The sequence below is a fragment of the Protopterus annectens genome, chromosome 4.part0 (genome assembly GCF_019279795.1).
Source record: "Protopterus annectens isolate FY-2018-M chromosome 4.part0, PAN1.0, whole genome shotgun sequence".
NCBI classification, from domain to species: domain Eukaryota; kingdom Metazoa; phylum Chordata; order Ceratodontiformes; family Protopteridae; genus Protopterus; species Protopterus annectens.
Window position 1 is genome coordinate 1,663,837,116 of NC_056733.1, and position 72,089 is coordinate 1,663,909,204.

Here is a 72,089-nt window from a genome sequence, read left to right on the forward strand (position 1 = left end):
TCCTCAACCACAATACTTCTAAACACCAAAGCTCCACCTAGACAAATCATGCAAGGCATACTACCACTACTACTACTAACTCTGACTACTCTAGCCTACACCACATCCATACACACTAACACACACACACACACACACACACACACACACACACACACACACACACACACACACACACACACACACACACAGACATAAATGTTGTCATCTGTTCTACACTATTTAATGATAGCTCATTATTTTATATATACAAAACAAACACCACACTACTTCTCAGTAGACAAACAATATCTAGATCAAATATAGACCTAGCACATGCTATAAAACTCAAACTATTCCTTAACAAATGGCTACTAATCTCAGGAGACATACACCCCAACCCAGGTCCATACAATAACATTCTCTCAGACAAACAGATATCAGACCTACTTATTATTAACCTAAATTCTAGAAGTATATCTAACAAACTGCATGACCTACATGCATTTTATAGCCCACTACTCCCCAGATTTACTAACCATTACTGAGACCTGGCTAAAACCCACCACCCAAAATGAGGAAATTCTCCCCCACGTTATTTTATTTATTTATTTATTTATTTATTTACATTTGTTGACCGGGAGTGTCCGACTGGACGTAGGTCCATTTTCAGCAGAGGCCCAGGGAGAAAAGCTCCACAGTTAAAATAGACAGTAGTTACATTGGATTACATAGCGATTAACAATTTGATTAACATGGCAATTAATTACAAACATATTTACAGATGAAGAACATAGTACATCAGTAGACAACTAGAATATTTATCTGCAAAGTACATAACAGACATTAGCAAATGTTACAATAAGAAGTTCCTGCTGTATAATAAGTACTACGCTTATGAGCATCTGAGCTTGCTATAATCAAGGTAGTTAGTGGGGTGGAAAGAAAGGTAGTGGTTGGATGGGGTGGGTGATATTAGAGTGGGAGTTGCAAGGGCATTGCCAGCATGTTTTTAGGTACACTTTTAGTAAAGTTTTGAAGTGGGTGCATGATGGTACGGAGGTAATTGTGGGTCAGAGGGAGTTCCATAATTTGGCTATGACGCAAGAGAATAGCGCTTCACCAGCAGAGTTATTGGCTTTAGTGATCTGTAAGTGATTATAACATCCTAACACTAGACAGAGATGCTAAATAGGGAAGCGGAGTTGCAATTCTATTTAAAAACACACAACCTCCAGCCTCTGCAAACCCCACTTCCCAAATTTCTGAATGCTGAAACATTAGGCTCCGTTTTATCTCTAAACAACAAAAAGATAATCAACATTCTCTGTAGTTACATCCCTCCAGGAAACAACTCTCCTATAATCAAGGAAATCTTACAATGGGCTACAGTCAGCCTGCCCCAAGAAACTATCCTGTTAGGCGATCTAAACTTAGACTGGCTAGCCTGCAACTCTAACAGTCCCTCAAACCATATTAACTTATTTGGATTCTCACAACTAATCCAAGAACCCACCAGAGTTGACAGAAAATCCCCAAAACAATCATCCTCTATTGGACTTTAGTAAATTTCCCCAAACAAAATTACCATGTGGGCTGCCTACCTGATGAACTTAGTGATCACTTCCCCACATTCCTCCTTCAGAAATGTGTAAGCATACCCAAACCCTTACTGTATAAGCAAACTAGGGATGAACACAAAGTAAATCCGCAAATTCTTAACAGTATGTTACAACAATATAACTGGCACCCACTACAACCTCTAGCATTAGACCAGGCAGTTAAGTTTTTCAATAGTACGTTTATGAATGTTCTTTATACAGTCGCTCCCATTAGAAAACTTAGAACTAAAGTAAACTATGCCCCTTTGCTGAGTAGGGCCACAAAAGCCTTACTAAAGTCCAGAAATAAATCCTGGAAGATCTGGAAAAAGAATAACACTAGCCTAGACAGACAAAACTATCAACAACTTTGGAACGAGGCCGAAAAACAAACAAAACTGGTTAAACAAAACTACTTCCTAGGTATCCAAAACAAACATTCCAAACCCCCCCCAAAAGTTCTGGCAAGCTATCAATTCCCCTTCTAAAACCAAAACAAAACTACCACCCCAGCTCCTAACACCAACACTAATAATGACAGCATAGCTTCTCAATTTAACCATCACTTCACAGAATCTATTCTGTCATTATCTACCCAACTATCCAAGAATAACTCTATATCCACCCCCACTACAAGTCACAATAATATACCTTTCTTTACACTCTTACCTGTACCAACTTCCATAATTAAAAAACTACTCTCAAAACTGAAACCTACCACTCTCGCAGCTGATGGCTTACCCACTAATTTCCTAAAAATAGCAGCAGAGTCCCTAGCCTACCCTGTCTCAATTCTTATCAACCGCTCCATACAGAAAACTTACATCACCCAACTATGGAAAGTGTCATATATTATCCCCCTACACAAAGGCAGCAACTCCTATGAGCTATCAAACTACTACCCCATTGCTATCCTATCCCCCCTGTCTAAGCTCCTTGAGAAATGTATTCACACTCAAGTGATGCACTTCTTAAATTCACATAATCTCCTCTCCTTCACACAGCATGGCTTCCGCCCAAACCATAGTACAACTACTGTTCTTCTCTCTTTTATTAATCAGGTTAATCAACTTAGAAACAACAACAATTTCATATCAGCTATATTCTTAGATCTCTCTAAGGCATTTAACATGGTTTCACATAACCTACTTTTAGGCACTCTATCCTCCATGTCCTTTGTCCCCTCCACTACTGCCTGGTTCAAACATTATCTCTCTGATAGGAAACAATCAGTCCAATGGCAAGGTGTACTATCACCTCTATTACCAACTACTATAAGTGTTCCGCAAGGCTCAATATTGGGGCCTCTACTGTTCACCATTTTCACCAACAAACTACACACCTCCACCCAGCATGCATCACTTATACAGTATGCAGATGATTCCACCCTAATCTGCTCAGCCCCATCCCTAACCACTCTATAAAAACTTACCCAGGAATCCTTCAGCTCCATTGAAAAATGGATCACTGATATCCAACTTATTCTAAACCCCAACAAGACCAAATTACTCCAATTTACCCCCAATAAATCCAGAACCACTCTTCTTTCCATCACTATCACCTCCAGAAATGGCACCGCAATTTCTCCTCTCCCCATACAAAGCTCCTTGTTGTTAAAATAGATAAACATCTTCACTTTGATGTCCATATTTCTCAAACCATCAAAAAAGTACATAAAAAAATGGGAACTTTATGCAAACAGAAAAACGTCCTATCAGACCAAGCACGGGTCACCCTAGCCAAAACCCACCTTTTGTCTACCCTGATGGATGCAGCACCAATCCTAACCCACATCAGGAAAATAGACCTAGATAAACTTGAGTCATGTTCCAATAAGATTACAAAATTTGCCAATAACTCTACTTTTAGAACCCATCATTGCTTTGCCCTACAGGAACTACAGTGGCTGGAACTTCCTCAGTTACTTAGTTACCACCAACTAGTTCTCACCTTCAACATCTTAAAGAATCCACACAAGACTCCAGCCCTAAACCAACTACTAACCCAATATTCAGCAAATCATCCTCTCTGCTCATCCAACAAACCCTTTCTCTGTATATCCAACACCAACAATACTGCAGGGAAAGCTCTTTTCTCTCATACCATAGCTAGAAAGTGGAATAACCTCCCCAGGAATATCTCTTCAGCACCATCTATTTCAAAGTTCAAAAAAATCATTTAAGTCACCCCTTTATTTACTTATTTTATTTCCAGTTTGATTACTGGGGAAGTCCACTGGGTCAGAGTGACCCGTTTTCAGTGGAGGCCCGGGGAGAAAAGCTCCAAGATACATAATACAGATAAGATACAGAAATACACGGATGTCAGTCTTACATAATATGGAAACAGTTACAAGTAAGTACCTTGAAAATATGCATAATAAGCAGAAAAGCATTGAGTGTGGACTTATTGTTTATACATTTTCTTTAGTGTGCACACTCAGATATTAGGTGAGAAGATGTTTTATTTACATACTTTTAAGTAAAATGAGGATACACTTTACATGCACAATTTCAGAAAAGAAATTAGTAATGGAAAGCTATATACAATATTTGTATAAATAGTTTTAATGCAAAAAGCAAAAAAAAAAAAAAGTGTTTATCAAATTTAAGATACCAGAAAGAGGAGCATAGTAAATGGAATGAAGAACGAGTCAGTTGGTTGCTAAGGCCGTAAAGAGAAAATTTAGGAAATATACTAAAGGAAACATGGGAAGAAAGTATGACTATAAAGTGGAGTATAGAAGGGGAAAATGATGATGTTTGAATGACACAGGTGATATACCATGGTGGTAAATAAAAAATGTGTTGACAGTGTCCTTTTATATCACACTATACCTGATATATTGCTAGTTGTTTCTTAGTAATCATGAAAATAAACAATATTTCTATATGTAAGTAATACTTAAAAAACAAGTGGCCTAAAAACTGATGCATGACATAAGGTGAAACCTTAGATGTTATCAAGGAATACTGTCTTTCAAATTTGCACTGTAAGTTGCACATCTTGAGAAATATTCAGTGTTATTTATTCTGATAATTATACAATTAAGTATATGTTTTCATATTTCTGTAAATATATCTATAAATATACACTCACACATGAATTTATTGTTGTCATGTGGAAGCTTATGTCTGGTTAATAAAAATATTCTAACAATGTATGTCAAGGTTATACAATTTCGAAGATATGATAAATTGTTTGTGAAAGTTAGGCAAAAAATATAATTTTGGGTTTGCATGCTTTTTTATGCAGCATTTATGGAAAGAATATGAATGCACTGACTATGAGCACTGAAAGGAATGCTTTTTACTGATAACATTTCAATTTGTACAGTTTTAATAGCTTTTATTGTTCACAAAATATTTACCTTTGATTATCTTATCCTTTTTTATATTTATTTTTCAGAAAGTGCCCTTGAACTAAGATGTGTGTGGGCAGGATGGTGTCAGATTCCATTTGTTAATGAGTTAAAGAAAAAAAGAAGGCTAACACTGTATGAGAACATGAATGTCAAGATCTAAGAAACATTATATAAAGTAAAAATTGTAAAATTATTGGCAAAAGCTGGACAGATGTTCTTAAATAAGGGTTTGTGAAGTATTATGGAGATAGAAATTGACATTCCAGCACTTAATTTATATCACGCAGGATCCATTTGTGTATATGTATGCAAGAAAAGGAAACATTTAATAATAGGGATAAAGGAACAGAAAACAGCCACATGGACTGCACAGGAGATGAATGTGTTAAGGGCAAACATCATACCTCAACCTGTTAGAGCAAGAAATCTTGACAAAGTCATTAATAAAAGTGTGACAAAGTCCCAAAAAAATAGGGACACTTTTAAATATTGCTCTTACAAACTTAGAAAGTTGATACCATAGCAGGTTTTACATTAGAATGCACTTTCTGAAGGGTATGATGTCTGAAACTGAAATGTCCATCATTATTTTCTAACTTCAGTCTTCAATGATTTGCCACTAATTTGCCATAAAAAACACAATGTTATGAAAAGTGGACCAAAAATATAAGGCAAAAATCTGGAAATTCTGTGAAAATCTGTACAACTGAGAGGTATGGCAAACATCAAATATATGGGGAGAGAAGAGTCTGTGTGCTTTATTTAGTGAAAAAATCATCTAAAGACTTTGTGCTATGTTGTTCTGTAACATTAATACAAGCACATAGTGCATGAGTTACATTTTCATGAATAAGCTATCACTGCATGTTGATTGCTGCATTCACATAAACTGCAGGCTGATGATGATAAATTTATTCATTTTACTCAGCTTTAGTTGCAAACATATATCTTCTGTTCATGTTTTCAGTGCCTTTCTACTGACCCTGACTGTCCGCACAGAGATATTTAAATTATCTTTCCTTATTGCATTATAATGTATATAATACTGATACCCTTTCTGCCTGCACAGTGCATTGTATTGTCCACATGTCTGCATAGTCAGATGTATTGTGCATAACTATGCCCCAGATAACATGGTTTCAGCTAGTGATCTGAAGCCGAAAGAGGTAACGAGAAAGGACATTGCCATAGTTCGATCACAGCTTCTGTACCTGAAGAATTATGGGTGTGTAAAACTGCTATTTATACAGTGTATAATATAGGAGGCATTGAACACTGCTTTCCAAGTGAGAATCTTAGAGGCATACAAAACATCTCAACACTTCATAGGTAACTGACACCTTCATCACTCAACTCACTTTCAAGTTATCCTAGGCCATTTGGGTCAGAAGGACTGAATGGGTCAAAAGGAGATGGAGATTTGATTGACAGGAGGGGCAACACAGGTGAAACATATTTCAGACATTGATTTCTCCACTTAAAAGGGTCATGTCATGTTTTTACTGTCCTCCCTTATCACACAAAACATATTATTGGAGAGTACCACTTCCTCTTCAGTTTTGTTTCTGCAAGCTCAGAACTCACAGAGATATTGCCAAATGCTGTGTATTTGAATTTCTATATTTTCAGTGATAATATGAAGTTTAAAAACTGTACTTCTTATGTGGCCACCTCATGACATTTGTCATACTGTAATTCAAATTATCAGTGTGTTTTATGGTCATGGAATTTAATATTGGACTTTAAGCAAGAATAAACATATAGCTGCAAAACAATTTGTGAGATTTCAGATACAATCTTAGCATTATATGCAGGAGAGATGCTTTTGGTAAAATGCCTGCATAACTTGTCATATGATGTAGGTTTGCCAGATGGCACAGCTGCCTGTGAAGTGTATGAATATTCAGATAATACCCGACAATGTAAACAGTTGCTCTGCTCTCATTACACATGCCAGTTTTCTACAAGCTTTGAAAAATCAGATGCCACAGATGTTGTTAAAGGAAATCCCATGTAATAACTCAAATTTTTGCCAAACTATTAAAAGCTCACTTCAGTCATGTTACAGATATTCTGTGAGAGAATAAATGACATACTTTAATTGGGATCCTAAATGCCAGAAATAGCTTTTTCCATTTGTGAATGTCTTCTTTGAGCAAACAGATAATTTCATGTTAACTATCTAATAATAGTGATGAATGTGAGCACATCCTTAGCCACTGACAAGCCAACAGTTTTGTCTCTGTTCAACACCTGATGGCATGAAATATTACTGGTAACTTCTAAGGCTGTACTAATTAATCAGTCCTTAGATCACTGTACACTATACTGCATTTTGGGAAGAAAACAAGCTAATTCTTTCACATACTGCTAGTCTCTGACTTGTGAATCAGTTGCACCACTGCTGTAAACAGTATGCGGAACATACATAGCACTTCTCCATTATCTATCAATTTGTGTTATTTTTATGTTAGTCACTTTTACTAAATCTTATTGTATAGTTTTAACAAAAGCTGTCAACAACAATTTAACAGTTACCTCCTGTTATTCTTCAGGTGTGGTATTACTGACACAGTCATTGTGATGTTTCTTTGAATACTAAGGACTAACAAAGCTCTGCCTCTGCAGTCTGCACTATTGTTGGTTTCTACATTTTAGCCTGAACTACATCTGCTCCATTTGTCAAACCTACTTGCAGTGAACACTAATAATGGTTAAGGACCAAGCTGCTACTTCTAAACTTGCTCCAAAACAAAAAAGGACAAAACTGTGAAGACCTACTTTGCCAGCTGTAGCGTTTTCCAGCATTAGAGTTGTCTGAAGAAAATGACACATTTTGTCCATTATCCCTGCCCAAACCAATCACTGCATTTGAACTCCTTCATAATCACACTATGGAACATCGATGAGAAATGCAATCCGAAGATAACAAAATACTGCAATGATTATTTACAAAATCATGCAGATACAAATGGGGAAACAGAATGACAACATTCCAAGACTGCTCAACCATCAGAGCAGAGTTACTGATCATTTACTTGAGCTACAATCGCAGAGCTCATGGAGCAGAATCCAACACCACTCACCCCTTCAACTAAAACTCCTGTCAAATACCAAGAAAAAAGGATAGAGAATCACCTGAAGAAAATTGCTCACCCTCATTCTAAAGTTCTGCCAGCAAGGGAAGGAGGACTGACAAAATACTTGTAACATGCAAGATTAGTCCTAAACCTTCTTCCACTCATTAAATGCTCCTTTTGCCCTGCCATTACCTAAGTTTTTTCCCTTCTACCACACTTCCTATCTGGCCTAACATCCTGTCTCAAGATCCAGCCTAGACTGTTGCTGGGCAGGCATTCACTGACAACAACTTCTGCCCATGGCAAGCACTTAGCATAGGGAAAAGTGCATAAATAGTCTGTTATTATAGGATGTTCATGGAACCACATGATATCCCTAAAGGAATGTTTTCATGTATCTCAGATTCTTGCTCAAAGCAACTGTGCTTACAAAGGACTGATTATATTTTCTGCAGCTACAGGAGGTCTCATGTTTTTTATTTTATTTTTATTTATTTATTTATTTATTATATTTTGATAACCAGGTAGACTGATTAACAGACCCTTTTCAGCCATGATCTGGGCACCATGGTGAAAGTCACAAACAAAAAATTATACATAAACTACAGAACATATAGAGTTGTACATAGTACAGTATCAAAGTACAGATGATACGTCATGAATATGTAATTTACAATTATAAATGTAAGTCATATTATTGTCTGCAGTATATACAGTTAGCAGTGGTCATTTGTTAAAAGTATATCTTTACAAAAAAAATTGCCTACATCCAGATGTTACTGAATTTGAGAAATTTATTGACTAGGAACCAAATAAAAGCAATGCCACAAAGGGTCCTGAAATGGTTCAGAAAAATGTATTGAAGTATCCCGAAAGAAAAAGTCTGAAAGCATTGATCGCTTTCGTATCAGAAAGTTTGAACCTACCTGAAACTTTTTCCTTTGGCATCAAAAGGGCATATAAATCACTAATCCTTTAAAAAACAACACCTCCACCAAGGTCAGTGATCTTAAGATTTTTCTCAAGTCAAGATAAGGATTTAATCTTAAAAGATGCATGGAGTTATTATCCAGTTAAAATTAAAGAAAATACTATACAATCTGACAATGACTATTCTACATTGGTGATGCCCTAGTTAAAAGCAGGTGTGCCACTTCATAAAAGCCTACAGAAAAACAATATTAAATCACAAATCTTGTTTCCAGAAAATAATGATTCACCTTCCAGAAGGAAAGAAGATTTGTAATGCACTGGAAGATGCAATGGACTTTATACAGAAAAATAAAATCCTAGAAAAAACAGAAGAAAAGGACTGCAATCTATCAACTTCTTTGAAGAGAAATGCAACAAGAGATGGTTGGTTATTAAAAGACAAAAACAGTAAAAAACTGAAAGACAAATGAAAATCAATGTATTTCATGGTTATAAATTCTTATTAATTTAAGTAAATGCTTGAATACTTATGAACAGGTGCTGCATATTACTTTTTACAGGGTAAATCATGTATTTCTTACTTTCCCTACTTCAAATGGTTACTAGTTCCCTTTTTAAAAAGAGTTTGATTCTTTTAGCCACATATTTTCAAAAATGTTAAACTATTCATCTTATTAAGATTTAATCATTATTATGTTGAAACTTACGTTAGGTGGCACACTTTTTGATATTTTGGCATAGTAGAGTAATGTACTATTAAATATAATACAAGATGCAACAAATGCACTAAAAGGCATGTTAAGTTACATTCTGGGCTCTTAAAATGGTCCAGTACTGTGCTGCTGATAGTTTACTTGACATGCAATAGCACCTAGGAAAGACACGTTATATTATAGAAAAGTATGAAACATATTTTACATATATAAAAGCTAGTATTTTAATGACATAAAATATTTATAACACTCACACTTTTACAAGTTAAACCTGGATCACACATAACTATCAGTGCAAGTTTGCATGCTATGTCTCCTTTAAAAAAAATGACATTTTGCTTTTTATTAAACATCTCATACAAATAGTGCTTGCTCAATCATTAAATGTTATTTCTTTGAGTGCAATGGCTTATTGGTGGCTGGGATACTTATGAGATTTTTTTGTTGTTGATTTTTGGTGGTTTGGAAGGGTTTGGGGGCTTGGTTTGTGGTGTGGAGGTGGTTTGGATTCACTTGTGTGTGATTTTGTGTGAATTGCAACTGAGTGATTGTTCATTTTAAGCCCTTACCATGAAAACCAGCTTGAAACAACTTAGAGTTATGAGCACTTTTTTGTTGTTGCAGAACTTCTGAAAATTCTAGGAACCCTCTAGGTTACTTCTTCATGTCTAAAAGTAAATAATCATAACATTTTAGATCATATGCTAAGATGTCAAAGAATACAGATTAGATAAGCAAAAGACAGTGAATTGAAATCTGAACCACCATCAGTTATTACATAGATCTGAATGCTTGTTGCTGATAGCATATTTGACATGCAATAGCACACAGGAAAGTTATGTTATAAACACAGTATAAAAATATAGTTTCTTACATATATAAAAGTTATTATTGGAATGATATCAAATAATTACAGCAACATTCAGACTTTTACAGGTTAAACCTGGATCACACATAGCTGTCATTTTTTAATGCAAGTTTATATGCTATGTCTCCTTTAAAAAATGACAGTCTGCTTTATATTAAACATCTCATGCAAATAGTGCTTAATAAATCATTAAATGTTATTTCTTTTTTTTTTTAGTTTTTATTTGATTTTACATATTCCAACAATAATTCAACAATTTGTAACAAAATATTTATTTATTTATTTATTTATTTATTTATTTTACATTTGTTGAACAGGATAGTCCGACTGGATACCTGTCCATTTTCAGCGGAGGGCCAGGGAGAAAAGCTCCATGCATACATACAGAAAAACTGTTACATTAAACAAGTTAAAGCACTGTTACAAATACAATACATAGTATAAAGGTTATTCATTCTGTTATATATAAATCTGTTTTGTTATAGAGTAACAATTAGGAAGCAATGTAGGGGTGGCCAAAAGACCTCTTTAACACATGTTTATATTGCCAGAGTTAGTCGGGACTAGAGCAAAGATTCAGCCATTGCCTTTTAAAGTACTGTTTTAGATTTTATTTGAATTGGGTTAGAATGAGTTCTGAGGTAAGCTCAACAGGAAGTGAGTTCCATAATTTGCCAACAGAGTTGGCGTATAGTCTCCAGAGAAGTTGTTGCTTTTGAGGATTTGGACTAGTAATTTGTTGGATGAGTGAAGTGTCTTGAAGTTGCTGTAAGGAGTGATAATTTTTGTAAGTACGGGTGTGTTTTCAGGTTGGTAGAGAATTGTATGTGCTACTATTAGCTGATTGTACTGAAGCTGGATAGGCAATTCTAGCCACCCTAGATTCTTTAGGTTCAGACAGTGGTGTGTTATGTATGCTGCTCCAGTGACAAATCTAGCAATATGATTAAAACAGCTAAAGCGTTTATTATGATCAGACTTACTCAAGTTTGTTCAGAGAAAGGATGCATAAAGGAGGGTGGAAAGTAGAGGTGTACGGGCAATTACTGTTTTAGCTAGTGGTGTGAGGAAAGGTTTGATCTTGTATAGTGAGCCAAGTTTTTTATTGACTTTTTTAATAGTTTGATTAATATGCATATCAAACTTGAGGTTATTATCAACTGTTATACCTAAGAGTTTGGTACAGGGATCTGGGACAATGACAGTGCCATTGTTAGATTTTATCATAAAGGTCGGACCAGAGGCTTTACCAGTGGGGGAGAAAAGCCATAGTTTTATTTTGTTAGGATTTAATAGGAGACATCAATTACAGAGCCAATTTTAGACAGTATTAAAACATTTTGGGATAGAGTCTGCAGACTTAAAGGGGAGGTGGCAGAGCAAATCAAAGTGGTGTCATCCACATATTGAATGCAGGTGGCTGTTGAGATGACTGTGTATAGATCATTAATAAAGATAGAAAATAATAGGAGTCCTAATATAGAGCCCTGAGGGACCCCAAGGGTGATAGGTAGAAGGGAAGATAGTTTGTTTTGCCATAGTACAGCCTGTTGTCTACCACTCCGATAAGATTTGAACAGTTGGACACCTGGACATCTAGGGGAATAGATTTAAGCTTATGTATGAGTAGTTGGTGGCTGACCATGTTGAAGGCTTTGGAGAGCTTAGGAAAGAGGGCAGAAGAACGCTTGCAAATAAAATGACATGTTATACAATAGTCCATAACAAGAATTACATGCACAAAACCATTAGTACTTTTGTAATAGATCATTAAATTTCTGCCAGGCTATGTATTGATGAGTTCCATTTCTAGTTGTCATTTTTATGGTCAATAATTCATCTTACAAACAGATTTGGCTAGACAGATAAATTCATTGGTAAAAGGGAGAGTAGTTTTGCATTTCCAGTTTTTAGTTATAACTTTCCTAGCAATAGCTAGGACAGACCAAAGAAGAGGTATTTGCAATACTGAAATGATGTCTGGGATTGAGGCAGTGAATAAAATCAATGAATCTGTAATAACAGTACAATTATCTGACCATAGTGCTTGGCAAAAGTTTCTAAAATCAGTCCAGAAAGATGACAATATGTTGCATTCTATGATCATATGAACCCAATCTTCATCAAGGGCTTCATTGCATCTCTAGCATTTTATATTTCTGATTTATATATAACAGCAATTTTGTTGGGTGTTAAAACAACTCTGTGTACAACATTCGATGTATAAATCTTACAGTATAGACAGGACATTGCAGATCCTTCAGATTTTAAGGATAGTTTCTTACTTTTCTCAGAAAATTCTTCTTTATTTATTTTTGTCGAGCAATTCCAGTTTGACAATTCAGGCAGAATGAATTCAATTCTAATAATCTTATATAAGATTAACAAGCATAACATACCTTTAGATGGATTGTTATTTATATTAGAAAAGAAGTCAAGGATTTTTGGAATAGTTTTAGTTTGCATGTCTAATGCTATTTCAATTTTGTCTTGAATATATTCCTTACATGTTTTTATATCTAACCAGACTGTATCTAGCAATCAGATAATCAGCTTAGTGTATTTTATTCCCATTCAAAAATTGATGCCAATAAATTAAATTAGTATTCTTTAAGTCAAACATTTTCCTTGTATTAAAATGTATTAAGCATCCATTTGTGAAAGTTATAGGAAATAATATTAGTAGATCTTTGATTAGATAATTTGAATTCATGAATCTATTGAATATGAATAGAATTGGTTTATAAAATGGTAGACAGTAAACCTATTTTTACATTTAATATATAGCCTTTTAAAACCCAAAAAGGTTCTGATGTCCAAATTTGCATATGTTTCTATTATAGATTTGTTATTATCTATTAGTATATTTTCATGTATTGTTTTCCAACAGGAAGCATAAGGGGAGTCGAGTCACTGGAGTACTGCTTTAATAATTACAGATTTAGAATATAAGTCAATACTGGGGAAACCAATGCCTCCCTCCTCAAAACATTATATATGCTAGTCTAAGGAGATTCTCACTTTTTTGGGATACAATAAGAACTTTAGTAAAATAGAGTTTTTTTTAGATTTTTAGAAGTGGAAATAATTAATGACTGACTAAAGAATGTGATTTTTGGTAAAAGTATGATTTTAATCAATGTAAGTCTATCCTCAAATGTGAAACATAATTTATTTAAATTGTCTGTTGATTTGGATATTGCCTCAATTAGGTTTTGGTAGTTAACTAAAATTGATTTTTTATTATAAGTTTTAATAGCAATTCCTAAGTATTTAACTGTAAATTGTCCTAGCCAAGTTCTTTGTAAGAGTTTAACTTAGTGGTTATCACTTTCTCTGTAAACAAGGTTTTTGTTTTATTGTGATTAAATTTCAGACCTGAAATCTTTTCAAAATAGTCCATATAGCTAACTATACAATCCAACAAGAATTTAGTATTACCACTAGTGAGCAAAATGCTTTCAGCAAAAGTTGAATTTTAAAAGAAAAAATTTCATTTATTTTAAAACATTTAATGTTTATGTTAAATCTTATATAATTAGCAAACAGTTCTATAAAAAGTGCAAACAGAAAAGGGGATAAAGGGCATCTCTGCTTGATACCTTTTTTTAGATATCAATGGGGCAAGATATAAAGGAACATATTCTGACAAAAGAAATTGAGTTATAAAACTTTTTAATGAACTTTATGAAATCATTTTAAAAGTTATAGGTTCATAGGTTTGTACTAGGCTAACTGCTCTTGCAAGTCATTTTAAGCCTAGCCAATTATCCCTTGTGAGACTCAAATCGTACACCTTGTGTTTGTAAGGCAAACATCTTAACCATTTGGCCACCCTCCCAACCCCTAAATATTCCCTTATATTCATTTAGTATTCTGAACAAGTATGTCCAATTCACAGAGTCAAAAGCTTTATCTTTATCTAAGCTTATTATGGATAATGCTTTTTACTTTTGTTTACCATATCAAAGAAAAGAGTCTTACTATATTATATTGAACTTTCCTATGAACTATAAACCCATTCTGATCTTCATTTACTAAACTAATGAGCATTTGATTTAATCTTTTTGCTACTATAGACATGAAAATCTTGTAGTCTACATTTAAATGTGATATAGGTCTGTAAGAACATAGAAGAGGGCCCTTATCTGATTTTAAAATGGGTATAACAAGAGAATATCTTCATGATGGGAGAATATTAGATGTACTCTTAACTTCTTCAAAAGCATTTAATAAAATTGGTAAAATGTCATCAGGTAAATATTTATATAGCTCAGGAATTATCCTATCCATACATGGTGCTTTATTAGTTTTAATATTTTTAATTTGGTCTTTTAACTCCTTAAATGAAAAAGACTTACCAGTTTTCATTTATTGTTTTTATAGTTTATTATGTATATTTTATTTTAAAACTCTCCTATACATTGCTGTTACTCAGGTTTGGCTTTGTTTTATTTATTTCTTCATAATATTTGCTAAATCATTTGACTCTATCTTTCAGATCCATAGCTTTAATAGTCTTATTCCCTTTTTTCCAAAGAAAAAGAATGAAAGGCACACCACGACAATCGAAGCAAACCTCCAAAATTCAAAAGATTTTATTCAAAATTTTTTGAATTTTGGAGGTTTGCTTCGATTGTCGTGGTGTGCCTTTCATTCTTTTTATTTGGATATTTGTGTTTTTGTGTGGAGGCACTTCACCCCTACAGAGTATTCCTTTTTTGAAATTATTCCCTTCTTTATAAACAACTTCCTTGATGTGGTTTATTTTTTATGTTTTTTGATCTAATAACTATTCTATGAAGGCTCTTAAGGTATATTGAATATGTCTGTAATTTATTTTTTTCCAGCTTAATGGAAATCTTATAATGTAAGAATTCCAGGTATTTTTGATTTCAATTTTTCAACTGTGTGCTTGCAGCTTTATCATTGGGTTTAATGTTTAATTTGAATTTTCAATTTCAGCTTGGAGAGCATTTAACTTTTTATCCCATTCCTTTCTTTTACAAATATACCAGTTCTTTACTTTACCACATAAGAAAGATTTTAATGTGACCCATAATGAGACATCAGTGACCTCACCATTATTGTTAAATTCTATAAATTGAATTTTTTTAATAACCATTCGTTAAAACCTTTTATTTTAGTTATACATGTCAGAAGCCTTTGGCAAGAAATTAAATTGATTGGATGATTGGACTTAAAGTTAAATTAAATGGAATAGCATTGCGGTTAGATAAGGAACATGAAACTAGTAGTTCCTCCTCTATTTTGGAGTATAATGCATTGGATACCAACACTTTATCAATATTGGTTTGAGTTCCAAATCTTAAAGAATAGTGAGTAAGTTTTAAAGAACCATCTAGTTTTAAATCTGATATGTTTATCATATACATTGTAACAATATAATGATTGAATGTTTCACTACTGAATATAGCATGATTTGTTTACCATTTGTAGTGTCTTTGTCTGATAGGACACAGTTAAAATCACCAACTATTAACATTTCTCTTTTAGAGAATAGTGTTAAATATCTAAGTATTTCTTAACTGTTTTGGAACCAATCCCAGGGATCCAATAGGTATTTATAAGGGAATAATATTTTTTATCAATTTCTATTACCATCAACCTCAGCATGCCATTCTTGTCAGAACAGGAATCCACTCATTTAGGAAGACATAATTTCTTTTTTCAGATAATAAGAACACCTCTTCTTCTTGAATCAAACTAAGAGTCAATTAAAACTGAATAATCTTTTTTAACAACAATCTATTTAAATATTTAGTCAGAAATTGAGTTTTCTGTAGAAAGACAATGTCTGCTTTACGTAAGTTAAATACTTATTTAAACTACTTTTCTTTAAGGGGTTATTTAACCCATTTATATTTAATGAAAGGCATTTATATGATGACATCTATTGGAAGAATACATGAGATTCCATCTATGTTCCTGCTGGACAGTGGCATAGGATGCTGACTTGTTGGAACATGGACCAAATTCTTGGCTAGGCTTGTAAGGGTCTCAGGGCCAATATGGTCCTATGATCCTAGCTATAGAAACTATTATGAAATGATTTAGTGCAGTAAGCAGTATGCTAACAAAATAACAACTTGCTATGGAAAAACACAATAAGAATGATGTGAAATTTTCAGAATTAAAACATTTTTAATCTCCAACATGGAATAAAATATTCTAAGATTGAAACAAAATTCATAAAAGCTACTTACTAACAACACCATAACACAGCCAGTCACATTGCTGCTACTACTTCTATGTACATAAATTGAAATTTTCTAAACAAATATCTTACACATTTTAAGAAGATGTTAAATTACTAGAAAACAAACAAAAAAGCTACACAACATAGTTAATATATAGGATCTATCAAATAGAAAAACATTAAATAATTATTCATTTATAATAATTAGGATTAATTATACATAACATTTATTTATATATTAACTATCATATTGAAGATATGCTTAGACCATTCTTAATATTTGAAATATTTATATGAATTAAGAAACTCTGTGTTATGAGTAAATTATCCCCTGGATTCACTATGCCCAGCACAGCATGCAGGATCAGTGCAGGAGTGCCTGCACGCAATATGTCTGCCGAGTGATCCAGGAACAAGCTCCTGGGACATGCACAAATGCTCCCGTACTGTTCCTGCAAGGACAGAGCCCCTGTATGTAAATCACCTCATTTGCTGGTAAAAAACATGCAAATGAGGTGATTTAGTGATCCAGGAAGCAGGCATGAATCAGTGCAGGACTAGTGTAGTGTGCAGAAATGTACTCGGTTAGCAACTGAGTACATTTCTGCAAACTGCAAAACGGAGGCATGTCAGCTCATAGAAATGCATGCATTAGAAGGTTAGACATGCTAAAGGCCAAATATATGGCCACAGGCATGAAAAGTAATGTAAAAATAATAAAAATAAACTTTTATTTTTTTTGCCGATCTTGGCTGTTTAAGCATAGGACAGCAGCGCGCAAACGGGATCGGGGGAAAATAAGCAATTAAACCTGAAATAAGCTTTCTAACTAAAATCAGTATTCAGCCATGCAAGTCAATGGCAGGCCGAAGACATCCTGGCCAGTGAGTAGTGGTTGCTAAGGGGGGAGGCTCAGTGTAAGACATGTAACTATGGATTAGCAGGCAATCCTTTGCAAATGAGAGGAAGGATAGTGAATTCCAGTTTTCCCCAGCATGTGAGGCAGGTCCCAACAGTGTAAAAGTAGGAATAGCTGGGTGCAAGCCAAGGAGTTAGATGACATCATGGGGGGGGGGGGTGTCAGGCATACTGTAAATAGCTGGAGCCCTGTGGCTCAGGTTTGCTCCTATCTTAGCAAAGCTAAGCTAGGGGGTGTGTCTGAACCTGCCTAGCACTCTTTACATTGCCTAAGCGGGTGTGCGTGCCGTGCATCGGGTTTTACAGGAAGAAAAAAAAAGTTAAACAAGGAAATAGCAGCAGTGTGCACATTTGAGTACTCTGTGTTGCGCACACACAGGCTTAAACAGAGAGGCAATGGGAAGGGAAAACAGCAGTAGGAAGGTAATCAAGGAGTACTAGCTTAGCTGGCAGTTAAAATGTATCAGAAGTAGCCAATTACACAGGCAGCAGACCAGCCCAGCCCAGAACACCACTATAAACTATGCAAACACCTACCCCTCTGTTTTTTCACACACCCTACACCACCAGTGTAAACAAGCTGGGAACTTTTAACATACACAACAGCAAAATGTTAGGGGCTGTAATAGCTATCATACAACTTGTGGAAGATGCTGAGGGTGGTGAGGATGTGAATGCTGCCAAGCAACCCACAGTAAAGAGACAGAGAAGAGTATACTGACCCAGGGTAATCTACCAAGGACTACATGAGCTGGAGATAGTGGAGCACTTTAGGGTGGACAAGGACCTCCTACAACAAATTGTTGAGCTGTGCCGGCCACGCCTGACACACAGAACTAACAGAGGGGAACCCATCCCAGTGGATACAAAGGTATGTGTAGGCCTAGGAATACTAGCTACAGGTACCTTCCAAAGGCCAACTGGGGATATGATGGGGATCTCACAGGCATCAACATCTAGGATACTCCACCAGTTCCTGGATGCCATGTCAGCACATGTCGGTGAACATGTATATTTCCCCAACACCTGTGAGGCATTGGCCAGCAATATGCATCTCTTGGAATACCCTGTGGTGGTGAGTGCAATAGACGGCATGCACATATGCATCAAAGCACCACCCAGTGAGTGTGATAGGGTCGACATCAACTGCAAGGGCTTCCCCTCCATCAACTGCCAGCTCATGTGCGATGCTCAGGGCATAATAATGAACGTGTGTGCTGGCTGCCCAGGAAGGTATCACAATTCCCACATCTGGCACCTGACACAGCTGTACCTGAAATTTGCCAATGGGGACATCCCACATGGTCACCTAGTGGGGGATGCTGGATACGCACTGGAGCCGTGGCTGATGACACTCATCAGAAATACACACACACCCAAACAAGAACTCCATAATGAGGCACACGCACAAACAAGAATTATAATAGTGCATGTGTTTGGGATGCTGAAGTCACTGTTCTGGTTCCTGGACACATCCGGTGGAGCCTTGCAATACTCACCATCTACATGTACCCAAATCGTCCTTGTATGTGCCATGATACACAATATGATTCTGTGGAAACAGCTGCAGCAGGAACAGCATGGGGCAAGGCCACACAGCCCCCCACCATTGCCAAGGCCTGCACAGGCACAGTGTGACTCAGAGGAGAAACAACCTGAGCCTGCCCCAGTAGGCAGAAGGAAGCATGCCCAGTATGCTCTGGCCTTGGCAAAGAGGCAACGCATAGCACATACACTGACAAGGGAGGGACTCAGGGAATAACACCTCTCTCTGACTCTCACATACAATAAAAGGGATCTCAAAGATTACACTACCTGTGCCTAACCATGTGTAAGGAGTGTACTATGTGCATTCAACATAGGCAGCCCTGCAGCACCCCCATCAATACTCGGACACCCACAAGACAAGAGACTCACACATGCCAGTCAGGGGGAGTCACATACCCAACAACAGTCACAACCAGCAGGACAGGTGTAGACAAACACAAACAAATGCTGTACTATGGCCTCTGAATGAGGCCTATGGGTAACCTCCCCACCGGCCTACAAAGACAGACTACAGCAGGCCAGGCAGTGGGATGTCAGTTGTGAAGGCTAGGTAGTCAGAAAGTAATATGTAGGTAATTAAAAGCTAAGCTCTGTAGTACACTGGTATGCCTCTAGCCAGCACGATAGGTAAGAATACAGACTGGAATGGAGTACCCTACATACCAGTACAGTCCTAGCAAATGTGTACAAGTGTCAGGTGTGCCCCCCACACGTAGACATATAGTAACAGTCAGGTGTGCCTCCCAATCCTGTGCAGAAACATAGAAATAGTCAGGTGTGCCCGCCTCCAACGTAGATATATACTGACAGTCAGGTGTGCTCCCCAAATCCTGTCTAGAAATGTAGAAATAGTCAGGTGTGCCCCCCATCCTACATAGAAATATAGTAACACTCAGGTGTGCCCCCAATCCTGTGTAGAAATGTAGAAACAGTCAGGTGTCTCCCCCCCCAACTATGCAGAAATGTAGTCACAGTCAATGCCAATTTATCGATGGATACTCTGCAGAGACAGCATGCTACCTGTTGGTGTACAACACAAAGGTCAGCACTGCAGTACAAACTACCTGGACTTGATCCACACAAACAATACAGATGGCCATACTGGGCATGCTCACACTCTTAGAGAAATGAAGACAATGTCAGGCAACAACATACTGACAGGTCATACTGGGCATGCTCACACACTTAAACACATGAAGGCCATGTCTGCAAACACCAGTGGACCAGATATATCTGGCAGTTGCAGTTGTTAGTGCAGACACTTGTCAGTATGCACCACTCATGCCTTGCACACACAGTGGATAGGTGTACAGATATATATGTAAGGACAACACACTATAATAAGCCAAAGGTAGATGGACATAGATGTGTGGACAGCACACAGCCAAAGGGCCCCAAACACAGGAGGTGCAGATGTCACTCACTGGAGATACTAGCCACCAGTATCTGTCAGCATTACAGACTATGTGGTGCACATGCCAGCTGTGCAACATGACTGTACAAGGAAGTAGTCAACTAGCAGCTGTATACACACACCTGTGAAATATGACCCTGTGTGTGCCTGCATGTGGCGTGTCAACCTCTAGTGGCCCATGCACACACACACTACCCTCCCCATAGCACTACAATAACAAGCCTACTGAGGTGATCCAATATGAAATACACCTTTGGGAGAGCTATAGCCCAGTCATCTCCATGGCATTTGCTATAACTGCCTAGTGCTGTAGTGCAATAAACTAGTTAGGTAGGAGTTCTAGTCCCAGACATGGAAAGTGTGGATGTTTGCATGTGTGCCCCTTTATCAGTATAGGGAGCAATGCTTTTGAGTCCATTCACAGAGACTACAACCTACAGTGCCCCACTTTGGCAAGTGTTCTGATGTCATCAACTGTGAAATACACTTTTGGGGAAAGATTAGCCAAGTAATGTTTGTGGCACTTGCTATAACTGCGTACTGCTGTAGTGTGATAAACTAGTTAGGTAGGTATTCTGTTCCCAGACATGGAAAGAGTGTGTGTGTGTGTGTGTGTGTGTGTGTGTGTGTGTGTGTGTGTGTGTGTGTGTGTGTGTGTGTGTGTGTGTGTGCGCGCGCACGTTTGTCATTCTTATCCTGTGTGGAAGTGGCTGTGAGTGTGCAAACATTGGACTCATTGAAGAGTGGGTTTTGCACTTTTTCTATATGGAGGCCCTATGTATGTCACAATATCCACCTTACAAGGATAACAGATGTCAATCAGCTGAGAGGCTGGGGTGCTAATCCATACTCCTAGATGTGATATCAAGGCCTTGTGAACAAAGTAAGCAACCCTAGTAGTAACCAGAGAACACTCTGAACCCATGTCTCATAAAACACACGTGCCTAGGCAACAACTGCTATGTTGGTAGTACCCTGCATATTGTTCACAGATAGTAATAATTGTGTGATTGCACTGGACTACAGAGAGCATGGCACCCTGTGCATCAGTACAATAGGCACATAATTGCAAACAATGCGCCTTCACTATGTTTCCCACTGGATGCCTGCAACAACTGTGGTACCATCAAATGTGATCCACAAAGGACATACCATGCCTTGCACACATGCCCTGTATGGCCAGATGTCACTGACACCAGGGTTTACCTGTATCATGCTATCAATGTAGGTGGAGGGTCAACCTGCTGTCCATAAACTAGCCCCGCCACATGAGGCCAGGACTGGCACATCTTACGATAACAATCTGTGTACACAACATGGGCCATACAGCCCAGGTACACTTCCACATGCCACTGTACATGAATGTGGGATGTGTGCACATCCCAGACACACTTCATGGCATGGACTAAGGAACACATACATGGCAAGCATTGCACAGCACTGGCCACACACAATAGTAACCCAGGTGACTGAATGGTGAATACAAGACCCACCTGTTTGGGTCATTCCAGACACTATACTCCTTAGCCATAATGCAGACCTTTCACATGTGGCCTCATGCCAAGGTATCCCCTTCACCTAGCCTTGTACGGCCCTCTGACACAACCAACCACTACACACACATAAAGCAATGCACACATGCACGTCAGTACTGGCACCCTGTGTCTGTGTGTGTGTGGTGTATGATGCTTCCAACCACATTCACACCCAGTATCACTCCCATTGGCATACTAAAGCATACTCACTAATGTCAGACACCTTCATATACCCATTGCCCATAGAACCTCAGGATAGCCCCTGTGGGTCATTTGATACCTATGAATTACTGTATTGTGGTAAACTATCAGGTTAGGAAGTGTATTCATTACCCTTCCAAGTGTGGCAATGTGTATGAGCCCCTTACAGAGTGTGGCTGTGTTGACGCTGACACCTGTTCATGTGGACAGGCACGTGTGCTACACCTACTGTATTGCAACTATATCAGTGTTGCAGATGTCACTCACCAGCACATACATATACATCTGGACAGCTTACCAACATGTAAGCTATGTGGCGCATGCAATAACTGCATACATGTGTGATAGCTATGCATAGTCAGTTAGGTGTTTGAAACCCTGTACTGGTAGGTGTGTGACACAAACATGCTTAGTTTTTACTCACCAACCCCTTTCCTGACATACTTTGTCTCTGTCTGTCCCTATCACACCCTCTCTGGTGGATGTGGAGATGTACATCTGCTTTGCTCAGGCAGCAGCTTGTGTTTTGTAAGTGATGGTCATGATCAGCTGATGGCCTCTTCACCAATTGCAGCCTTCCTCTAGCTGATTGCATGTGGAACAGCTTTGTTAACATTCCCATAGCCACTTGCATGGAAACACACTACAATATATAGGTCCATCATGTTGATGTTGGGTCGTAACATTCACTGTGAGCAGTACCTACATCTGGTGAGTGGCAAATATCACAACAGATGGCTTTGGGATTTACCTGAATCAACATACACTGTGGAAAAAGGCCATCAGACAGGAGAGAGATGTGCCAGACATGACTACAAAATGTAAGTGTTGCTATTCTTCATTTACAGTAATGTCTGTTTAACAGGGTGTGTGTGGTTATGGCTAATCAGCATGTTGAAATAACTCTCATGGCAGTGCTATGTTTGTGATGAAACACCCATCTGTAGAATCATCTACAAACTGGGCAGTTTGTGGAACCCTTAGTTTCTTGTGTCACTCACAGAATACCTATCTGAGAACCGCTGAAGCATAGTGTGAGTAATGCAGTCAGTACATGGTGACAGCCATGAGAGTTACTGACTTCATATCCCTCATTGGACATACGTCACAAATAACCCTGGTACTACAATAAATGTCTGAGGTTATCACCGCAACATGCCAATATTAGTCCACTGTTCATAGCTCCAACCACAACTCTGTCACCCTTTGTACATATGTCAAGCATTATATATACATGTGTCCTGCTTGATCTGCAACTGTTCAAACACTGGTGTCCTGGGTCAATGGGAATATGTATGTATGCTGCCATAACAACTCGTGAATGCTGTTGAGTATTACTAACCCATATCTGTGTGACAACTGCAACACCATAGCCCGTATGGGAAGGCTGGTCCCAGCAGAAGCACCGGTCCCACCTCAGCTGGCTATGGCAAAGGGCACCAGCATGTGTGTGGCACAGCCTGGGACCTCTTCATCCGTTGGGCTTGTACCACCTTCGGGTGGAACCACCGCAGGGGATGGGAATCGGCCCACCCCTGTGAGTGTGGATGGATATAACCCTGTCACCCGCAGTCAAGTCTGGCCCATGTTATGTAGTGACCTCAGCAAGGTGTTTGGAGACCAGCTATACAAGCTAGAGGGCTGCATGGGGCAATTAGAGGGTAAGCCTGCCCCTCCAACCCAGCCCACAGCTCAGCAACCTCCAGGGCCCTGAAGGTGCAGTGGTGACTGCTCATGGATGGGGACCTCAGTCCCAGTGTTTCCATTTGGGGGCTCATGGGCTTGCGACATCCAAACACCCCTCCACGTCAAAGGTGTTTACCCCCACATGTGTCATATACCGCCACTGTATGTGTCTTGTTTGTCTTGTCTGTTAACCTACCAAACCTACTTCCCCAAATGTACTTACTACCCCTCCCCAACATCCCACTCACACCTGAAAGAAAAATAAAAGGGGCAATCTGTTCCCACAAATATGTTTCACCCATACATAGCTGTCCATTCCGCACACATGTCCACTGGACAGATGTAATCCGGTCTAATTGGCATCACAATGACTTATTGTTGTCCTCACCCCCTCCCAGGGGGTTGAGTGTCCAAATCTACCTCCAAATTCAGTGTATATGCGCAGCTGTTGCTGTAGAAGAAATGGGCATCTACTGACCTTTCCTACACCCTTCCTGCACATTCCTGGCTATTTTCCCTACTGTCTTTCCCTTTTTGTGCCCCTTTTTCACCACTTTCCTATCAACCCCTTTTTCTTTGCTTTGAAAGGAATTAGCGCGGGGGTAAGCTGGAGTAAGCACTTTTAAGCAGCAGTAGGCAGGTTTAAGCTTTGTTGCAGGAAGGTAAGCACTGCCTATACAGGTTAAGCAATTCAGAAGCTAACTGAGTGTAAGAAAAGGTTACCGGAAGTTAGCAGTGCTTACCATCACGCAAACCCATGCAAACCCGCTTACGACTGCTCAAAAGTGACTTAACCACTCTATATCCAATTGTTCTTGTTCTGCCCAACAACAAAATAAACAGCCTCTGCAAGTCTCGAACCCAGGACCCTGCACACCATAGACAAAGTGATTTACTACTAAGCCATGACAGATATGCATAAATCAGATGTTTTCACAGACATATCATCCAGCAGTCATTCAACAGTACAGGGAATGTATTTCAATGGGATCCATACAGATCCTTGAAGACAAAATCACCTAAACTAATTTCTGTTTGGCATACTTGCGCGAAAGTGCTTTTCACCGAAGAAGCAATTTCACGTAAGTATGCCTGTTTGCAAGACCGCACTATGGTGTGGATAAGGGAACATTCCCTTTTCCTCACTGTAGTGTGGTCTCAGAGTGAGAATATTAAAGTGGGGGGTGCAGGGGGGCGAAGCCCCATGCATAAACGTAGATTTCTTTCTTTTTTTTAACATATATTAATGAAAGCGCTTTTTTGGTGAAAGCACTTTTGTTAATATATGTTCAGTGATTATGGATTCGGGACTTTGCACATTTGTGCATAATTCTTAGATCCATTTCAACGTGTAGATGTATGTGTGTGTGTGTATATATATATATATATATATATATATATATATATATATATATATATAAATATGTGTATATATATATATACACACACCTTTAATAATATATTAATATTTAAATGGATATATCATATATGTAGATATATATATATATATATATATACATATATATATATATATATATATATATATATATATATATATATATATATATATAAACATATATACATACATATGCATACATCTATAGATATATATGTCTACATCCATATGTGTACATATATACAGCAATATATATAAATGTATGCAGATATATATATCTATATAGATATATATGGACACACATCTGTAGATAAATTGGGAACATAACGAAAACATATATGTCCACATGCACCGTTAATGGGGTTAAGAGGCACAAACAACATACATCTTGCATGAATAGGTATCCCCCCCCACAGCTGAACACATCTACCCTGCAATACACAACCAACTGTTGCAGATCCCATAACTAGGATCTTACATGTCAAGGGCACAAGATGTTAACAGTACTTTGTCCCACCTGTATGATGTTAGGCCGGTATCAATAACATATCATGAAGTACAGTCAGGCTCATAATGACTACCAGTTTGCAGTTATCTGTTAACTTTGTTAGCCAGAGTCCCATACTGTTGGCCTGTACTTCAGAGATGTAGATGCCGAACAACAGTGGTCCCAGGACTGAGCCCTGAGGTACGCCACTTGTCACATGACTGCAGCTGGAGTTAGAGTCAGCTACTTCTACAGTCTGGATTCTGTCAGTAAGCCATGTGGCAAACTATCGAGTGGCATAGGGATTTATGTATGGCTTAGTATGTTAATCTATGTTTCCAGACTGGGGGATGGTGGTGAAGGGCTTGGCAAGGTCCACATAGGCTGTGTGGGCTGCCTTACTCTCTCTTCAACAGCTCTGCAGACTGATTCAAAGCAGTCAATCATTTTCTAGAGAAAAGATTGGCCCTCTATGAGCACAATCTGTGTGATGTCTAGTGTTTGAGGGTTGCTGTCAAAAGATTTTAATACTCTTAACATATACTGGAAGAATCACGCAGCAAAAAAGGTAGGCCAAAAAAGAGTTTATTTTACATGCATGGAGACCTGCCACAAAGTTCTTGGTTGTCAGCAGTCTAATTTCTACACACTTTACATGGGTTTTTATACCCTCTTTTGTGCATACACAGCAGCTGGTTACCAGACAAGGAATTTCAGTCAAGGCTATAAATTCACTCACTGGAGCCTTAGATGCTAAAAAGTCAAACACAAGATAAGTTGGTGCCTACATCAAGGTAACATCCATGCACTCCTCCTTGGTCAGAGGTCAGTCCCAAGATAGGCCTGTGCCTGGACCAAAGTAGCATCTGTGCATTCCTTTCTGGTCAGCAAATTCCTTACAAGAAAAACAACTCATTTTAGCTTATTTCTTTGCACGCAATGCAGTTTCACATTTTAACCCTTCCTATACAGGATACAAAGATGTTGAACACAAAGATTCTTACTACATTTCCCCCTCACAACACTTTGTATCCCCAGTAATACATTTTATCCATACAGGTTTTAACACGATTCATTTTCTGTATATTCAGAATAATAAGCTTTAGTTGCATTGGCAGACAATACACTTGATATTATCATTCGGATGCAAGGAATGCAACAACAACCCAACAGTAGGAATATAATGGCACCAACACATACAGCAATTAAGACATTCATAAATACTGTTCCCCAATTTCCAAACCAATTCTGGAAAAAGTCAGTCAATGGATTCTGTCCTGGTTTTGTAAGTTCAGAAACTTGTTGTAAGATCTCCAAATGACTGTCTATATCGTGCTCATTATCAGGAATAAAAGAACAACACTCCTCCTGGATAAGAGCGCAAGTACCTCCTTTCACCGCTAGGGTGAAATCGAGCGCCATCCGATTCTGCAACACAACAGTCCTCATTGCAGTTAGCTCATCCGTCACCAACTCTAGCGCAGAAAAAGTTGCATTGCTCAAAGTTTCTAACAGTTTTGACAGTTTTCTGAGCTCCCAAATAGATTTTACTGTCCCATAAGCTGGAAGAATACCAGCCCAAGAAATGACATCATCGCCCAAGTCCATGTGTGACAGTCCCTTGCTGCTACTGTGGGCCAAATCGTGATGATAGATCCAGGATGCATCAATGTTATCTACGGGATTAACAGGTTTATTCACAGCACGTACATTTCGTATTTTACCTTGGGGAAAAGAAAATGAATGTCTTATAGCTGGTGCCAAATAACCCAAAAAACAACTGCCTGACCAATTCCTTGGTAACCATTTGTATGCCTTTTTACCATAGACAAAATAACAGTCATTCACTTTAAGAGTGATATTTACTGGAATAGAATGATTTCCTTTGTCTTGTATCCCTTTAAACAAAAGATCATATACAGATAACATTTTTTCAAAAAAACTTGTGACATTAATAAGCCCTGTACTATTAATAAACACTCTTATAGGCTTGAAACTCATTGTACAGTGCCCATCTATTGTACAGTTATGAATTATGGTTACATTACATTGACTCCATCCAACCTCAATTTTTCCAGACCTTTGGAAACATACAGTTCCATTCTGACGACCCATGAGGGGTAATGCTATTTTGTCCTTTAAGGCTATGCTTGAAGTTTCAAACAGTAAATTAGTCCAAGTATCATTTGCCCCCAAAGGGACTGTACCTAACATCAAACCACCATGTACAGTAGGGATAGCTGTGCATACCCAACAATTTGAAACATTAAAAGACAAAGCATATGCATATTTAATAGCCTGATACGTGTTAAAAGGTGGATGCCAAACTGTATTTTCATCTCTCTTTGTTTGGCTAGTTTCGTGTCAAAATAAAAATGGCCACAACAGAAAAACACTTACAATCACTAATAACAAAATTATTTTACAATGCCTTTGTGGGAAAGGCTGCTCCCTTCCAGTATTTTCCTGCATTGCTACAACAGTCAGAAAAGTTCATACAAAAACAGGATTACTACTAATCAGCGTTCCTCAGGGGAACTCAAATTCTTTTCCAACTCAAATTTCCTGACAATCTTGCAATGTGTCAGGTGGATGCAAGATGTTAGCTCCTTTATTCGAACTGCTGTGGGTGTCGAAATCAAAACCTGGTATGGACCTTCCCACTTCGGAGAGGCCCACGTCTTTCTTTTAACAATTTTAATCCACACCCACTCACCAGCCTTCACTTCCAGGATCCTGTTGTTCTTCTGATCTGAAAAATAATCATTCGTTAGAGAAGTGTTAGTTTTTGTCAGCATTTTTCTCATGTAATCTGCTATCTCTTCACCCCCCTCACGTTCCGCAGGCAAAAGACCTTGCCACTGCGGGACGTAATAAGGTCTCCCATATAGTAGTTCAAATGGTGTGACCCCTTTTGAAGTGGGAGTGGTACGCATGGACAGAAGTGCCAGAGGTAAGCAGTTTATCCAAGACTGATGTGTCTCGGCCATGAGTTTACGCAACTTGCCTTTGAGAATGCCATTATGGCGTTCAACCAACCCTGCTGACTGTGGGTGGTAGGCACAGTGATGTTTTAAGTCAATCTGAAAAACGGCAGCCAGCTTTTGAATAACTTGGTTTACAAAATGTGTGCCGTTATCAGAATAGATGCGTGTGGGTAGCCCAAAATGAGGGATAATATTATTCGTAAGGGCCTTGGCTACTGACAGGGCATCTGGATGTGTTACTGGAAAAGCTTCAACCCATTTTGTAAAAGCATCAATAATGACTAATACAAATCGCTTTTGTTGAACATGGGTTAGTTCAATAAAATCCATACGGATTGTGTGAAATGGATACGGAGGCAGCGGGAAAGCTGCTGGAGTGATTCGTACCCCACCACCATGGTATCGTGCACAAAGCAGGCACGATAAACAAAATCGTTTAGCATATGCTATAAAGCCCTTGGTCCAGAAAATTTGCTGGGTCATTTGAACCATAGCAGCAGGGCCCAGATGAGATGGGCCATGCGTCACTAATGAGGCATACCTAAAAAGTTTTGTTGGCAAGACATTATTATCATTTGGACCTACAAAAACTCCTTGCTTCTGAATAGCCCCATATTTAACCCATCGCTGTTTTTCCTGAACTGTACTAAGTTCCTGCATTACTTGCAAAGTTTGTAGATCAAATTTATCTGTAGGATGAAGTTCCTTCTGTGTGGTCTCGAGTGCAAAAGTAGAGGTTAAGGCTACACTTTTTGCAGTTTTCTCAGCTAGTGCATTTCCAAGTGATACTGGATCCTTGGCATTTGTGTGTGCTGCGCACTTACAGATGGCCAATCCCCATGGCAGTTGGACAGCTTGTAAGAGGCTAAGGATTAAATCCTTGTGGGTTATTTCCTTTCCTGAGGCCGTAACCATTCCCCTATTTTTCCATTGCTGTGCAAAGACATGGACCGTGGGAAAAGCATACTGACTATCTGTGTAGATAGTAACTGCCTTATCCTTGGAAATGGTACATGCTCTGGTCAAGGCAATCAATTCAGCCGCTTGTGCGGACAGGTTCCTGGGGAGAGGTTTTGCCTCTAGTACCTTAGTCTCAGTTGTGACTGCATAACCCACTTGTGTAATACCTGCCTCATTCTTACGTGCTGACCCATCTACGAACAGGGTCCAATCTGAATTTGCCAAAGGCTGATCCTTAAGGTCTGGTCTTGGTAAGACATTAGAGTGTATTAAGTCTAAACATACGTGAGGGGCACCGTCATCAGCTGTAGGTAACAGCGTGGCTGGATTAAGAGTGGTGCATCGCTCAATGGTCATGTGTGGTTGTGATAGTAACGTTGTCATGCAGGACAAATGTCTGCTAGGAGAGAGAAAAGTAACTTTATCCTGTAGAAGTATTACCGCGACAGAGTGCGGTACTCGTAAGGTGAGGTCATGAAACAAAACTAGGGTTGCAGACGCCTGCACGGCCAGTGCAGCTGCGACTACTGCTTGTACACAGTGTGGCAACGATCGTGCCACTGTGTCCAGTTTACTGGAATAAAAAGCTAATGGTCTCAACTTATCCCCGTAAGTTTGCAACAGAACCGATGTCATAAAGCCCTGCTTACAATCTACTGTCTGAACAAAAGGTTTCGTATAGTCAGGGAAGCTAAGTGTTGCAGATCCTGCTATCAGTTGCTTTACCCTAGTAAATGCCTGTATTGCCTTATCTGTCCATTTCAGCGCATCATGTGCTGCCATGGGAAGTGTAAAAATAAGTTTTGAAAGTGAACTCACTTCCTCTGCATAATTGGGAATCCAACTACGACAAAAGTTAGTTATTCCTAAAAATGACATCATTTCTTTTTTCGTACTGGGCATTGGTGCCTGTAAAATAGCTTCTTTTCTACAGTTATCTAGTTGTCTACCAGCATTTGAAATGGTATAGCCTAGATATCGTACTTCAGTTTTACAAAATTGTAATTTAGATTTGTTTACCTTATGTCCCTCTTTTGCCAAGAAATGCAATAACCGAATAGTTTCAGACTCACAGACAGCCTCCGTGGGTGCGGCCAGTAAGATGTCGTCCACGTATAGTAGTAGATGACAGCCATGCTCCGGTTGAAACTGTGCCAGGTTTGTTGACATTTCTTGCGAAAAGATCGTAGGGCTCTCACAATATCCCTGCGGCAGTCTTGTGTAGGTGTACCGCTTGCTCATGAACGTAAAAACGAACCAAAACCTACTAGCTTCCTGTAGAGGGATGGAAAAAAATGTGTTACTGATATCAATGACAGAAAAATACTTATCTGTGGGAAGGATATCATTTAACAAAACAGATGGATCTGGGACCATAGGAGCCCTTGGTACCACAGCAGCATTCACAGCCTGCAGATCCTGTACCATTCTCCAGGTCCCATCCGGTTTCCTTACTGGGAACAAGGGTCTGTTACACGGTGAATCTGTGCATGGAATTAAAACCCCAGCTTGTAATAGAGCCGTGATCACTGGTAGAATGCCTTCTTCTGCCTTTTTACTTAACGGTACTGACGCTTGTGAGGTCTAAAGTTGGATTTTGGAGTTATTTTAACCTGTCCTGCTGTTCTTATTAGCCCAATGTCATGTTGCCCGCGGGACCATAAGGAGTCTGGCACTGATGGTAACTTTAATTCTTCCTGCGGGGTTAGGAGATATAGTCAGAATGGCCCTCCCCCGGGTGGCGTTAGCCTGTCTTCGCGGAGGTGCACTGTAGGTCTAGCCTGGGTGACCCAATTTAGTCTTTGTACCTGTATGCCTTTACATGCCAACTGTTCTGGTGTCATTTTAGCCCATTCAGTAACTTTCCTCCCCACCAGATACCATGCCATTTGTTCTTCCCTTGTTACAGAGACATGTGCAATAGAATTATTGTGAAAAAGTAACTGCATATCTTTTGTAAGACTGCATGTAACTGCAGAATTTCCTGCTTTATCCCAATATAGATTTTGTAACAAGATTTTTGTGACCTTGTGTTTAAAGAATTGCTCTTCATATTTGTCGTCTGGTCCTACATACTTTCTGTAGTACATTGTACAGTGTAGTTGTTTAGCTACCACTGGCGGTTGTGTGCCATATTTGCTTAAGACCAAATTAGTTAGCTCATTTACTACATTTTGTGGTCCAGTTTCGACAAGATCATTACTGTACCAGTAGTGTAAATCACCCTGCCCCACCTGCAACATAACATCTTGAATTTCTACTCATTTGGCTAGAATCCCTGATGCAGTCGGCACAGCTGCTATGCCAAACACGTGCATCAAATCTCTCCCTAATAAGTTTACAGGGCAAATTTTGGAAATAATGACTCGAAACCTGATAGTTTGGTTAGTTTCAGGGTCCGTGAACCATAAGGGTTTAGATAGTGGTTCTTTATAAATGCGGCCATTGGCTGCCTTGACTAATACATAGTCATCAGAAGTTACATCAGATGGCACTGCAGAGGTTTTAGCAGGGTCCTGGAGGCCCTGAATCACACAAAAATTCTACATCCTTCCCTTCCACTTGAAGTGTGATAATCGGTTGTGCCTCTAGCTGCATAGTTACAGCCAGCGCTGTTAAATTAACAACCTGATATTCGCCTTCGTCTGAAAAATCAGTCATTTCATTCTCCCATCCTGCGCATTCTCCCTTACCCTCTTCGTTTATGTCCTCAAAAGCTTCCTCTTCACTCTGCCTTATTGAGCCTGGCCCATCAGCCTTTTTGTCCGGGTCTGATTCACCTCCACCACCATCATATAGTCATGCTGACTCGTGATCCGGGGTGGTTTTAGCTCTTTCAGAAGACCGGCAATCCCTTGCAAAATGTCCCTTTCTACCACATTTGAAACATTCTCCTCTTTTCTGTCTGCCTTCATAATCTTCGGAATGTCCCACATTCCCTCTTCCTCTGCCCCTGCCTCTGCCCCTTCCTCTACCCCTGTTAGTCGGACCTTGCAGCAGCATAAGTGTCCCATCTTCACTCACCGTAAAGGTTTGAGCTTGTTTCCTTTTCCTTTCTTCTAAATATTTCTCTGCATGTCTTGCATACTCCAGTAGGGGTTGCAGACGTGCCGTCCTATGGTCTATCATATGTTTATGAATGAAGTTACTGATTGCAGTTTTACATCCTTTTAAAAAGGCATTTTTTAACTGTTGTTCATAAGGTGAATCCTTTTCTTGATTGGGTGGTTTGTCTATTCCACTATGGTTATCAAAGCACTGGTTAAGTCTTTGTAAATAATGATCTACTTTTTCATCTTCAGTTTGTACACACTGATTAATACAAGTCCAATCTGCCTTAGGCTTCCACTGTTTCATAATACGCTTTAACAAGTCCTGTGTTTGTGTCTTATATGATTCAGACTCAAAAGCACGTGGTTTACAATTTGTGCTAGTCAGGGGATCCCAATTCCCACAAATTAAGTGCCAATCTGGTCCTAAGATTTGGCGTATTACCTGTTCCACTTCAACGGAATTTAATTTGTAACTTTCCATCATACCTGCAATGTCATCGCAAAATTTAATCATGTCTAATTTTGGGTGTGGTATGCCCTCCACAGCTTTTCGGATGTCTTCCCGTGTCCAAGGTCGGTAAACTAAAATAGTGGGACCTTGACCGGGTGTTCCTGCCTGTGGGTTTGCTACTTCTATAAGGGGATATGAGTCTGTAGATACTATATTTAATTCAGCTTCTTGTATTTCAGCTTCCTTATGCGCCCATTCTGATTTATCTATATTACGGTTCCGGAGTTCCAGGGTTTCACCTACTTGTTTTGTCAGTACTACGGAGGGTACAGTTTTATCCTGATTTTCTGTGTCATCTTCCTGATACTGGGGTGGACTAACCATGTCTTTTCTAACTTCGGGATACAAGGGCGGGGCTGTCAGTCTACGACAGGCAACAGATGTCTCGTCATCCTCTTTTTGGACAAAAAATGTATCTTTTGCACTCAAGCCACCATCTCCCTTATTTGAAAATTGTTCCCTATGTCTCTTATTAGCTTCTTCTAACCATTTCTGTGCTTGAGGAAATCCTACCTTTTTTTGTTTCTTAACCTTACCTCCTGTGTCCCTGCGCAGGTCTCTCACTAGATTTTGACATTCTGATTTATTTAAGGTACCACTAAACCCATAGTCTTTCTTCCATTTTTTTATATATTTTAAGTTTTTTGGATGTAATTTAAACATATATTCCTCATCCTCAGTCCTTTTATTTAAGCAGCCCTTACTAACACAACAACTGCTTCCTATTCCCATTTTTCTTAAAAAAGAAAAACTGTTTCCTTTTCCTGAGATCTCTACCGGTCTTTTGTAAAATTTTTTAACAAAAGAAATTCCCTTATGACTAGTCCCTTAAAAAACTTTTATAAATAAAAAGCTTACCTTACTGTGGATCTTCCGCCCTCGTTCGTCACCGTCCCACGGATCGAATCTAAGAGTGACTGGCCTCTACTTATGACTTCTTTGTCAGAGGTCTTTCCGTTCAAGGGAGCCTGAGATTCGTTCTCCCCTTCCTGTACAGGTTTTCAGTCCCTCTTATGCGATTCATACCGTGAAGAGGTGGCCCCACGTTCTTGGGCGCCAGAAATGTCAAAAGATTTTAATACTCTTAACATATACTGGAAGAGTCACGCAGCAAAAAAGGTAGGCCAAAAAAGAGTTTATTTTACATGCATGGAGACCTGCCACAAAGTTCTTGGTTGTCAGCAGTCTAATTTCTACACACTTTACATGGGTTGTTATACCCTCTTTTGTGCATACACAGCAGCTGGTTACCAGACAAGGAATTTCAGTCAAGGCTATAAATTCACTCACTGGAGCCTTAGATGGTAAAAAGTCAAACACAAGATAAGTTGGTGCCTACATCAAGGTAACATCCATGCACTCCTCTTGGTCAGAGGTCAGTCCCAAGATAGGCCTGTGCCTGGACCAAAGTAGCATCTGTGCATTCCTTTCTGGTCAGCAGATTCCTTACAAGAAAAACAACTCATTTTAGCTTATTTCTTTGCACGCAATGCAGTTTCACATTTTAACCCTTCCTATACAGGATACAAAGATGTTGAACACAAATATTCTTACTACAGTTGCCAATGTCTGCGGTCATAAATCCCATGATAATGCATTCCATGGCCTTGCAGATCAGGCTTGTCAGACTGCTGTGTCATTAGTTCCTGGGATCCTAGGTGGATCCCCCCTTGTGGAGTAGGATAACTACAGCTGTGTGCCACTCAGTGGGCATCAGGCCTGATGTGAGGTTATGATTAAACATGACAGTTAAGTGAGTTGCCATTTGATTTTATATTTCAAGTAGTACACAGCCCAGGATTCATCTGGTCCCATGGATGCTGTATTCTTAGTTGTGGAGAGTGCAGTTTCTACCTGCGTGGCCGTGATTGTGGAAAATTGGAAATCGTATGGCACTGACACTGGCCCTTTAGGAGGTGAGAGGGGGCATTGAATGTGGCACTAAATCGATCAGCCAGGATATTGGCGAAATCCTTGGGATCAGATATATAATGCGATTCTCTTGTAGCTCAGAGGACTTTTGATAATTACCATTTAGATTTTGGACATAAGTATAGAATGCTTTGTGGTTGTCTTTGGAATCTGTGGTGCATTTAGTTACGTAACCAGCTTTGGAGGATTTCATGAGGGATCCTACCCTCTTACTGAGGCTGGTAAGGGAATTGTTTGCATCCTTGAATTATCCTTATTTCTTCAACAGTTTCTACCTTCTCTTGTATAGTCTGTTTATGGCAGGGGACAAACAGACTGGCTTGCTTTTTATGGGGATAGCGTCATGGTTCTATGTGGGATGGCACGAATCATGCACAAGTGGATGTGCTTATACAGTGCCTTAGTGTACGATTCATCAGTTGGACTTTCAGCTCCTATCTCCATGGGTACCACAAACTTTGTCATGTCTGACTTGAGTAGCATGAAGTTGGCTTCGGAGAGGTCTTTACAGACAACTGTATATACATGCCTTTCACATGTTCAGTGTGATTTTCCTATGGTGGGATTACTTTGATGAAACCTCAGTCTCATGTACTGCTGTGATGGCCTAGTGATTAACTGCTGTGACTGGAGTGTACAGCACCCTGGGTTCATGACCTGCAAAGACTGGTTACTTTTGTTCTTGCCAGAACAACGGCTGATGCATACAGACTAATTAGGGCAATTTAGGTTAGTCACACTCAATACAATTCAAATGCACTACTTTGGCAATCCTGCTGATGTCATTCACTGTGAAGTACACCTTTGGGGAAAGAGTACACCAGTAATCTCCATGGCATGTGCTATAACAGTGCAATGCTGTAGTGTGATACAGAACTCTGGTAGGGGTTCTATTCCCACATATGGGAGTTGTGGATATTTTTGTGTCTTTACCTATATCTGTGTATGGAGCAATGCATGTTTGGCTAGTCACATTCACTACAATTCAAATGCCCTACTTTGGCAATACTGCTGATGTCATTCACTGTGAAATACACCTTTGGGGAAGGTGTACTACAATAATCTCTGTGGCTCGCCCTATAACTGTGTAGTGTTGTAGTGTAATAAACCAGTTAGGTAGGAGTTCTAATCCCAGACCAAGACATGTGTGTTGTGTGTGTCTTAATGTGTCAATGTTTGTCTTTGGTGTCCTGTGTGGCTTTAGTTGTGAGTGTGTAACAACTGGACTCAATGGTAAGTGGGTTTTGCAAATTTCTTATATGGTGCCCCTAGTATATATCACAACATCCACTGTACAGGGATAACAGATGTGATATCATTACATATTCAGTCAGGAGTTCGATACCCTGGACTGGTAGGTATGTGACACAAACATGCTTACGTTTTACTCTCCCAACCCACCCTAACTTATCTTTGCCTCTGTCTGCCTCTCTCACTCCCTCTATGATGGATGTGGAGACTCACACCTGTTTTGCTTAGGCAGCAGTGTGTGTATTGTCAGTGATGCTCATGATCAGCTGATTGCCTCTGCATGAATTGCAGCCCTCCTCCAGCTGATTGCATGCAGAACATCTGTGGTAACATTCCCATAGCCAATTGCATGGAAACACACTCCAATATCTAGGAACATCATGTTGGTGTTAGGCCTTTTCATTCACTGTGAGCAGGAACTAGATCTGTTGTTTGGCAAACAGCATCACAGATGGATTGAGGACTTACCTCTGACAACATACACTGTGGAAACAGGCCAACCCACAGGAGGGGGAAGTGTCTGTCTTGACTACAGAGTGTAAGTGCTGCTATACTGCAGTTGGGGTAATGTTGGTTTAACAGGGTGTGTGTGGATATGGCTGTTGTACTTTTTTTAATACGTGCTATGCTTATGAGGAATACCCATCTGTAGGGTCATCTGCAGACTGGGCAGTGTGTGGTGCCTTGTGTTCCTTGTGTTACCCACACCTATCTCTCAACTGCAGAAGGTAGTGTGGGGATTGCAGTCAGTAGATGGTGACAGCCAGGAGGGTTACTGATATCATATCCCTCATAGGATATATGTTGCAACACACCCTGTTACGACAGTAAATGTATGAGGTTATCACAGTGACATGTCAATATTGGCCCTGTGTTTGTGCCTCCAGCCACAACTCTGTCAACCTTTGTACATATGTTATGCAGTAGGGGGCGCATATGTTCTGTACACCGTATTCATTGACAGCATATCTAATTACAAGCCAGTGAGATATCAGACTACTACACATGTTATGTATAGTAGGGATTATATTTGAGGACATAGCCCAGGCATTCTGTGGTTGTGTGTACAGTACTGAGGTATGTGCAAGTCTGGTTATTGTCAACAGTGTGTGTATAGAGAATATGTACCTTGGCCTGTGTAGATACTATGGTAGATGTCATTGCTCTTGGTCCTGTTCTATCTGATGTTACAAGCTGCTCCACTGTATGTCACCCTATCAGCTTACATGTTTATAGGGGCAAACACACACATGTCCCATACCACAGACAGGCATCGGACCACACTGTGTAGGGGCCCAGTATATGTAGGGTTGCTGTGTGAGTGGCTCATATGAGTATCGTGTAGATCACATAGTCCATATACTGTAATATTACACTAGCTTTCCATATGTGGCTGTGGCTGTGTTCACATTGGTTGTGGTTATGCACTTTCACACAGGTGTCTGTTACTCTGTGATGTCACATGATTGTAAACCTGCTATCTATGCAGGTACATGTGTATTCCCACATAGGAGATGTAGGCCAGTGTTGAATCAGTCTGCCTGTAGCCTGAAAGCAGCCTATTGTACATATCCAGTGAGATGTTATGCCCAGATACTTGCCAGATGTACTGCTGCCAGGCCACCAAAATAGTCATGTATGTCAGACAAAGCAGTGGGATGCTGTACAGATGTATGTCACCAACTAGTGGGTAGTATGTGGCCATGGCACCTCTGTACCAGCAGTTATTAAGTGTCAGAACAGACAGGGGTGTATGAATGCATAACCTATGGGGGCAAATGTTTACTTGTGTTTACATGTTATGCCCATCTACATGGTTGTTAACATCCACATTGACAGGCTTGGTCCACATGTCTTGCATGAAGGGGTTCTGTGTATACCCCTGGACTGACCAGAGTGTGTCAGACTGTCCACATATGTTGGCCATATCTCAGCTGTAGTCCACAGGGGCATTACTGTGTTAGCAGTGGTACTGTGCTATGATGACCTTAGGATGTCTGTCAGTAGCCAATGACGCACATGTTAACAGCAGATGTGGCCTCCCACACACACCATTTCTGTGAAGACATTCCCTATTACAGTAGCAATAGTCTACAAATATACATGCAATACATACCTGACATCCTCTTGCACTAAGAGGTTGGGACTATTGGGGCTGAGGTAGGGCTCCATTCCATGTCCAGGACATATGGCGAACATATATGTATACATATAATTATACATATATCCATATAGATGTATACACATACACATATACATATCTTGCTTACTGTATGACAACAGTTTTACACATATGTGCCTGTGTTCCAGCCTCTGTCCTCCACCTACATACCAGGCTTTACACATATGACATGCTGTCAGGGGATGTTATGTAGTGGGCTGTGTGTATGTCATGCTGTCATTCCTGCCATCACTCTACTGCTGTTGTGTCCCCCACATATACTGAGAGGTTGGGGCCATATATGTGTGGGCTTCACCTACACAATACATGTGTGCCCTAATGCACTCCAGAGACCAGAGTATGTAACAGTGGTATATGGCCCAGTATTAGTGAGTCTAGTGGGGTGCACCATGACTAACCTAGGCTGTTACAACATGTGTGGGTATCTTGGGTAAACTGCCTTAAGGTATCTGGATGTACATTACCATACAATCCACCTTGTGTAAATACAGGCATACTGCCTCATCCCAAACAGAATGTTCTGTTTGGCATTGTGATTGCGATGGTGTCAGTCATGCCTTGTTATGTAACAGATACATCCCATTGTGTCAACTGGGATCTGTACCCCCTAGGGATTGTGTACTGAGTGTAGATAGAGGCTGCTGAACTATACATCAGCATTACATACTGTTGATTGTCTGGTATGCTGTGGCCTAGTCTGCCATTACTATTGTACTATCTGAAGGCCTCGACCTGGACAGCAACATATGTCAACCTTTCTAGACTACTGTCTTAGTATAACTGTTTCACAGTTGCATTACACTGTTCATATGGATGTCAGTGTCTAAACAGCTGTATGACATTGTATATACAACTATCATAGTATACAAATAAAGCTTTCACATTCATTTATGCATACCTGTGTGTGGTGTTATACCTTTTGATATCTCTGTGGGTATATGTTGCAGGCTATGAATGTCATTCATATGGGTGGCTCATACAGTCTCCATTTGGTAAGGTGGTGACTGTAGGAATACTGTCCGCTCCATATTGTGTGCATGTACTACATATGTATCTTACTATACATATCTCTGTGTGCATATGTGTAGTTACATATATAAATATATATATATATATATACCTGTATCTGCATATATGAGTCTGTGTATATGTATCCTAGGGCTGGCCATGTCACGTCTGGTCCTGGTTATGGGATCTGCAACACTTGGTAGTGTATTGCAGGGGGGACATGCTTGGCTGTGCGGGGGATATACCTATTCATACAAGACATTTATTGTGTGGGGCCTCTCAACCCCATTAACGTTGCATGAGGACATCTATGTTTTTGTTATTTCCCCATTGTTATCTACAGATGTATGTCTGTATATACCTATATATGTATATATATATATATATATATATATATATATATATATATATATATATATATATATCTGCTGACATATATATAACCTGCTGTGTATATTTAGACATGTAGATGCAGACATATATATCTATAGATGTAGGCATTTGCATGTTTATATGTTCATATATATTTATATATGTATATATTTCTATAGATATATATATTTATTTATTTTATTTTACATTTGTTTACCGGGATAGTCCGACTGGATACATGTCCATTTTCAGCAGAGGCCCAGGGAGGAAAGCTCCACAAAGACAAACTTACATAGATTACACAGAAGTTAGCAAACAATTATAAAAACAAAGTGATTATATACAATGGGTTAGTAGTGATTCCCTAGTAGGGACTCACAATTGTCATGGACAGAGAATTAAAAGTAAGAGACATCAGATTGGAAGCACAGCTTGGTGATGTAGTTACAAGTTATGATAATTGCAGAATATGCTTTTAGTTTATAACTTAATCAGGGATGGTACATGGGCATAGCCAATTCACTTTGAGATACTGTTTGAGATTTTTTTTTTTTTTGAAGAGACTTTTGGAGGATTGTAGGGTTATATAGTTTGGCAATGAATTCCAGGTTTTGACAATGAAGTTGGCAAACAGGGAATCACCAGCAGAGTTATTAGCTTTGAGGGTTTGGACCAGTAGTTTATCGGCTGACCGTAGGGATCTTAGATTGCTATATGGCTTAATAATATTTTGAAATGAGGGGGTATCCTCAGGGTGGTACAAAATTTTGTGCGTTGTTAAGAGTTGATTGAATTGAATTAAGTTGGGCAGTTCTAGCCACTCTAGTTGTTTAAGGTTCTGGCAGTGATGGGTTCTATAGGTGGAGCCAGTGACGAATCTGGCAATATGATTGTAGCTATGGAACAGCTTACCTAGTTCAGATTTGTTGAGGTTTGAGAGTACAGGTGAGGCATATAAAGAGTAGAGAGTAGGTGTGATCGGGCAATTGCAGTCCTAGCCAGTGGGGTTAAAAATGTCTTGTTTCTATACAGTGATCCAAGCTTCTTACTGATGGTCTGTATGGTTTTGTTGAATTGTAGGTCAAACTTGAGATTATTGCCTATGACAACCCCTAGCAGTTTGGTGTGATTATCTGCGGAAATAGTGGTACCATTGTTAGATGTGACAGAGAATGAAAGTGTGGTGGATCTACTAGTGGGAGAGAAGAGTAGAAGTTTAGTTTTATTGGGGTTCAGAAGTAGGCATTGATTGGTGAGCCAGTTCTCGATAGTGTTAATTGTACTTTGGGTTAAGATTTGCAAGTCAGATGGGGAGGTGGCTGAGCAGATGACAGTGGAATCATCTGCATATTGGATGCAGGTGGCTTTAGGGATAGCAGTGTGGAGGTTGTTGATAAAAATAGAGAAAAGTAGTGGACCTAGTATGTACCCTTGAGGGACACCAAGTGTGAGAGGTAACTGGCTGGAGAGTTTGCCCTGCCATAGTACTGCCTGCTGTCTTCCAGTCAGGTAGGACTGGAACCACTGGTTGGCAGGCTTGTTGAGGGAAATAGATTTTTAGTGAAATAATGAGAAGTTCATGGTTGACCATGTCAAAGGCTTTTGGTAGGTCAAGAAAGAGGGCAGAGGTTAGCCTATTGTCATTCCTGTTTTGGTTAATGGCAGTAGTAAAGGAAAGGATGGCTGAGGTGGTGCTGTGGTATGGCCTGAAACCATGCTGGGAGTCAGATAGTAAGTTATTCTGTGAAAGGTATTGCATTAGTTGCTTGTGTACACATTTCTCTATTATTTTGGCTAGTGGGGAAAGAATGGCAATGGGTCTATAGTTGGTTATGTCTGAGGAGCTACCACCTTTATGGAGTGGGATGATGTGAGATATTTTCCACAGGGAGGGGATAGCATTTTTGGATAAGGTTCTGTTGATGAGGATAGATATGGGATATGCAATGGCATCTGCAGCTATTTGCATCTACTCTGCAGGAAGGAGGTCAGCAGTGAGGGTGGTAGGTTTTAGATTTTTTAGAAGTGTTTTGATAAAACTAGTGGATATTGGCTGGAAGCCAAATTCCGGGTGATTATTAGGTAGATTAGGCATGTGGTTTAAGTTAGAGGGGGTTAGTTGATTTGCTAGGGATTGGATTGTTTCAGTGAAAATGTTATTAAAGGCGCTAGCTATTGTCTCTGGGGAACTATGGGTGTAGTTAGCCGGGGTTGGGGTGGTGGAGTGACCTGAAAAAAGTAGTTGATTTAAGCCTGCCCAGAACTCTTGAGGGTTGTTGTGGTGTTTTTGCAGGAGATTTTGGTAGAAGCTTTTTTTATCCAGTAAAATAGATTTTTTTGTATCTATTTTAGATGATCAAGTGGGGCTTTGGTTGTTCTCCAGCTGGCCCAGGCTCTGTTTCTAGTTTTGATTTTTGCTTTGGTATCTTTTTTGAGCCATGGTGCTGTATTTGATCTAGTTTTATTGTATGTGCTGGAGCATGGGAATCAAGGATACTTAGGAATTTAGTGTTAAAGTGATCTATGGCCTCCTCTAATGTTAGATTTTTTAGTTTTGACCAGTAAACTGCTTTTAATTCATTTTGGAATATAGCAGCTTCAAAGTTTTTCCTGTTTCTAAATGTTTTATATTTGGGATGGTGAGGGTTTCCTGCCTTATGTTTTATGATATAGGTTAGACAATGGTTGCTGAGGTCATCAGAGAGATTACCAGCTGTGTACAGTTGGGGGTTGGTTATTAACTAGGATCCAGTCTAGAATACTTTCCTTGTTGGTTGGTTTGTTTATCCTAGTGGGAGAGGTTATGGTCTGTTTAAACCCAGATAAGGTTATATGAGTGAGAGGGGGGGGGGTTGGAGGAGCAGGGGTACCAGTCGGTATTAAAATCACCAAGAACTATGGTTTCTTAGGGATAGGTAGTGGATAACCAGTAAAGGAGATCTTCTAGGGTACTTTGGTTGTTGCCTGCTGGAATGTATGCACAGACGATGTTCAAGTGTTTGTTTTAGTTAATTTATAGCTTGGTTATGAGGAGTTCCACGTTATTGAATTGGGGAGTTTGAATTGTATCTCTATTAACGGTTAGAGTATTTTTGTAAAGGACTGCTATCCCACCTCCTTTCCTTGTAGCATGATCTAACCAGTGAATATTGCATCCTGGAGGTAGTATCTCATGGTCAGTAGTACTGGGTTTTAGCCAGGTTTCCGTAAGATACATAATGTCTGGGGAGTGGGTTGCTAGGAGGGCATGTAGGTTGGGAATCTTATTGTTAATACTTCTAATATTTAGGTGAAATGCTAGGAGGGAACTAGTGGGACTATTCATGGGTAGCTTGATTGTGGGGGTTGTGGTAGGGGAGTGGAGGTTATTGGATGTGGGTGGGCCAGGGTTGGGTTGAATGTCTCCATGTGTTATAAGGTTATAGTGATAGGATATTCTGAGCTTTAGGAGTTTGTTTATAAGCTTTATATAATCTTTGTTTTTAAGATAATGTTTTGCGGCTGTACAGGGGTGGTATTTTATACAGGGTGGTATATTTGGTGTGCAGGGGAAGGTAAAGTGTTTGGTGTTATGTGTGAAGTCGCGGGTGTATGTTTGACCATTTGGGTAGTGAATACCATGGTCATGTGTTTGTTCATAGGCAGTGAGATGGTAAAATAGAAACAGTATAGGCATTTGGGTAATTAGTGTTTTTTTGCTTGTTTGCATTTTGATAGGAGGCAAGCCAAATTTGATGGCTGACTGTGCTAACAGGGTGTGGAAGAATGAGAGAGAAGGAAATGGGTTAAGGGGGCAGGGTTGCTCAATGATGTGTGAGGTGGTGATTGGTACTTAGCAGGAGGGGAGTGGCAAGGGAGTGGCAAAGTCTGGTTTAAATTTAGCAGTAATGGGGGTGGGTGGAATTTTGGGGCAGGGAGGGGAGCGGAGCGAGCGGAGTGCAGCGAGGGCTAACACTGACTCTGAGAGTTACCTTGGGCTTTTGGTTTGGTTTGTATGATTGTATGTAAACAGTGTTGTTGGCTGTACTTTAATTTGTTTTATTCCTTTTTTAATTTTACACCAATTTTCAGGCTAAGTTTAATTGTATCCTAGGGGTAAACTAGCAAGTGTAGTCAATAAGGAGGGAGCAAAATTACTTTACCAAATTAAAAAGTAAATGCTTGGGACTGGAACACTGTGTGAGTGTAAGGCTGATTCAAAGTCTTCTTCATCACCTTGTCTGCACATTGAATGGCAGTGGTAAGGCTGATTCAAAGTAGTATAGCCCAATCTAGTGGCAATTGGCTAGATCCCTTCACTGTTGTTGTGCATACACCATTAAGCCTCAACAGTTTACAGAAACTAAATTTAGTTCACCTATTTCAATTGAAATGCTGGAGGGAGTCAGGTTCTTGCTTCCCAGAGGTTTTACTTAGTTAAGATAGCCAGCTTCAGTGGAGAAGGTAGAAATTGCTTTATGCAGTGAATCCCGGGGGGGGGGGCACTCAGGAAAGAAATCCATGCAAACTGAAAAATAAAGGTAAATAAGGCAGAATTAGTGCAAAGGTTACAAGAATGTGAAGTGGAGAGCATGCATGGAATACAGCTGGAGAGTAAAATTAATTATATTGCATACATTATAATTAAAATTGATTATAGTGCATACAGTATCAGCTCTGTAAAACCACAGACTAAGAGCAGTAACATACAGCCTCTAAGTCCAGTGATAACAGCTGTATACTTCAATGAATACACACAGGATATAATGCACAAAGCAAAGTATGGCTGTTTTAGGACAATAATTCTAGAGCTATGTTATTCAGTATGAACTAACAGTAACATGAACTGCATTCACTTAGCCTTCTATAAAAGCAATTATAAAGTCCAGCCTGTAAGTCCTCTAAGTACAGTAGCATGCCATAGGAATGTTTACAAATGTAATCAGAACATGAATGACCTCTGCAAAACAGCAGGATGCCTGTCAGATATTCAACAATTAAAGTTCTACCTTCATAAAACAAGATAAAAACACAAGCAGTTTGTAAGTTAGAACATTAGCTAGCTCTCAAAACCTATATGAGTTCTGAACAGCAGTTACAGCTTAGCACCATCAAATACCTCAGTAGTTAACAGTAATAACCAAATAAATCAGCAGCTAACAGCAAAGAAAGGACAGTAATGCAAAGTAACTTACTTACTGTGCAGGCACAACAACAAAGGGGTAGGGAAGGTACAACAGCTACAGGATGAAATGAATGTGAGTCAGGTAGTAGAGAGTTTGATTAAAGATGGCGCCCTAGGAGGGGGCTGACTAATGAAGATAATCAGGGGGTGGGGGTGTGAGTGGCTACATATATATCTACATATATCAATATGTTGTACCTGTTTAAATATTAATATATTTACTCACAAACATACATCTTGGAATAAATTCTGTGTACTCTTGAGTGACTGGACTGGATGATATGTTTTTGAAAACATCAGTGTTATGTATATCTGACATGGCTTAGTGATAAATCACTTCGGCTATGGAGTGCAGGGTCCTGTGTTCAAGACTTGCAGTGGCTGTTTATTTTGTTGTTGGGCAGAACATGGGAAGTTGGATACAGAGTGATTAAGGCACTTTAAAGCAGTTGTAAGTGGGTTTGCGTGGGTTTGCATGGAGCTAAGCATTGCTAACTTCCGGTTACACTCACTTAGCTTCTAAATTGCTTAACCTCTGTAGACAGTGCTTACTCCCACGCAAACAGGCTGAAACCCACTTACTGCTGCTTAAAAGTGCTTACTCCCGCTTACCCCCATGCTAATTTCTTTACAAGAAAAGAAAAAAGGGGTGATAGGAAAGTGTAGTATTTTTAGAATGAGACAGTACAACAACATATGTTATACAGAAGTACTCAAGGGGTTTTACCTTTATTCACAGAATATTACACCTTTATTTATACTGGTATAACACTTTCTAAGGCTCTTATATTTATTTGTCATGACAATACATGCAGAATAATTACTAACCTGCCTCATGACACAGCCTTTGCAACCTAGTAACATGGGCTTGCTGGTTCACAGCCTGCTCATCTGCAGCTGTCAGCGAAATACAGTGATATCTAGCCATACCTATTCATAGTATACACAAGCTAGGCAATTATTAACTACTTAGCAGAATTAGTACTTACTCAGTACTGGGGCATTAAGCATCTGCCGAGATTCCTGGATCCATTGTCCCAGTACATCCTCCCTCCACCGCTTTAGGTCACCATGGTGGTGCCTGACCTGCTCACCAGTCTGGGGGATACCTGTGGCACTGGTGAGGTCATGGGCGAGACTGTCCCAGGCCTCCACTTTATACTGTGAGCCCTGGTACTGGCCCTGCAGTAGTCTCTGCTCATGGTGTTTTACCAGGAGCCATACCAAGATTTTTGACTCCTGGATGCCCCAGCACTGCACTCTAAATCATGTGCCTTCCCCTACACCAGCCATTCTGCCTAAAGTAGGGAGCTGCAACCAGCTATAAGAATTATTGGCAACTGTGGGGTTTAAATATGTCCGATTTCCCACACCTTCCTATGATTGGACGGTTTTGAAAAGGGTAAGCTATGGGCACACCTGTTTACCTAATGTTGGCATTGCTTAAAGGGGTATACCACTGGGCAGATTGAGTTAGCCAGCCCACACATTGCTTACACCAAGTAAGCTGAGCTGAGCAATGCTTAGCATTGCTTAATATTTAATTAGCATTATAATTTCCTTTTGGCATTGATTTATTATTCGTTACATGTTATATCTGTGTCTGCTACCTGTGATTCATGTGTACATACACTTTATGGGGTCCTGGGGACTGCAACACTTTATTACAATAACACCTCACATCTGGCCTTACTGCAGTACTCCAGTTCACATATTTATGTTATGTCACAGGTTATACAACATCACACTGTACATAGATTCCTTTCACATGTTTAGTTTAATTTTCCTATGGTGAGATTTTGTTTGTTTAAACGTCAGTCTTATATACTGCTATAATGTCTTAGTGGTTAACTACTGTGACTGCAGTGTACAGGGTCCTGGGTTTGAGCCCTGCAGAGGCTGTTTATTTTGTTGCTGGGCAGAACACGGGCAGTTGGATACAGAGGGATTAAGGCACTTTACAGCAGTTGTAAGTGGGTTTGCGTGGAACTAAGCACTGCTAACTTCCAGTTGCAGTTTCTTGCACTCAGTTAGCTTTTAAATTGCTTAGTCTGTGTACGCAGTGCTTACCCCCATGCAAATACACTTAAACATGCTTACTAGTGCTTACATATGCTTACTACTGCTTATTTGTGCTTAAACCTGCTTACTACTGCCTTATTCATTATAACACTGACACTTCACATGTGCATTTCCTGCAGTATTCCATTTCATAAATATATGTTATTGAGTGGGTTTTATTGGTTATAACATGCTTTTCCATGTGAAATTGACTGTGCTGCACTGGGACTCGAACTGGGAATGCCTGCTCATTAGGTGAATGCTCTGCTCACTACACTATTGCTGTGTTGCTTTATTTGCATATATCTTCCTTGATATCCTCTTCAGCCTTTTAAGATGCTTTAACCATAGCTAAGTAACTGGCACACCCGCACACCTACGGTTAGCTGTAATCGGAATTAAAAAAAAAAAAATAAAGGGGTTTCTTCATTTAATTTTTATGTACTGTTGCTGTTGTACAAATGGGGAACTGTTGGTGGGGATATGCGTACACCTATGAGCGGTCTTTCTCATTTTTTACCACATTCTGCTGTTCTACATTGCAGGGGTGTGTTTATTTGGAAAGCTCTGCTCTCAGACACGCCCCCTGCACTTGTGCACACTCTGTGTAAGCCTGGGAGCTTGAGCAGCGTGCTTTCATTAATATGCATGGCGCACTGCCGTCATGCTCCTACACTGGTGTTTCCGTGCAGGACTAAGCTAGTTCTGCATGGAAGATTAGTGAATCCAGGGGAATACCTTTTTGAAGGTACATATGCCTGTAATTTAACCAGAATAACACTTGTGTCCTATAGGTACAACATTGTATAACAAACAGATTACCTGTATTTATACACTTTTATAAAAAGATTATAAACCAGTACCTATATTAACATATTACCTATGTAAATTACTTACATTTCCACCACATTCACTCCAAAAACTTCATAACTAATCACAAATTCTCATCTAATCAGTCACATAGACTCGAAGCTTATGAAAACAGCCTGCATAGATTTTGGCTATTTAAATTCATATTCATTATTAACAAGGATAAATTACAAAGCAGACTGCTAATGCCTGTATTTTATGCAAAAATATAAGTTATACTTACTTTATTCCACTATTCCCTATATAAAACACATATCTGAATCTTCTGTCTAATAAAGTGGTGCTACAGCATTATCTAGTATGAACAAATGCTTCACCTAGGAATAATACTCATTAAAAACATTAGAAGTACGTTAAAAAAATCAGTGTACCAGCTACAGAGGGAATAGGACACTCATAAGTAATGTTAAAAACATTTAACACAAATTTCTGCTCAACTAAAGTGTACATTTATGTGTTGTGTTTGAGGTTTAACAAGAACACCTCTATGTGTCCCACATCAGATATGTACCCTTTGTACTTCATTTCACTTGATCCCCACTTCAGTAATTAAACAGATGTACCAGGTGTGCATATAGTTAAAATAAGCCATTCAGAAGTCTAATGAATTGCTATTATATTAAATTGCACTACTTACAGTTTGCCTTTGATACTGGGAAATATTTTTAAAACTAGAGCATTTAAAAGTCAATTTTAGCAATCCTTTTTTGTGTTCTGTAAGCTTCTTGCTTCTGAGCTGTTAAAGGTCATATTGCACTTCCTCTCTGACTCAGGAATTGCTCAGGAAGGATTCAGAGTGAAGCAGAGACACAGAAACTTGCGGCAAGCTGAAAATATTCTCTAAACTCTTCTGAAGTAATTCAATAGCAAAATAGTCTGAAAAAATCTTTAAACACAGAAGGCTCATGGACACATTTTGCAAGCCACATTTTAACTGAAAGGCTTTTTTGTAACATTAGATAAGCAGGGGAAAGTTATACAACTTTAATATCATCACTAAAAAGAAAAGAGGATTAAAAACACATCAGTACACACATTTTAACTATATCTCCCACTGCCAGTATCACTATATGTAAATACTGTGTTAAATATTAAAAATTAAAATAGTAAGGTGTTTTAACATTCCCTTCTAGACACAATATATTTCCCAACAGTCAAACCAGCCCCCAAACCAGACTCATTACATTAAAGTAACTCAGTTACTAAATTATTGTTGAAAAGATAAGATTGATGGGGAAACAAGAAAAGAAAAGGAATAAAAAATAAAAAAATTAAAACTGAGTATGGTATTTCCCTTTAGATTTATAGTACTTTAGTTAAAATAAGCTTGTTATGATATACTTTACTCCCTCTAGTGGAAAAAATGCAATATTACAGTAACAGGGAGACTAATAATTGTTGACTGTAAATAATATAAGGAAAATAGAAATGTTTTACCTTTAGGTGATTTCATTTAAGAGATGTTTCAAAAACAGCCTATTTTAATACAAAAATATAAATAATTAACTGGTAGGTTTATTTGTCTCTGAACTTTTTTGTTCTTGTTAACTGTCCAGTCATTCCTTATAGGCTGTCTTTTTAAAGGGTCCCTATTACATTGATGAAAAATCAAAATCTCGAATGGCTTAGAAGTCGAAAATGCTGTTCTTCGTAATAACTATTATGAGATTGCGGTACAGTGAGGATCGGAAAATTTGCCCTTTCTTTACTATAGTGCGATCTCAGAGTTGGAATATATTTAGCTGGGGGTGTTGGGGGGTGCAGCTCCCCACAATAGCAATTTCAATTTTCTGCATTTCTGCTCATGTGAGCATTTGAGATTTTGATTTTTCATCAATCTAATATAGACTCTTTTTAAAGATACATTCAGTCCATATCATCAGTAGAAGTAAGTAAATTATTTCTGTGGATGTAGGAAACTGCATATTCTAAGGATCAAATGCTTTTCCCCTGTGGCAAGAATAATCTTAGTTTTGCAGGGTAGATTAGGTTAGTTTTTATTCCATCTTTCTTCAGTGATTTTAACAGAATAATACAAGCTTTTCTTTTCAAAACCACCAGAAAGGAATATTCGTTTTCAAACCTAATGAATGAATCACCAAGTTTTATGGGTGAAGCAGACCAGGCTGTTTTCAAAACTAGATCCTTGTCTTGACTGGAAATAAATTTGACTATCATAGATCTTGGATTTGAAAGATTTTTGCTTGGTGTCACTACAGTCAAAGATTATAAGTCTTCTCTATACCAAATGATATGGCATCAGAAGGGTTTAATATTTTAGGGATCCAAGTGGATAAGAAGTTTGCCATGTTATCTCCTTCTAGTTGCTCAGGGACTCGATACATTTGGATGTTGTTTCTCCTCACCCTATTCTCCAGGTCATCAATTTTTTCTAAGATCTTATTGTTTTGTTGAAGAATAGAAATCAATATTATGTTCTCCTTCTGTAAGTTTTCTGTCTATGTCAGTGAAAGAATCCTCCATAGCAGATATCTGGAATTTCTGTTGTTTCACTACTTTCTTGATTAATTAAATCTGCTTTGTACAATCTTCTTTTATTTTTCTCAACTTTGGAGTCCAGATTATCTAGTTTTAAGGATAGGTCTTATGTACTACAAATAATAGACGTAACTCTTCACTGAATTTTCTTGTGAAACTACTTTAGAGTGGTTCATCCTCTTTTGGTAAATCTTTATCTTGAAGTTTTGACAGGAAAATATTTGAAATGTAAATTACTTTTTCAAGCAAAATATTCCAAAAAATTTCTAGTGCAACATTTCAACTTATTTGAATAATTTTTGATGAAAATGACAATTTAATCCTGTCAAAAATGTATAGGAGAGGCAGAGCAAAATTTCTGTGCTGCTAACTACTTTGCCTCTTGACCACACCCTCATTAAATGTTATTTCTTTAAATATAATAGCTTTTTGTGGCTAACATACTTTAAAAACACAAAAAGAAAAAGCTAGTAAAGCTAGACTTCTAACTGTGTGATACCTTAAACCTCGTGCATCAGAGGCCTCATGGGACATATGCAAATCACCCTTTAGAATTTTTTTGTAGTTTGGAAGGGTTTGTGGAACTGATCTGTGGAGTGGAAGTGGCTTGGAATCACTCATGATTGTTTGTGATTGAATTGTAACTGAAAAACTGTTCATTTTCATGCCCTTGTCATGAGGAACAGCTTGAAGCAGCTTAATAGAATCATGAGTACTTTTGTGATGCTGAAGGAGTTCTACAATTCTAAGCACTGTCCAGGTTACTTCTTCCTGTCTAAAAGTAAATAATCATAATATTTTGAATCATATGCTAAGCTGTCAATGAATACAAGTTAGATAAGCAACAGACAGTGAACTGCATTCTAAACTACTGTCAGTTATTAAATAGTTCTGAATGCTTGCTACTGATAGTATACTTGACAAGGAGTAGCACCCAGGAACGTTATGCTATGCTATAAATGAAGTATAAAAATATAATTTCTTACATATATAAAAGTTATTATTGGAATGTCATCAAATAATTAGAGTAACATTCACATTTTTTACAATTTAAACTTGGATAACACATAACTGCCATTCTTTTAATTCAAGTTTATATTCTGTCTTCTTTAAAAATTACAGTCTGCGTTATATTAAATATTTATTTATTTTATTTATTTAACATTTATTTACCGGAAAAGTCCAACTGGACACAGTTCCATTTTCAGAGGAGGCCTGGGGAGAAAAGCTCAAAAAATATGAAAAACAAATATTATACCACACGAAAATTACAGACCTGTAGGTCAACAATGAAAGTACACATTGCAAATATAAATAACCAAAAGAGGTGACACCTTAGCAATTTTAACAAAATGTGTACATCAAAGAGTACGTGGTATTATACAGACTAGACTAGCATATACCTTAGAAAGCACAGTATGATATTTTTGAGAAAACCCTGAAATGATTTGAGGTAAAAGAGTAAGTATATATACAATAAAGATGTAAATAAACTTTCATGAAATAATTCTTTGGTGTTAGCAGGTTCTGGCCTTCAAGCTAAAAGGAGAGGCACCATCATTTTATGGAAAATCTCACCAGCAATGCCTAAAGTAAAAGATACCTATGTTGATAAAAATGATATGTTAAGCATTGTTATAATTGAGTAGAACAGAAAAAAAAAATATATATATATATATATATATATATATATAGATAGATAGATAGATACAGATATATATTGGTGAACTCTTATTGGATTCTAGAGGTTGAGCTAAAGATACAAAAAGTTACTTAGATAGTATAGCCTATCATCAGACGTCACCATCATCATCATCATCATCATCAGCATCATCATCATCAGACAATAATTCCACTGCAGATAGAAAGTTGAAAGTTGAAAATCATATCTTTAGCCAAACACTTAACAGAATGTGTAAATCTAATGAATTTAAAGTATATATATATATATATATATATATATATATATATATATATATATGTGTGTGTGTGTGTGATCTAAGGAAAACAAACTCACTTCAGTTTACCCGTTATTCATATAGATATGAAACACAAACAAATATTGATAAAAATTTTATCTCAAACAATCTATTAGCACATATCATGGAAGTTTCAATAGTTTCATGTCCATTATTGGACCATAATGATATAATCTTTAATATTATTTCAAAAACTGACAATCTAATATATCACAGGAGATTACCAGCATACATTATTAAAATAAAAGGATTCAAGGATTGGTAATATTTCCTAGAAATAAACATGAATGATGAAGTAACTGTCATTGTCATGCGACATTCACTAAAGGCTTACTTAAATGGAAGAGTAACAAGCTGGTATATTAGTAAAACAAGAGAATGGGACAAATAATTGAATACACTACTGGCCAAAATAGACACAATAAACTTAAATCTAAAACCAAATTATATTATCAGCCGGTCTGAACTTAAAAACCTAAATACAAGATATGTTGAAATCATAAAGTTTCAGTAAATCTCAAAAAACATGCACCCCAGGCATATTCAGTAAACCCTGTATGCTTGTATAAACTTGCTCTTAGATCAAAGAAAATTAATAAACTGAATCATATCAATGAAATTATAACACATATAAATAGTAATAAATGAATAATAGATATATCACAACCAGTCATAAACAAATAGTACCTAATAGTTTTATCTGGTTATTAAAACATTTTTGTGTAAATGGTATTACACCCTGTTTAAACAACATCATTTCCGCTTTCCAAAAATTCACATATTCTAACCATTGTGTTAAAGACTTAATATTTGCTATGTTTCCAATTGCATATACAAATGACTGGTTAGAAAGTCATAACTTCAACAAATTAGTAGTATTGAAACAACAAAGTAATATAATATATTACATCAGTTCTTAAATGGTACTGATATATATATATATATATATATATATATATATATATATATATATATATATATATATATATATATATATATATATATACACTGCTGAAAAATTCAGCTCCAAATACAATCAAGATTCTGAGAATTGCTTAATTTTACAAATATTTAGAGACTCTTTGAACACAGAAGTAAATAAGATATTTAACCTAGATAAGAAATAATTCCCCAAATTATTGGACTTCTTAATAAATATCAATAATAATACAATGAAAAATAAATCATATTTGTAACAAATGTATAAAATTCTTAAGTTAGATATCACATATTTAGACAATTCTTATTGGAACTACTACTCAAAATTTAATTATGAATTATTTCTTAAGAATACAAGAAATTTAATACTAAAATCTACAGACAAAATTACATCTTCATTATATTGGAAAATTTTCAATTTAAAATATTTACATAGAGCCTTTGTCACAAAATTACAATTATGTATAAATCAAATAGAATTAGCTGCTGGATATGTGATTATGAAATAATATCTCATTGGACACATATGTTATATGAATGTGAAGTCATCTCCCCATTTTGGAAAGAAATTAATAACTTTATTCAATCTTATAATCAGATAGATGTAATATTTATAAATATTTAGTTTTATTTAATGGTCTCAGTCCTAAAATAATTAAAAAAAAAAAAAAAAACAGTTGGCCTGTTCTTGTTATAGCCAGAAAAGTAATTACTAAAAATTGGAAAAGTAAAATTAACCCCTCTACTGTTGAACTTGTTAGTATGGCAAAATTGTTTGCAGTACTGAATTGCATACTATAAAGATGATAATTTCTAATATTACACATTCATATAAATCTTGGCTTAAACTTAAAGACTTGCTTGAAAAATATTAATTGTTGTTGATGTATAACTTTGATGTAGTGGTCAGTTGTGGACCTATGTAAATAGTTGTTTGTTTCTTTTATAATTGATTTGTTTATTTATTGTTTTAAAACCAAATTAAAAAAGAGAGAGACATACGAGAATAGGGCTAATTACACAGAATTAGGAAAAAGGAAGATGAAGAGGTCAGAACAAGAATGACGGATAGCAGGAAGAAGGAAAGAAAATTATAGACACATTGAGAATATTGGAAAAACTTTCAAAAATTAGTGAAATAACTTAGGATGGTAGGAATTATATGAACCCCCCCAAAAAAAGATTATGATATGGGGTGGAACAGTTCAGCAAACTGCCACAGATATAGGGAAGGGGGAGAAGATAATGCGCACATATAGTGGTTCGGCCCACCATTGAGAAATGTGGTAAACTAAGCTAGAAGATTATTGGAGATAATATACAATAACAGAGGTTAAGGGTATTGCTTAACCTTAATTATTTGGAATGCAGCAGGAAATAAGGTGGCAGACAAAAAAGAGGAATAGGAGGTTATGTTAGTAGCAGAATATCTGCATCAGTAAAGAAGAAAACAAATGAAAGTATGATGAGAGAATTAGGTATGAAATTTATAGAGGACTGCTTAAGGAAGTTTTTAAGAGGAACTAGTAAATGCTGTAATAAAGAATTAAGATAGAGGATGTGACAAGAAATCAGTACATTGAAAAGGACGGATTGAAGAAGCAGTAATTATTTGACAGAAAACAGCCAGCAAAGGCTGGTTGAGTGAGAGAGTAATTATTACTATAAAGGGAAAGTACAAAGATGTCCATGACACAGAAACTTGCCCTGTGCCAGAAGGAATAGGAACTTAATTTAACCTATCAACCAACAATCTGATAAATAAGGGAAGTATTGTACTGTAGGCTGAGGCATGGTGAAATGAAATTGATGGCAGGAGAAGACAGTATAAAACTGTGAAGGACAAGGCAAAAAGCACAAGGGCATAAAGGTGTAATGATGTGATATCCCCACATGAAGAAAGGGTTGACATTGAAGTAGGTGGAAAAGAAAGTAGGAATGAATTCACAATTTGCACAGAAGGGATGTATTATAGTTGCTGTAAAATTTATTTTGTCAGAAAAAAGTTTTTAAACTCTATGCTAATAGAGTTAAAAAAGCATATCAAGCAGCAGTGTTATCACGTTCTGTATAATATGATCTATATGTTAAAGAAGAGACAACAGCATGAGGAGCACATTACAGCTTGTAAGTTTACATAATTTGCTTTGTTTATTATTATCTCAGATGGTACAGTTTTGGTTGAGTTAATAAACCTTCCCAGAAACACCTACATTTGATTAATAGCTGTGTAAGTATATTGGGTCATGCTGTCATATGTTCATGTTTTCTTGATCACTTCTATACAGAAAAAGTTTTTGTACACTGGTATATTGGTAAATTCTAGATGAGAGAGACTAATGTACTTCAGAAAATGAGCAAGATGAAAGATATGTCACCAGTCAGTGATTAATCATTCTTCAATGTGTAGTCATATGCTCATAGGAAATATAAGGCAGCTAAGTCATAGGACCATTTACACCTTGCCAATAATCACACATATGCTGTACCCCTTCTCATGAATGAAGCAGCAGGTCAGCCCTGGAGTACATTTTGGGGTACCTATCCAATCATCCATGTTTTGTTTGAAGGATGTTTGGGTGTCGATTAGTTTAACTTGCAGGATATGTTTGTTCCAGTGGTGGGAGTAGGTGTTGGGCCATGAATTTGTCTCTTCAGCGCATTTTATTTATGAGTTGGTAGAGATTTAATTCCCTAGTTCTGGTACTAATGCAGCAATTTGATTTTTGAAGATACAAAAGATCAGGAGAGTGGTGACCCTAACGGCATCAAATGCAAGGCAAAGATCACCACACAAGAACCCATAATAAATAAATAAAGGCATAGTTCTTCAAACCTTTTTTAATAGCTCAGATACTTTAGGTCAAAAGTCTTCTTTCTTAAGAACCTCTGGAGCCTTTCCAGTTGTTTAATATGTTGAGAAAGATATATACCACAGGGGGTGTTGTACTCAATAACTGATCTGATTATGGCTGGCTAACAAAGGATGACAACTTTTTTTGACTTGGATGATATTACTTTAGATAGTAGTTGTGCTAAACAGAAGGATGTTCTGACTACTTCTACATGATAGTTTGGGTCGGGAATACTGAATATTAAGAGACAGATTTGTTTTCAAAATTTGGCAATACTATATTTTTTCCATGTAATTTTTGCCCTTTTTCCATATACTGCTTGTTTAGTAGAGTTAGTTCCTACATTAATGAATGGTTATCTGAGAGAGATTTGACAATAATGCTCATTTTGCAGTCATCTGCAAGCTTAGTTAAACTCTGACATGCATTCATTACACCATGTATTGGGGTCTATATTGGATTATCGAATAGTTAAAAATTTGAACACCATATGGTCAACAATGTATGTTTAAAGTCTTAAATATTCGAAAATAAAAAAAAAAATACCTGAAAGGTTAAGTGGGGGGGTAAGCTTCCATTCACCCCTCCACACCACCGCCCTTTAAATATACCAACTTCAAGATCGAACTACAGTGCAGACAATGGAAAACTTCAATTTCTGCACTGTATGGAGATCTCTGTTGAAACATTTGAACAATTACATGTTCAATCATATGGGGTCGACCATATGATGTTCGAACATGTAAATGTTCAATAACGTAATATAGACCCCATGTATTGTGAGAGCCATCATGTTTCTCTGCATCTTCCTCATGGTTATATGTCTCTAGTTATTCACATCCACATGGAATAACATTAGGTCGTAATTATATTTGTCTGATAAGAAGGCCTTTAGAGCCCTTGGAATGTCACGAATCCGGCACAAAAAGTAAGCTTATGGTAACCGTATTCTTGTCCAAAATTATGAGTGCTTTTGCTTATGGAATTTTAGGTATTATACAGTTTGTGGTCTACATCCTGGTGACCATTTGCTATGTGTGAGCATGTTGCTGGATATCTGCTGAGACCTAGTCTTCTCAAGCCTAGAAAACTTTGTTGAGTCACAAGTGTGTCTTTTTTACAGCATAAGCATAAGTCTGCAAAGTGCAGCTGTGATGACATGTAGGTGGTATTATATGATGCTCATAGGCCATCTTACTGGGTGAGATGGATGCTTCTGGATTATATAGATGTTTGTACCTCTCATAGACTGAATTGCTGGTGTCAGGTAGAAGTTCATTGTCTATGAGCACATGGCAGCTTCTACACTGCTTGAGAGTACCACGTGCTAAAAGGCTGGCAAAAGAAGGGATACAAACAGTTTTTTCCATTTTTTTCCAAGTGCGTTTTGAATGTAGTTTGGTGTAAGTGCTCAAGATATACTATTAATAATCAGGCAAGCATACAGAGTGGAAGGAAAACAAAGTTAAGGGATGGTGCAACTAATTTTTAGCAGCTAGGTGTGTTTTAGGGCAGCCATACAATTTGAGAACAACATAGGTGGTACAGGAACTACTACATCGATAAGGAGTCTGCTCAACTGATAACAATAAAATGAGACTGAAGGGCACAGTGTGCATCTAATAACAGACCAACACAAATGCTCTCATCCTACAGGCAAACATTTAGCAATAATCTTGACTAGCAACTGATGGTAGTATCTCACAACTGCACAAAACTTTCTGCAACGCAAACATGCCGAAACACTTGATGAGCATGTTAGGCAACAGATAAATGCAGAATGAGTTTTCCAGTTAATATGAATGACTATTGAAAAGCACTGACTACTACTATACAAAATTATCTACAAAAGAAAAGTGTGCCACAGTATATACAATTGTATAATAAATAATAATAATAATAATAATAATAATAATAATAATAATAATAATAATTATTATTATTATTATTATTATTATTATTATTATAATAAACAGAGCACTGAAAAAGCAATTAAGAAAAAAATCATCAGTAATTTGATCTCCTGGAACATCAGCCAATTATATTTTCTCCCAAAATAATAACTATAAATATTACAATATGTTACCCAAGCAAGTGCCAAAGTAAGTTGTGCCCACTTGCAATTCTTTGGCATGAAGGATACATTCTACATACAAACATGTCTAAAACTTTCAGACATCAAGTGTGTCTAGTGAATTATGACTAGTGTGTACAGTTATACCTGTCTAGTAAATGAAGGTTATATTTCTTATTCTAGGTGAATTTTTTTCTGACCATGACTGATCTCATTAGAAGTGAAACTTTAAAAATCACAGCCACTGGACTTAGCAGTGATCCTCAGTGGTTTCCACTTGTTTCACTTAGTGTGACTGACATATGACAGCTCATGAGTTTGATTCCAGATATTTATCTGACAACTTGTCAGGTGGACTCAATCAACCAGACCCTGCTTTGATATTCTAGACCATTTGCTCTTTAAACTATATGACATCAATACTTTTATTTAATTTAAAACAATCACCGATTACTCCTGTTGTTTTCTCTGAATCTTACTTGATTAGAGTTTCGACCCTATCTATAATGTACCTTTTGTCAGCAAGATTGTTTAGAATATGGTTTCAGTGCAACTTCAGTCGTATTTAATCTTCTATGAACTCTTATATAATTTACAATCTAGCTTTAGGAGGTAACAGTTCTAAGAATGTCTTCTTAAGAGCAAGTAATGACCACCTAGAATGGAGAAATCAATACTGTTATTCAGATTTGGTCCTCTTTGATTTACAAAAGGCATTGACACTGTGGATCATAGGATGTTAGTCAAGTGCCCATATTCCTACTGCAATGTACTCTCCACAGTTATCAGCTAATTTGCCTCTTACCTTCTCTGACACATGCAAAGGATATTTTCTGGCATTAATTCTTCTATGAGCTGCCTCCAGCATTGCCACATTCCAGGGGCTGTATTCTTAGCTACAATGTCACTGAAAGTGAGGCACTGTTAAACATTGTAATAAAGATGATTCCCAGCTATACCAATCTTTTAATTAACAAAAGAGACAGATTGTATAACTGTAAAGAAAAGCTTAAAGGTCATCCTATCTAAAAGTTGCAGCAGTCTCAACTCTAGTAAGATGAAAACTGCGGCCCTTTACACCATGTTAATATTCTCCACTGCTCTTCGTCTCTGCACAGTTTTACACAGGCTATGGCTTAGTGATATTAAAAAAGCTACTAAAATCCTGTTTCTTCTCTGAAAATATTGTTTAATGTGACATGGCACTGTTTCATGTACTATTTGAGTTAGTATGTAAACAGCATGTGATATAGTAAGAAGCTAATGCTGATATGTACATACCAAATATTATGGTGAAACATGCAGCAGTAGTGGGTAATTTGTAACATCTGTTATGATGAAGTTAAGGGCAAGGTTTTTAGAATAAAGTCAAAGAGGTGCTTCCCTCTTTTTGTAGAGGTGTTATGTGGCTAAGAATATCACACAGAAAGTTGACTGGAGGAAACCTTAGAGTAACAGGAAGGCATCTGTGGATAAACTCAGAAGAGTATCACTACTTTGTTCATAGAAAAACTGGAATTAGTTGTGGATAAGCCAGTGTTTAGAGAAGAAAAAGAGAGAAATCTCAGAATAAGTCAAGTTGGAGAAGAAGAGGAGCAAGAAAACTATAAAATATTTGTTCTTGAATGAATTAATGAAAGCAGTCCTATGCTGCTGTTTGTTTTATCTCACTGCAAATAAAGTACTCTGAAAGTGATGTACTTTATCTGGAGTGTGTTATATAATACAAGAGAAATAGGGTTCATAGCCTGGGTGAATAGTTGGCACAGGGTCATCAATAATCAAATTTCACTAAGGAACAAAGTGGTAATTACTGTAAAATTATTTATTTGACATCTATTGCCTATAAACTCACTTAGTTCCAAAGAATCTAGATTATATCAGAGTTTTGGACGGCTAACATTTACCTGAAATCAGCTGGACATATACATTAATTTAAGTACACTTGTATCTGCTCTTTTGCATATTCTACTGTGTTTAATTTATTTATTTGTGTATTTCATTAAATATTAACTCAACTGAAATTGTGACTGTCTCTCTATAGAGTACTTTTTAGAATTTCTGTGTAGCCATTGATAGCAGTGGGGGTAGTTTCAGCTCATCACTGACAATCTGTCTTGCCTTATATTAGTGGTACATTTTGAGTTATCTCTGCTTAATATCAGAGCTTTGGCCGGCTAACATCTACCTGAAATCAGCTGGACGTATAAGTGAATTTAAGTACACTTTTATTTGCTCTTTTGCATATTATTTAATTTATTTATTTGTTTTTCACTGAATATTAACTCAGCTGAAGTTGTGGCTGTCTCTCTACAGAGTACGTTTTAGAATTTCTGTGTAGCCATTGATAGCAGTGGGGGTAGTTTCAGCTCATCACTGACATCCTGTCTTGCCTTATATAAGTGGTACATTTTGAGTTATCTCTGCTTAATATCAGAGCTTTGGCCGGCTAACATCTACCTGAAATCAGCTGGATGTATAAGTGAATTTAAGTACACTTTTATCTGCTTTTTTGCATATAGTACTGTATTTAATTTATTTATTTGTGTTTTTCACTGAATATTAACTCAACTGAAGTTGTGGCTGTCTCTCTACAGTTAGTTCCCCACCCACCGTCCCTGTTCTTGTTTTGGTATTAATGTTAGTGGCTTTATTGCCCGCCCCTCTTGTAGATTTGTATTTGGATACACCTTCTGGGCCCATCTCATTTGCTCACTCAACTGAGTGCAGTGAGATCATATTCTGATTTCAGGCATTCCTACTGTGTACAAAGAGAGCATTTGGGAAGGACAACCCCTGTAGCCTCTTAATCCTGCTAATTCTGCTCTGTTCCTTCCCTCAAAAAAAAAAAAAAATATATATATATATATACATATAAATATCTTATTCATCTGTTCTTACTGTAACTGTCTTAGTTGCTCTTCTGTGTGCTCTCTGTTCAGTCGCTCTTACTCTGCACTTATTACTGCTTGTTAGTAGCCTTCTAATTTACTGCATTCTGCACTTGTTTTTAGTCATTTATTAATTTAATTGTATTTATTTGAACTGTATTTGCCATAGTGTTACTACACTCTCAGATGTGCTGGCCTGCACTACAATTTTAATTGTATTTACTGCTGTTTTAGCTGCTTTAACAAAAAAAAAATTCTAAGCTTGTCTCCTGCCTTTCCTGTAACTAGTCAAGTCCAGATACAGACTTGCTGTTTCCAGGACTGTTGGTAAGCTTCTGCACCCCCCCCCCAACCCAAAGCTTTTCTGTGTTGGAGGGAAGCCTTCTAACTTATCAGTGTGAGTGGTAAGCACTAGGTAGCCTATCTACCATAGGAAGAGTGGGTTTTGGCCCTGAAATTGTAGTTCATTGGCCATTTGGGCAGTTTTTCCATCTCTTTCTACTTTCTGGTTAAAAGCCCGTTTTGTGTTTGGTCCCCGCCTTTCCTATAACTAGTGTAATCCAAGCGCAGTATTACTGTATCCAGGACTGTTGGTAAGCTTCTGAGCCTCCCAAGCCCTTCTGTGTTGGAGAGAAACCTTCTAGCTTATCAGCGGGAGTGGTAAGCACTAGGTAACCTATCTCCCACAGGAGGAGTGGTTTCTGGCCCAGAAATTAAAGTTTATTGGCCATTTGGGAAGCTTTTCCATCTCTTTCAGTCTTCTGATTTAAAAGCCTGTGTTTGCACTTGTTTCCTGCCTTTCATTTTACTAGTCTAGTCCAGGTGCAGATTTTCTGTATCCAGGACACTTTGTAAGCTTCTGAGCCCCCCTAGCCTTTCCGTGTTGGAGGGAAGCCTTCTAGCTTACCAGTGGGAGTGGTAAGCATCAGGTAGCCTATCTACCACAAGAGGAGTGGTCCTTGGCCCAGAAATTGCAGCTATTGGCTGTTTGAAAAGTTTTTTTCCATCTCTTTCAACTTTCTGGTTTGAAAGCCACACTTGTGCCTGTTTCTCGCCTTTCCTATAACTAGCCAAGTCCAGTTACAGAGTTGCTGTATCCAGGATTGTTAGTAAGCTTCTGTGCCCTCAAGCCTTTCTGTGTTGGAGGAAAGCCTTCTAGCTTATCAGTGGGAGTGGTAAGTACTAGGTAGCCTATCCTCCATGGGAAGAGTGAGTTTTGGCCCAGAGATTGTAGTTTATTTGGCCGTTTGGGAAGTTTTCCATCTCTTTCAACTTGCCGGCTTAAAAGCCTACATCTGTACTTGTTCCCTGCCTTTCCTGTAACTAGTCTAGTCCAGGTACAGATTTGCTGCATTCCAGGAATCTTTGTAAGCTTCTGAGTCCCCCAAGCCTTTCTGTGTTGGAGGGAAGCCTCCTAGCTTATCAGTGGGAGTGGTAAGCATTAGTTAGCCTATCTACCACAAGAGGAGTGGTTCCTGGCCCAGAAATTGTAGCTATTGGCCATTTGGGCAGTTTTTTTTCCATCTCTTTCAACATTCTGGTTTAAAAGCAGCATTTGTGCTTGTTTCCCACCTTTACTGTAACTAGCCTAGTCCAGATACAGAGTTGCTGAATCCAGGACTGTTGGTAAGCTTCTAAGCCCCACAGGCCTTTCTGTGCTGAAGGAAAGCCTTCTAGCTTATCAGTGGGTGTGGTAAGCACTAGGTAGCCTGTCTACCATGAGAAGAGAGGTTCTTGTCCAGAAATTGTAGTTTATTTACCATTTGGACAGTTTATCTGTATCTTTCAACTTTCTAACTTTCTGGTTTAAAAGACCACATCTGATCTTGTTTCCCATCTTTCCTGTAACTAACCTACTGAGTAGCACTAGAAAGCCTTAAACTGATACAAGCCTTCTAGCTTAGGAGAGAGACTTTGGAGTGATTAAGTATCAGTTTTCTGTACTTTCTTGCTGTACTTAACTGTTTTCAACCTAAACGCAGATTTTCCAGCATTTATTGTGATTTAAAAGCTTGTTTTTTTCACATATTGTACTTATCTGACTGCCTGCACTTTTAAAAGTTTTTTTTGTTTAAATAATTTATTTAACTGTGGGAGGCTACACACTAAAGTGCTATAGCATTTTCTGATTGTTTGTAGTTGTTTAAAGCTGTTTTAAGTGTATTTTTTTTACTGTTTTTGCCTTATCTTTTCAAAAAAAAAAAAAAAAAAAAAATTCCTTGTTTCCCGCCTTTCTAAGCTAGTATAGTCCAGTTTTCAGGCTAGTGCTGAATTCAGGGCTGTGATACTACTTTTTGAGTTGCCCATACCTTACTTGGATAGAAGGAAGTTTCTCTGTTCACCTGTGAGAGAGGGGAGCTTTGAGCAACCTATCTGTCCCTGGAAAAGTGTTTCCAGCCCAGAAGTTAGTAGTTTATTGGCCATTTTGAGCTAATTTCTATCTCTTTCATTTCCCTACTAGAAAAAAAATGTGTTTGCATGGTTTTATGCACCGGGCAGTGCCGGTTAGCTACGGTTAAATTATTCCTGGTGCCACTAAGTCTCCTCTTCAGTTTTTCCCTTGAAACTAGTCTAACTCACAACCTAAGCACTCAAAAAGCATCTTACAGCCCAGCACTTGTTCAGACCTAATAGCAAGTGTTAATATAACCTGACACTGATTGCCCAGCAGAGCAAGGCTCTTTATTCACCCCTCAACAAACCAAGTGGCTAAGCAGCTCACCCTACTATTCAGGCATGACCAAAGGGCAACTTCAGGTGCACTCTCCAGTCCAGCTGGTGAATCTGGTATCCTGAGGCAATGTTACCACTGTCTCATTTACACAGACAATCCTCTCCTCCTACCACAAAACACTAACATATGCGAGAGATGTAATTATACAGCCAAACTGGAAGTTAAGCTGTGTCTACCCAAGACTGGAACAGGCAGTCAAAAGGAGAAGGTTAACACTTGCACCAAAACTCCAGCCGCACACAGACCTACTAAACAGCACTGGCAAAAAATACACATAAATACACAAAATCATACTCGGAGGCTCTAAATAAAAACCTGCAAAAGCATCAGAGCCCTCCAAAGCAGACACCCAAACAACCTGCACTTCATGTCATAAACCAGACAACACATAAAACACAAAATCAGTGTGCCGCACAATAACAGCCCTTAAGGTGAAATAACATACTTAACACACTAGTAATAAGTGACTCTATAGTCAGGCACACTGATATTCCACTCACTAGGCTGGACAAGCAGAAGGTTACTGTTAGCTGCCTGTTGGGAGCCAGAATCTGCCACATAACACAAGCACAAATATGACTTTGTCATTGTTCATGTTGGTGTGAATGATCTGAGATGTACCTCCCTGGACTACATGAAAAGAGACATGGAAGAGCTCTCTGATCATGTAGACCCTGACCCTGAGTAGCATCCTGCCCTCACCAAGAATGATACCTTAGTATAAAGAAAGAATGATCAATTTCAACAACTGGCTAAGCTTCTGGTGTCATTCAAAGGGGATCCAGTGTCTGTCAGCCTGGGACGACATGCTCGACAAGCCGCTTTGCTTCACAAGAGATGGCTTGCACCTGTCACCCCTAGGCTTTCAAATACTGGCCAATGCTCTTGCTTCCCCCATAGTGTCTTTTTCAGGCAAGGCTCAAAAGTCAAACCCACCTCCGTAAACAGCACAATTAACAAAAAACTGAGGGTTATGCTACTCAACACCAGGAGTTTAAATCTCAAAGTGCACACGCTCGAAGCACTCCTCAGTATGGAGAATGTCGACATCTGTGCAGTAACTGAAACCTGGTTCAAGGCCCCAGCATTACCGGGCTACAACTCATACCACACATTTCAGCCACAGAACACAGACTGAAATACAAAAGGAGGGGGTGTATCCATATTCATCAAGGATACCTACATCTCCAGGTTAGTGGTGCAGCATGAGACCTCTGAGATCATCCTTGTGCAACTAACATCGGGCAAATCTGCAATGCAAATCGTGGCCTGCTACTGATCACCCTCCATGACCCAGGACCACCACTCCACCTTTCTGGAGATACTGGAAAACATGAAGGTCCTACCAAACACCCTGATATTGGGCGATTACAATTACCCTACCATTCACTGGGAAAACTACTCGAGTACAAATTCCCAGGCCCAGCACTTCCTAGAATTCATAAACTCAAATGCCCCAGATCAGCTGGTAAACTCCCCTACCAGAGGTGAAAACATATTAGACCTGGTCATCACCAACATGGGCAACAGGTGTTCCACACCGGAGGTCAACCCATCACTGGTTAGATCAGACCATAAACTAATCACTCTGGATGTCCACACCCCACCACCACCCACAACTAAGGAAACCACAGTAAAAAACTTTTCTAATGCAAACTTCACCTTACTTACGACAGAGGTGGTAGGTTTCACAGCCCCCACGCTAAAGGATAATGCTGCCCAAGATGCACAAACCTTTACATACGCACTCTATGAGCACCTACAAGGATGCATGAATCATGCCACCCCTAGCAAAACCAAGACTCACTCCTCTAAGAGAAGGAAAACAGTTTGGTGGAACCCTGCAATAAACAGGCTCTACAACAGAAGGCGGAAAAAGTTCAGAAAAAAAGCAAATCCCAAGTAGGAAAGACATCCCTGATCAGTATCAGTAAGAAACTGAGGTCTCTCATGAAATCATCCAAGACTAACTTTGAAAGAAAAATAGCCAAGGATTCAAAAGATAACCACAAAGCCTTCTTTAGCTATGTTAAGAATCTAAGTGGCAACTCACAGATATGCTCCGAACTAGTGCAAAATAGCACAAAATATACTGAACCTACTTATATTGCCAACATCCTGGCAGATAGATTAGTGCAAACTTCACCACCCTCTCACCTCCAAAAGGGCCCACAATAATACCGGAAAAGTGTAGTGTCCCAAAAATCACAGACGCACAGGTGAAAACAGCTCTTTCAAAAGCCAAAAACACAGAGTCAATGGGACCAGATGGTGTCCCAGGCTGCGTCTTGCATGAACTACAGAACAGACTAACCCCACTCCCACCTAAACATGCTGTTCAACCTCAGGCTCTACACAGGTTATGTGCCTATAGAATGGTGCACAGCAATGGTTATTCCTCTCCACAAAGGAGGGGCCACAACTGACCCTGGTAACTATCGCCCCATACACCTGACTAGCCTGTTCTGCAAGGCTTTGGAGTGCATCACCATGGAACTCATTAACAAAGAAATGGGAACCTCCAAACACTTGACTCGACCCAGTTCAGCTTTGTTAAGGGCAGATCATGACTACGAAACCTGGCTGACTTATTTGAGACAGTCACCAAGGCCATAGACGAGGGAAAGGTGGTTCACACAGCCTACCTTGACCTCGCCGAAGCTTTCAACAGCATTCTCCACTCAGGTATTACAGAAAAACTCACCAGCCTGAACATAAACCTCTACGTCATGAGATGGGTTGCCAACTGGCTTACAGACAGAACTCACACGGTAAAAATAGTGGGCTCCAGGTCCGACTCTAAACCAGTCACAAGTGGTGTCCCACAAGGCTCGGTCCTGGGACCCCTACTGTTCGGCATATACTTCTCAGAAGTACAGGCAAACACAGGAGGACTATGGCCAGGGTTGCCAGATGTCCCTATTTGGGCGGGACTGCCCCCAGATTAGCAGCCTGATCCCGAGTCCCGCCCTGCCGGTTAAAATCCTGGCCAGCCTCCGCTTTGTTTGTTTTTTTTGGGTTTTTTTTTATTGGCCCATATGCCTGGCATACGGGCCAATCAAAAATTGCTAAACACGGATCTTCTTGTGTTCCGCATTAAACACGAGAAGCTCCGTGTTTTGATTGGCCCATATGCCGGTATACGGGCCAATCAAAAATCGCTAAACACGGAGCTACTTGTGTTGAATGCGGAACTGCAATGCATTAAACACGAGAAGCTCCGTGTTTAGTGCAGAGCTACTGTTCTTTAATGTGGAACTGTGTTCCACATTAAAGACCTTTTTTTTTTTTGTCTTCACTTGCCGTGAGAGACCTTCTTTTTTTTTTTTTGTCCCTACCTGGGGGTTGGAAATCTGGCAACCCTGACTATGGCTAACCAAGTTTGCCGATGACTGCAAACTGGGAGCCATAATTGACTCTCTGGCTGACATGGACATCCTCCAAAAGGGCCTTACTGAGATGGACACCTGGTGTCCAAGTCATGGCCTCAATCTAAATGCCAAAAAATGCATAGTCATCCTGTTTGGGAAAAACAAAACACTCACAAATTACCACACAGGTGGCAGCCCCCTTAATACAGAAGAGTAATAAGAGATGTGGGGACCCAGGTAGATAGAAATCTCTCCTTTGACAATCATATTGCCAAAGTTGTTAGGAAATCCTTCTATGTGTCACATCTAATTACTAAAGGGTTCGCATCTAGAAATAAAGAGGTTATAGTGCCCCTCTACTCGTCACTCATTAGACCCATCATAGAGTACAATGCCCCATTTGGGATGTACCTCACAAGACACTTCCAGCAGCTGGAAAGACCACAAAAGTACCTCACCAAGAGGATTACTGGTCTCAAACATATGTCCTATGCAGTCTGACTGAAAAAACTCTGGCTGTACTCAGTGGCATATCGTTTACTCAGAGGTGATCTCTGCCTAACTTACAAAGCCATGTCCAACTCAGAATTGATGGACATGCTCCACCTAAAGAAATCCAAGTCACTGCGAGCCACGTGCTGTAGTGAGCTAATCCTCAGCACAACAATAAATAGAACATGCTAGAGGGATAGATTCCTGTCACAGATACTCCCCATGCTTTGGAACAAAATTCCAAATTACATCAGGCAGAGCGCCTCACTAACACTCTTCAAGAGAAACCTTGACGAGTGGATGGGTAACAGAAACTTCACCCCTGGGATCACTTCATTGGCTCTGCATGACAGAGGATCAGTTAATTAATCAATGGGGCAGCGAAAGCCGACACACTCTGGCTAGGCTTATGAATGCCCTCGGGCAGATAGCCTGGTACCTACCTATGAACCTATTATGTAGTACAATCCCAAGGCCTGATAAGTCTAAAACTGAAAACTGAAAGACGAAAGAGAATGTAGCAGTCTGCTTTAATACGTACAAGGTGCAATTATTCATACAATACCAGTACTCCAAAACCAGAACTGATATTATTAGACATTTTAGTGCACCCCAGTGTAATTTAAGTTACTTGTACTTTTACATCAGTCTTTTCATGGACTGGGCTACTTCTAAATCAAACCTGCTTCTGATACCTTACAAGATAATTCATTCTGTCTGCTTCATAAACAAGGGGCTTTTACTGGTTTTGAGTCTAAAACTTGAATACTCGGAAAGTCTTTGCCTACCTTATACCATATGATTGTTCCCCCATTGGACTACTTTATTCTGTCCTATAAGGCATTTATTTCTAAAGACACTTTTTAAGATTTTGTTTTGAAGTTTTGCCCAATAAATTTCATATGTTAATTTATTATTCGTTAAATAATTATATAACCTTGTAGCACTATAAATTTAAAGTCTTACAATATTTAATTTGCCAGTAAATTTATATTATTTACCATCTCTGGGTAAATTAGATATTGACGTTTTCTTTTTTCTTGTATTATAATTTTCCTTTAGTATGGTAATCTGTCTTAATTTGGTACCAAGCCTAGTTTTTGAAATTCAAATAAAACTAAACTGATAGACTGATGCTTTTTTTAAATGTTTTCAGTAAGAACTACAGATTTGTCATTATTTTGTCTTGAAATTGTCTTCCTGAAATAAAGTCATAATATCCACTTGAAATGTGTTTGTTAGAATTGGGGTAGGGATATGCAATATACCACAGGAGTCAGATGTTTAGTTGTGTATTCAGGTCTATATTAGATCAGTGAACGCTTAAAAAAGCGAACGCTGATTGATCGACCTTATGGAAGCGAAAGCTTACAATCTTGAACTGTCAGATCAGCGATTTCTTTTCCTAGGGAAAAACATTGCTGATCCAAAATGCATACACACAACACAAGCACACCAGACAAACAGAAATCCATACACATACACCTAAAATCTGACACCTAACTAAACTATGCACTCACCACTAACTATCCACTTACCTTAACCCAAACCCTAACCCTAAGGTCTGTCACTATCGCACACTCACCTCACCCGCTCCCTAACCCTAACTCACCTAAACCCACCCTAACCCTCACGTCCACACAATCGCACACATACCTAACCCGAGCCCTAACCCTAACTCACTTAACCCACCCTAACACTCACATCCACACAATCGCACACTTACCTGAATCTGACCTGTAACTTTCCACCACAGCACTGAAAATACCGCAGCAACAGAAACGAACAACCGAATTCTTTCCCTAGGAAAAAAATCGGGTTTCTGTTGCTGCGATATTTTGAACATTCACTAAAATAAGGTCGGTCAATCAGCGATCGCTTGTTTAAGCATTCCCTGATCTAATATAGACCCGTGTAGTCACATAAAGAAAGGGTGACTGACTGAGCATTTCAAAGTTAAAAACTGCAGTTTGTATTTAGTACTAAGACCAGTCTACTGGTGTGTGATGATGCACTACATAGCCCTTGGACTATAGAAACTAGATATGCATAGTTCTCTATGAGACAAATAGGAAGTAGTATTTCATGTCCTGATACAAAACAGTTGCTCAGAAAATTTCCAGTACAATATGATGTATATGTCAACTGAGCTTGATGTACTTGTGTTTCATTTGTATGCAGACAAGATTGGTCTACATCCAAATCATATCTATACAAGCAATCCAATATTCTTTAACAAAATATGTACATTTAAATCTGTCTTAAAAAGGAGGTAGCCTTTTTTTCTCATTTACCTTTCAACTCAAGTCAGTTTTTTCCCAAAGGTGAGAAACATGAATGAGATTACAAGCTTCAGAGAGAAACATCTTCACTGTGTGGAGAATTTAGATATTCATTAAAGCATCAGAAACATTACTTAATTTGTTTATTTCCGGTCTACAGAATTTACTCGGGGAACCTCAAACCAGCTGCATACTGTCAGTTTACCTTCTCCAAGGATGATGCCACAATAGGAACAAATGATGACTGACTTTAATAATTGGCTTAGTTTCTGGTGTCATTCTATGGGGGGGGGATGTGCAATTTTTGTTAACATGGAAAAAAAGAAGTTGGTCAACAGACCAAGCTGCTTTGCCAAGGATGGTCTGCCCCTCTCCCCTCTAGGCTTTCGAATGTGAGCTAAAACATTGTCTAGCCCCATAGTGTCCTTTTTTGGCAATGCCAAACTGAAAGTACTTCTGACATAGCAAATCAAACCCAAGAAAATCTAAAGGTATTACTGCACAGTGCTAGGAGTCTAAACAAAAAACTCCACTCCTTAGAAGCTCTCTTTACAGTAGAGAATGCTGTCATCTGTGCGGTCACTGAGACATGGTTTAAAGCCACAGAGAGCATGCCAATAGTGCTAGATTATAATGCCTTCCACATATTTAGGCCAGCTACTTCACAAGCAGGGACAAAGGTGGAGGGTTCTCTGTTTACATCAAAGATAAATATACTTCAGGGCCTCTTAAACAGGACATGCACTTTAGCTGATCCATGTTCAAATCACCATAAGCAAAATCCAATACCACTTCCTTGCAAGCTATAGGTCCCCCTCTATGACCCAGGAAACCTATATCATGTATTTAAACTTATTAGAAACACCAACCATCCAACCCAATACCATATTCATGGATGACTTTAATTACCCCAATATTAACTGAGAATCTTGTATGACATCAAACCTATATGCACAGAGATTCCTTGATTTTGTAAACACAAACTCCCTTGACAAGATACTCAGTACAACAACCAGGGGTGCAACCATACAGGATCCGATCCTCACTAGTGCTGCACACCCCTTATTGTAATCCCTTCCCTGGTAAGGTCAGACCACAAAATGGTCTTCTTTGAAGTAAAAATAAAACTCAGACCCCCCCCCCCCACCTGAACCTGGAATATTCAGGAACTATTCTAAGGCTAACCTCCTGCTATTAACTGAGAAACTGGCAAAATTTCAAACCCCAATAAACCCTGAGAACACTGCTGTCTATGCAGAGCTTTTCACAGAAACCCTGTACAAGCATGTTAATAGCTGTATAGAGGCAGCTGTACCAACCAGGAGGAAGTATAGAACTAACTCAAAAAACAAACCATCCTAATGGAATCACAAAATCAATGGGCTGTATAACAAGACGAAGAAAATCATTGCAAAAATTAGGAGGTGCAGCACCCAGCAGGATAAAATCACTCTCATCAAACTAAACAAACAACTCAGATGACAAATAAAGTCTACCAAAGCCAAATTGAGGTAAGTTTGGCCTCCAAGGCCAAGGACAACCACAAAGCATTCTTTAGGCCAAGGACAACCATAAAGCATTCTTTAGCTATGTCACCAACCTCAAAGGCAATACACAATTGTGTGCAGAGCTCATTGTAAACAGAGCAACCTATACTGAGCCAGAAGACATAGCAAACC